This window comes from Polypterus senegalus, chromosome 9 (genome assembly GCF_016835505.1).
Source record: "Polypterus senegalus isolate Bchr_013 chromosome 9, ASM1683550v1, whole genome shotgun sequence".
In the NCBI taxonomy this organism is placed as follows: Eukaryota; Metazoa; Chordata; class Cladistia; order Polypteriformes; family Polypteridae; genus Polypterus; species Polypterus senegalus.
The window spans coordinates 168,573,062-168,626,882 of record NC_053162.1 but is presented as its reverse complement, the minus strand read 5'-3'; the positions used below and the strand labels follow the sequence as shown (position 1 = coordinate 168,626,882).

The following is a 53,821-nucleotide window of genomic DNA, read 5'->3' as shown; positions in this document are numbered from 1 at the left end:
AGGTTTCATGGTTAACAGGTGCATCAAATCAAACATATGGCCACACAATCTCCAGTGGCAGTAGAGTGGGTCATACTGAAGACCTCAGTGGCTTTCAATGCGGCATTGTCATAGGATGCCACCTTTGTTTTCAATATGGCATTGCCATATGATTGCACATTTGCTTTCAATATGGCATTACCATAGGATGCCATCTTTTCTTTCAATATGACATTGCCATAGGATGCCACCCTTGCTTTCAATATGGAATTGCCAAAGGATGCCACCTTTGCTTTAAATATGGCATTGTCATAGGATGCCACCTTTGCTACAAGTTGAATCATGAAATTTCTGCTTTGGTCAACTGTCAGTGACGCTGTTATGTAGTTAAAGCATTGAGGAGCAACAACAACTCAGCTACATAGTGGTAGGCAAGCTAAGAGAGTGGAGCCAGTGAGTGTCAGAGAATATAAGACATAAAAGTCACCAGTCCTCTGTGGTATCATCCACAACAGAGTTCCAAACTGTGTCAAGAAGCAACATCTGCACAAGAACTGACACTTCATGAAATGGGATTCTATGGCCGAGCAGCTGCACTCAAGCCTGAGATCAATACGCACAGTGCCATTGCCAAGCACACCATCATTGGATGGTGGAACAGTGGAAATGAGTTCTCTGGAGTGACCGCTTTATTATCGGTAGTCTGATGGACCAATCTGGATTTGAGTGATGCCAGCAGAACGCTACCTTCTGGACTGCACAGTGTGTACTGTAAAGTTTGGTGGAGGGGGATAATGGCAAGATTTGGGTGAAGCCCCTTAGTTCCAGTGAAGGGAATAGTTAATACTTATAGAAGAAAAAATAGACTTAGGGGTCACATAGTCATTTAGGGGTAGTACAGTTATTGCACATAAAGAGTTTTGGTATCCATTCCATATTAAAATAAGTAGTGTTAAAGGGTTAATAAATGTCAGAAACTTCTTCAAGCATATCAGCAAACCAGATAAAGGTCAAGTGAATAGCAAACAACAACAAGGTTCTAGGTGATGGTTTCAAGAAGTTGGCTGACTATCATGTGCCCAGTGAGACCTGACAGATGTCACACACACGGGAACTCAAGAAGTATTGAAAAGTATCGTCAGGACCAAGAATACAGTGAAACGAGACTTTGATTTTGGGCTACGTAAGCTGGTTAGACTCTCTGCTGGAAACACCTCATGTCTTTTAAATCAGAGTGAATATTCAGATGGTGCAAGGCAATGAACCAATCAGAGTACATGTCAGGATTAATTCAGCACTTTTATGTAAATTCAATTGTCTATAAAAATCAGCCTGTGACTTTGCTTATCGATCATTCCTCCACAGGCTGCTGTGATATAGTGTAGCCCTCTTCATGAAGAGAAATTAAAGAGGCAGTCGACAAGCTTCCTCCTGCCTGGCTTCTGACCCAAAAAGGTCCTAGTTGAGGACAAGAGTTCTTACTTTAATAGATTTCCAAATATAATTTCTACTACATACTACAGCAGACAGAAATATGGCTGTAGCCCTGTGCACAAAGCCAGGCCCTTAAAGACATGAAGGAACCTAAGTGTCCTGCACAGAACCCTGGCCTCAACCCTACTGAACACCTTTGGGATGCATTTGAATTCGGATTGAGATGCAGATCTTCACATCCTCACAAATCCTTCTTGATCTTAATGGGCAACACAGTCCCACCCAAAAAAGAAGAGTGGAGCTTGTTATGGGGAACAAGTCTGTATTAGTCTGTATTAGTGTTCATGGCTGAGGAATGGACGGTCCAACAAGCTCATACAGACATGATGGTCAGGAGCTCACAAAAATCTTTTGGCCAGATTAAAATAGGTATTATAAAATATAGTGTAGTACATAGTGTATATAGTATAATCTATGGTGGTAGAGTATAGTGTATATAGTATATTATATAGTAGTATAGTATAGTGTATATAGTATAATATATACAGGGAGTGCAGAATTATTAGGCAAGTTGTATTTTTGAGGATTAATTTTAATATGGAACAAACACAGTGCTATCAGTCAATCCAAAATGTTAATAAACCTGAATGTTTCACAACGGAAATGTGAGTGTGAACATCATCAGGGGAATACATATGTGTGCACAATTATTAGGCAACTATTAATGTGCAGATTTATTATGCAACTAAAGGAAAAATGAAAATTTACAAATAAACATCTCTGACATTTCAAAAAAAATAAATCAATCAATCATTGACCAATATAGCCACCCTTCTTTCCAATAACAGTCATAAGCCTTTCCATTCATGGAGTCTGTCAGTTTCTTGATCTGTTGACGATCAGCTTTTTGTCGAGCAGTGACTACAGCCTCCCAGACACTCTTCAGAGAGGTGTATTGTTTTTCTCCCCCGTAAATCTAGCGTTTAAGAAGTGCCCACAAGTTCTCGATAGGGTTTAGGTCAGATGAGGAAGGGGGGCCATGTCATTATTCCTTCATCTTTAAGGCTTTTACTGGCTGGCCACGCAGTGGAGAACTTCGATGCAAGTGATGGAGCATTGGCCTGCATAAAAATCATGGTCTTTGTCCTGTATCACTGTTTGAAGAAAGTGTCTTCGAAAAACTGGCAGTAGGTTTGGGAGTTGATTTTGAGTTCATCTTCAATGCAAAAAGGTCCAACTAGCTCATCTTTAAAAATACCAGCTCATACCAGTATCCCACCTCCACGTTGGAGTGGAGCTCTGTGCCCATTACTGATCCACAGGTCCATCCATCTGGTCCATCAAGAGTCACTCTCATCTCATCGGTCCATAAAACCTTTGAAAAAAATCTGTCTTCAGATATTTCTTGGCCCAGTTTTGACGTTTCAACTTATGTTTCTTGTTCAGTGGTGGTTGGGTTTCAGCCCTCCTTACCTTGGCCATGTCTTTGAGCACTGAACACCTTGTACTTCTGGGCACTCCAGGTAGGTTGCAGCTCTGGAATATGAAAGTACTGGAGGATAATGCGTTCCTGGTAGCTTCACGTTTGATTCTTCTCAAATCTTTGGCAGCTAATTTGCGTCTTTTGTTCTCAACACGTTTCTTGCGACCCTGTTGACTATTTGCAACAAAATATTTGATGGTTCGGTGATCACACACCAATATCTTAGCAATTCTAAAAGTGCTGCATCCCTCTGAAATACTTTTTCAATTTGTGACTTTTCAGAGTCAGTTAAATCTCTTTTTGGCCCATTTTGCCTGAGGAAAACTAGCTGCCTAATAATTCTGCACACCTTGATATAGGGTGTTGATCTCCTTAGGCCACACCCTCCCTCATTACACAAATACACATCACCTGACGTGCTTAAATCCAATACGCATTCAAGTTAATACAGCTTGGAGTTGGAATATACGCATTAAAAATGATGATATGGTCAAAATACTCACTTGCCTAATAATTGTGCACACAGTGTAGTACTGCAGTATAGTGTATACAGTAGAGTATATATTAGTATAGTATAGTGTATATAGTATAGTGTATATAGTATAGTGTATTCTATATAGTAGTATAGTGTATATAGTAGTAGAGTAGAGTATATATAGTATAGTATATAGTAGTATAGTATTGTGTATAGAGTATATAGTAGTATAGTGTATAGAGTAGAATATATAGTAGTAGAGTATATAGTAGTATAGCATATAGTAATATAGTATCATGTATAAAGTAGAGTATATTGTAGTAGGAGTATATTGTATAGAGTATAGTATATTGTGTATCTAGAGCACAAGGAACATAAGACACAGGATTAATAAATACAAAATCAGCAGACCAGAATAATACAAACTAATAATCCTCACTAGGAAATAAGAAAGAATACAACAAACATACTGAACAGTATCAGTCACAACAGAATACTTAAAGACAAAATCAGCAAACTCAAGGAGAAGAAACTAGGACAGAGCCCTGGCATAAGCACAGTGGGCACCATTTTGTGACTTCAGAGCATTGCCAGTGACACTTGTCTTGTGGGCAGTGCCAGTGCTATGTTATTTTGCGTCCTAGGCCAAGCTTATTAGTGTGCCAACTGAGTAGTCTGTGCAGCTGGGTCCCCCCACCCAATGGGGTCATATTGTAATACCACTGCTGCTAAAATACACATGGATTGTCCATCTGTAAGTGAGTGGTCTCTGACATCCCATCTAGGGTTTTTATTCGCTTTAATGGTGGTGCCAGCTCTGCTTGTGGGTATTTAGTTGGCAGGGCAGTGGGATTCATGTCCAAGTTTATGGATTAAAAATTCCTTACAATCTTTGCTCTAGTGATTTTTAGGGTTAGGTTTACATTCCAGTTTTGTCAGGTTAACTTACCGTGTGCTTGTTCCCTTTTCTCCGTTCCCGTAGGAAGTCCTCTTCGGATGCATTGTGGAGGGTAGACACCAACATTGCTGCCAGTCCTGGCAGGCTCTGCTCCCACGGTTTGTCACTTTGTGGAGAGCACTGAACCCTCCTTGCCTGTGACTCATCTCTTGAGTGTCCCTGTTTCACAGCCACCAGCGTGTGTCAAAAGAGCCGAAAGTGTTGCAGTGTCAGAGATGTTGCCTGGTCCTGGTGGGCTGGGGATTTAAACCTGCAAAAAAAATGAAAGAAGAGTTTGAAAACGAGGAGGACCTTACAATGGCGCTGCTGTTGCAGCTTGGGGAGTCTTCTCAAAACAAGTTCACGGTCACAAGAGACGAGGCAGCTCTAACATGGCAGACCCAAAGGGACGTGCGCAGTCATTACTGAGGTCTCTGAAGGCGCTGCCTGCACTCCCAGGTGAACAGAACTCTCAGCCATGAAGACAACAAGCAACCTGCCTGCTGAAACTCCCACCTCTTCAGTCCTTAAGCTTTTTGAAAGTCAGCCTTTAGTGGTGGAGAGTAGCAAGTCATATCAGCAGGTGCCTGGAGGGTGAATTACATGTCTGACCAACAAACAGCACATCCTCAACCTCCAGTGCCCCAAGAAAGAAGGGAGAGTGTGAAGGCAGGGGTTAGTTTCAGAATAGAAAACACCAATCAGCTTACCTGCGGTACTCATGGAAATTTCATGGACATTAAAACAGAGAAAAACTCCGGCGTGGTAAGTTTAAAATGTGAAACAAACTACGGAGATATTTTGGCCTTCAAGGGGTGCTCCAGCTCCCCAAACTGGACACAGACAGATGCACAGATGCAATCTCAGCAAAACACACAGGACTTATTCAGTGGGAAATGCTTCCCGAACCGTTTCCCACCAGCACCAGTGCACAGTAGAGTCCAGCACCAAGCAGTACCCAGTAGCAGCGAGCACTTTGTCTTCTTGCTCTTCTTCTGCCTTTGTCTGTGCCTCCACTCCTCCTGGCAAGTGTTGTCCGCTCTTTCCCGATACTGGCTCTTGCAATAGTGGCAACTGGCTCCTTATACGGAATCCACTGTCCTGAAGCACTTCCAGCTAAGGTGGGACCCTGTAGCTCCCCCTGGTGGCACCCCACAGAATCCAACAGGCCTGAGCCACCAAACTCCAGTTCTCAGTATGACCTGTGGGAATCCAAGGTGCCGTAGCAACACTGGGGGGCTGCCACCTAGTGATCCGGAGGGAGATTATGCCCTGAGCACACTCTCTCCCCCCAGTCTTTCTAATTTCAGAGGTGGCTGGGCATGGGTGCCATCCGTTTGCCTCTCATCTATCTATCTATCTATTATATAGTGCCTTTCACATCTATCTATTTATCTATTATATAGTGCCTTTCACATCTATCTATCTATCTATTATATAGTGCCTTTCATATCTATCTATCTATTATATAGTGCCTTTCATATCTATCTATCTATCTATCTATTATATAGTGCCTTTCATATTTATCTATCTATCTATCTATTATATAGTGCCTTTCATATCTATCTATCTATCTATCTATCTATCTATCTATCTATCTATCTAGCTAGCTATTATATAGTGCCTTTCATATCTATCTATCTATTATATAGTGCCTTTCAAATCTATCTATCTATCTATCTATTATATAGTGCCTTTCATATCTATCTATCTAACTATTATATAGTACCTTTCGGACATGGAGGACAGAATGGCTGCCTTGGCTGCAGTCCACAAATGATGATTTTTAAAGTTACAGTAATACCTTTTTGTTTGTTTGTTAATTTTTAATATTACAATGTGCAACTTGAATTTATTTTATCATCGTGTAAAAAGATCATTTAATTTGCATTTTATTTACTTATTTACTTATTATTATCTCAACTGAAACCCTCCACCTGCGTCCTTGACCCAATACCAACCAGGTTTTTCAAAGAAATATCAGGCGTTCTAATTGACAATATTCTGGACATAGTAAATTCGTCATTAGATACGGGGGTCTTTCCAGACTGTCTTAAGACTGCTGTAGTTAAACCCCTTCTTAAGAAACATAATCTTGACCCCTCTGCCTTTGAAAATTTTAGACCCATTTCTAACCTACCCTTCTTAAGTAAAATTCTAGAGAAGGCAGTCATTATGCAGTTAAATGACCACCTCAATAAACCTGCTATTCTTGATAATTTCAGTCAGGCTTCAGAACAAATCACAGCACAGAAACTGCACTCGTTAAAGTAGTAAATGACTTGCGGGTAAATGCAGACAGAGGCCATTTATCTGTTCTCATCCTCTTAGATCTGAGTGCTGCATTTGACACCATTGATCATAATATTCTTAGAAATCGCCTTAGTCAATGGGTGGGCCTCTCTGGCAGTGTCTTAAATTGGTTTGAATCCTACCTGGCAGGGAGAAAATTCTTTGTGAGTTGTGGTAATCAAATCTCAAAGACACATGATATCCAATATGGTGTTCCACAAGGCTCTATCCTGGGTCCGCTGTTATTCTCAATCTACATGCTTCCGTTAGGTCAGATTATCTCAGGTTACAACGTGAGCTACCACAGCTATGCTGATGACACACAGCTGTACTTATCAATAGCACCTGATGACTCCGACTCTTTCGATACACTAACACAATGTCTTACTGGTATTTCTGAATGGATGAATAGTAATTTTCTCAAACTAAATAAAGAGAAAACTGAAATTTTGGTAATTGGCAATAATGGATTCAGCGAGGTTATCAGAAATAAACTTAATGCACTAGGATTAAAAGTTAAGACGGAAGTAAAAATTTGGGGTAACCGTTGACTGTAATCTGAATTTTAAATCGCATATTCATCAGACCACTAGGACAGCATTTTTCACTTAAGAAACATAGCTAAAGTTAGACCTCTTATATCATTGAAAGATGCTGAGAAATTAATTCACGCTTTTGTTTTCAGTAGACTAGATTACTGTAACGCACTCCTCTCAGGACTACCCAAAAAGACATAAATCATTTGCAACGAGTGCAGAATGCAGCTGCTAGAATCCTAACTGGGAAAAGAAAATCCGAACACATTTCTCCAGTTTTGATGTCACTACACTGGTTGCCTGTGTCATTCAGGATTGACTTTAAAATACTGCTTATGGTTTATAAAGCCTTAAATAATCTCGCCCATCTTATATATCGGAATGCCTGACACGTTATATTCCAAATCGTAACCTTAGATCTTCAAATGAGTGTCTCCTTATAATTCCAAAAGCTAAACTTAAAAGAAGTGGTGAGGCGGCCTTCTGCTGTTATGCACCTAAAATCTGGAATAGCCTGCCAATAGGAATTCGCCAGGCAAATACAGTAGAGCACTTTAAAACACTGCTGAAAACACATTACTTTAACATGGCCTTTTTATAACTTCACTTTAACTTAATACTGATACTCTGTATGTTCAATTCTTCATAATAACTATTCATGGTGGCTCTAAAATCCGTACTGACCCCTACTCTCTCTTCTGTTTCTTTTTCCGGTTTCTTTGTGGTGGCGGCCTGCCACCACCACCTACTCAAAGCATCATGATGCACCAACATTGATGGACTGAAAGCCAGAAGTCTACGTGACCATCATCATCAGGTCCTTCCATGAAAACCCTAAATACAAAGAGGACTGTTTGATTTATGTTAGGTAGATTGCCCAGAGGGACTGGGCGGTCTCTTGGTCTGGAACCCCTACAGATTTTATTTTTTCTCCAGCCTTTGGAGTTTTTTTTTGTTTTTTTTGTCCACCCTGGCCATCGGACCTTACTTATTCTATGTTAATTAATGTTGACTTATGTTTATTTTTTATTGTGTCTTCTATTTCTCTATTCATTTTGTAAAGCACTTTGAGCTACATTTTTTTTGTATGAATATGTGCTATATAAATAAATGTTGATTGATTGATTGATTATTATTTTTCAGCTTTCTCTGTAAATGTTTTATGTATTGTATTGTTTTGTTTATATGATGTGTTGTTCACAACATTAAAATGATTATTTATTAAATTCTCTTCTTAATTTAGATTTTGCACCGAGATAACAGTAATTTATTTCAGCACGTTGGGACATGGGGGAGGACCCCATGGATTTTTTTTTGCTTTGGGGCCCCCAGAGTTCCCAGAATCCCCTCTTGGTGGTCCCATTTGTATGTTTCCGTGGTATCTCCCCTCCACAGGCAGCGCTAAACTTTGGCAACTTTGACAAGGCAACCATTTCTTTTCTTAGACTTCAAACATTGTGAGTGCCACACCTGGGGACACTGATGGCCGTGACAGGAGAAGGAGGAGGAAGTGAAGGGCGCCATTCTAATCTACTGACCAGGCAATGGGGTTTGGTAACCACCAAGCTTGTAAAGAAAATGGCTTCTCTGTGGATTGTCTAGAGGAAGGTGGCAGAATAGGACGGACCCTAACCTGACCCTAAGCTTCCCCCCGTCTGAAGACATGGCCTGTTTAACAAGAGAAGACAGAAGGCTGTGATTTTTTTTTTTTTCTAATCTCTGGAGTATCGGCATCCATTCTGCTAACACTTAAAAGCAGTCGATTCCTGAAATGTCTGTGTGCTCAAGGACTGGGTGATTGAGTGGCTGCTCCCACTGTGATGGCCTTCAGCTTGATGACGCTTTTGGAAATCAATGCCGTTAGGACATCTGCGATGTGCTTGGGAGGTGACGACATCCCTTTAAAACAAATGTCACTTGCGCAAGTGCTGCGTTACCGATGGCTCGTTTTAGTGGCATTCGTTAGCAGGTGAATGGGCAGCGGTAATGTCAGGTGCCCGCCTGCTGCTGAACGAATCTGCTGTATAGTGCCTTACAGAGTGAGCAAGTCATCTGTTTAACAGGGCCATCTGTCCACTCCATCAGTCACTTTGTGTTATTCACTCCTGACCCGCTGGGTGTCATCTGCGAATGTGGCTTCTTCTATAAGTATAAGGGGGGGGGCTGGTGAATTTAAAACAGCCCACACTATTTAATGGCCCTTTACTGGGTCCTCATGCAGCCATCGCTTCGTTCCAAGGAAGGCTCTTGCACACACTTGGACATCCTGGTTCTTTAATGGCACTCTATGGTTCTCTACTGGGCTGTGGACTTCTATTGCTTGATCAGGCGCCATTTCATTCTGGGACGGGTTCTCTGGCCCTTTGTGTTTTGAAAATAGAAAATCTGTAACGTATGCCAGGTGAAGGACACCCACAGATTTAGAAAAGCTGAACGTAGGCCGAGTTAGTGTATGCAGCGAGGGTCTTTTTTAAAATCGGGAGACCAAGTGGTGTTTCACAGATCTGTTACCATCTCTTCATGGCTATTGACTGGATGGAGACGGTCACAGATCTACATAAGGAAAAGATCTTTCTGGAACCTTCATGCGGATGGGAACTTAAAATGGTTCCCCTATGGCATCGCTTCTGAAGAGCCGCTCTGCCGCATTGATTTTCTAAGAGTGGATGTGAAGTTGGTGCCTTATTACGAGACCAACACAGAAATCTTTAATGCCCACTCTTAGAAATCAAGGTGCCAATGCAGTTCTTCAGAGTGATGCCATAGGAGAACCAGTTTTAGTTCCCAAATAGAAGGAGTATCCTGTAGGGGGCTGGGATGTGTTTCTTGGTGCAGAACAGACTAGAGCCAATGCCATCTCTTTTGTACCCATGGCAGAAAATAATCACAAGTGGCAAATATGGTAGAAAAAAAGAGAGAGATATGTGTTTAACTTGCTTTAAAAGATAACGTTCATTGCCATTAATACAATACATTATCAGGTATACATTCATATTCAGGCCGGATGACCTGATGTCCCATCCAGTAGGAATGCCAACGGTCCGAGGAGGTGCCTGTGACTTCATGCTGGACCCTCGTCATCATAGCTACTCACGTATTTACACGTGCACTGAATTCTTGTCAGATGCGGGCAACTACCAGACAAGCCATCGTCACCTGTTCTCTCTCACCTTTCACGGTTTCTGCAGACTGTGGCTCTGTTTTGATCCACTTTTTAAAGTGAGCTGCTTGTGGGTCCTCGGCCCACCCCTCTAACCTGACGTCTCCAGCTGTCATTTGTCCTTCTCTCTCTGTCAGTCTCAGCTGAATTGCATGGTTTTGAATTACACTTCACGGAGTTTATCGGCTCCTGTCACGCACGTGCGAGTAAGAGGACGTTATATGGACCAAGCGAAGGTAATTCCACGCCAGGCCAGAAGGTGATGGGATGCGCTAAACCTTCTCCTGTTATGTCTGTAGACCAGCCACGGGAAAACCTGTCTGACTCAACGTTGATGGTGTCACTTCCGGTTGGACTGTGGACTGTGAGCGCCTGCTTATCGCATACGAAGAAATGATTAGTCAGCCGATACTCCATATTCATCTACTTCCTATATTTTCCAACATTTACTTTAAACTACACTATTAGATTCACTCCACATATTTCTTTTAAAATGCACCACATATATAATGCAGCCTTATAGAGGTTTCTGAATAGAAGTCTTCATCTTACAGAGCAGAGGTGGAACAGTTAGTGAGCTGGTGTGGGGACAACAATCTGTCCCTTAGTGTCAACAAGACAAAAGGAGTTGATTGCAGACTTCAGAACAAAGGCTGACCCCCCCAAACCCCCCCAGCCGCATATCAGTGGCTCTCCAATGGAGGGGGTCAGCAGCACAAAACTCTTGGCCGCCTCCATCACTGAGGATCTCTCGTGGACTCTCAGAGGCCAAGAAAGCTCAGCAGGCAGAGGTTGAAGTGAGTGAGAATCCCCTCCTCACATCCTGCCCACCTTCTATTGAGAGGGTCCTGATGAGCTGCATCACATCTTGGTTTGGGCACTGGGGGTCTGACTGCAAGACTTCTGCACTGTGTGGTGAGGATGGCTGAGAGGGTTATTGGGGTCTCTCTCTCCTCCCCTCCCCTGCAAGAAAAAAGCCCTGTGTATTGTGAGAGACCCCTCACACCCCTCACATGGACTGTTTGCTGCCTTGCCATCTGGTAGGTGATATCACTCCATAACATTAAGACCACCAGACAGAAGCTGCTATAGCTTTTCTCCACTGGCAATAAGACTGCTAATCTCTCTGTAACGAGCACATAACAAGCCAATTTTATACACGTAATTATTTATTTTTAGCCATATTTGATTGATTATGGCAGCACGGTGGCGCAGTGGTAGCACTGCTGCCTCACAGTATGGAGACCTGGGTTCACTTCCCGGGTCCTCCCTGTGTGGAGTCTGCATTTTCTCCCCGTGTCTGCGTGCGTTTCCTCCCACAGTCCAAAGACATTTAGGTTAGGTGTATCGGCGATTCTAAATTGGCCCTAGTGTGTGGTGGGTGTGTTTGTGTGTGTCCTGCGGTGGGTTGGCACCCTGCCCGGGATTGCTTCCTGCCTTGTGCCCTGTGTTGGCTGGGATTGGCTCCCGCAGACCCCCGTGACCCTGTGTTCGGATCCAGCGGGTTGGAAAATGGATGGATGGATTGATTGATTACTTTAAAGGAGTATTGATTGGACTTTGTGAAATTAGCTTTGTCTTGGTTTACTTTTTTGTGTTATTTTTCTTTCTGTTTCTGCACATTTTCTTCCCACTGTATTTTCGATATGGCTGGACTGACAAATGAACTTAAACTTTATCGTAGAGTAGAGCAGTAAGAGTACAGTCCCATGGACAGAGTCCCGTGAAAGTCTTAATTACATGTCTGAGTTTTCCAGTAAGCAGGCACATCAGCGACACCAACACACACTGTGCCTGGCAATGCCAGGGCTCTTCACTACACCATGTAAAGGATGGCAGGCAGGGACAGAATGGACTCACTTCCTGTGCCTGGCTGGGAGACCCAGATGGCAAATAGGCACAAGAAATGACAGGAGGTTCCCTGCCTACACAAGGATCTGGGCATAGGTTGCCATCTGAAGAGTGGGTATGCTGGCATGCATGCTGGGAGCATTAGACAGAGGAGCATTACCTGGTCAAGAGGCCAGCTGGAACAAAGGATGGGGGAGCTGAATTGTCTAAACCACATACCCCTCCAAACGTCTAGGTGGGAGCAACCCAGGAGTCAGGTACACCAGTGGACACTCCCATGGCATGCTGGGAGTTGTAGTGCAATAGAGCAGCCCAGATGGGAACCTTAGGTGCCGCCAGTAGGTGTGCTACTAGGGGCTGTGCTCTTTGGTTTTTGGGGGGTTTCGCTACTACTAGAGGGGGGTGCAAAGACTTAAGGGGCTTTAATGGGAGTTGATTTTAAACCAAAACATATGTGAGTTGTATGGATGTTTGGTCCAATGCTTTGGAGGGAAGAGGGTTTCCATTAAGAAACAGAATTGGAAAATGACTGTGTCTGTTAAATAGTCAAAATGATATTGTTGTGGATTGTATTTTGTAATGTGTAAATAAAAACTTATTTTCCATTAAATAAATAAAGGAAGTAACATATAAAAGAATAAACTGTTCATTCCTCCTGAGATTCTCACTCAATAAAAGTGCATGCAGCAGACGTTTCAAATTACTTCTCATTAAATGTCCATTGCATTGAACAACTCAATAACCTACACATAGTATTTTAAATTCATGTTTCTGAAGTAATGTATTTACAGTGTCGACCACTTACACGATTAATTAAATATTTCATGTACAAAAACCAGATAGCAGGTAAGCAAAAGGTGAAAGAATACACAGTCTTCTTTTTATAAAGAGGGAGAAGGCTACAGTTTTCTTGGGAATACAAAGGTGGAAAACTACGAGGAACCGCAGGAGCTTCTCTCTTCTTACCTACCACTTGGGTGGGTCTTTAAAACTCCAATCCCTGCACTGTCATTTGGGATTTTTCTTTGAGAGCATGGGATCGAACCCTGATGGTCTTGGAGACATCGCTCAAATGGAAAGAGGAGGGAGTCTGTGCTGGCGGACACTGTGAAACACCCGCAGAGAATTAAAAGAGTAAAAAAATAAAGACTACCAATTGGCTACTGTTGAAAGTAATCAATCAATCAATCAATCAATCAACATTTATTTATATAGCACATATTCATACAAAAAAATGTAGCTCAAAGTGCTTTACAAAATGAATAGAAAAATAGAAGACACAATAAAAAATAAACACAAGTCAACATTAATTAACATAGAATAAGAGTAAGGTCCGATGGCCAGGGTGGACAGAAAAAACAAAAAAAAAAAAACTCCAAAGGCTGGAGAAAAAAATAAAATCTGTAGGGGTAAGTGTTATATTAAAATCAATTATATGTTTAATTGAAAACTTTTCAAGTCTAAATAATTTTATATAAAGTATAGTATTGTGACCGGTCTTCGGGACAGTCCAATAGTCGAACCGAATAGGGAGTTTCAAAATATATGAACAGATATGGGTCCCTCTTTAACAATACGTGTCCCTTAATATACGCTGTAAAAGGAATGAACATACAGTACAAGGATAATAAAGAAACTGAAGCCTAGCATAAACTTGACAGTCTGCACTGAGCGTGTGGACCAGGCAGAGAAAGTGACGTCACGCTTCATTACACACCCCGCCCTGTTCACAAATTTTCTATCTAACTGCGCGACAATGCGGACACGGTAAGAAGTAATGAATTTCAACAAGAGGCTGCTTACGTGCGTGTCAGAATGATGAACAAAGGGATGGACATGCAAAAACTATTTGAAATGTATCTGCTTATCATGAAGATCCTCTACACAGAAGAATATTATACTCGTCCTTTATCTTCATGCCTTTATTCAACAGGTCCGTTACTCAGGGACGTGCGGTCAGGGGAGGCAGGTGAGGCGCTCTCAACTATCATCACGAAAAGTAAAAAAAACTAATAATATAACATAAAATAAATGTGTCCATTGGTCTGTGCTATAAATTTGTTTTCTGTGTGATTCCAATAATTCTGATCATTTTAATAGTCAAAATCGCTGAATCTGCACATTTCCTGCTCAAATAAGAGAGAAACGCAAGATGTAGCGACGAGCCTCACCTCACCTCGGACTGCGCTCTCCTGCACATGCTGGCTTGATGCATGCAATTGGCACATATCTGTTGCTGTCTCTCTGTATGTCGCCAATATAATGTTTGCAGACACGTTTATTATACACTCTGACTCTCCACAGTCTGGCTAATATCTTTAATGAATGTATCTGACATATTTAGTTTTGCTGATCGGACATAAAAGCCGCAGTGAAAAGGCACAAGGTGAGGCAGACAGTACCGTGCCTCACTGACAGGGGCGTATGTGAGCCCAACAGGCACTTGTTACTGCTGTTCTTCTATGCAGAGGCGCCAAGAAATTAGCGACATCAGAAAGTCAAGTGCACTGCAGTGCCCGTTTATTTTTATTTATTGTTCTGACTGACTGCCAAAACAGAAGAGTAAGACATTTCAAACTAAAGGAAAACAAGGAGGACTTTTACAAGAAAGTGACTGAGATTTTCATGGAGAAGGACAGGCGCATGGACTTCATTTACAAATAAAGGTTAAGATCATAAACGGTTTTCAATTTTATAAAAAATGGGATCAGATTAAGAAAAAACAATGCAATATTTAAAAACTTCATTTTGACCTTAAATAAAATATTCTTTGGTTTTTTTCTTGTTATCCTATTGTTGAACAGTCTGTATTAAAATTGATTAAATCATCAGAATTAAAAGCTTTTATAAACAACTAAATATTTCAATTAAGGTCAACACTGAAATTCGTTTTATGTACACCACTCTATACTTTCACTTGTACTGAATGAGTATGAATTGTGGAATTACAAATGTAACGTTCTAGATAGATAGATAGATAGATAGATAGATAGATAGATAGATAGATAGATAGATAGATAGATAGATAGATAGATAGATAGATAGATAGATAGATAGAGTCAGTGCTTCACCAGCCATAAACATCACCGTCATTCCAATCTTCCTCTTAAAGTCATTAAGGCACGCTACTTCTATAAGTATAGTCTCACATACTCTGCTGTGACCAAACACCGTCACTTACTTACTATGAGATTATCAACGCACCAATCGAATGGGCTGCATAAAGTAGAAATGTGCTTTGGTTTCTCGTCGAGCACGCGCTTTGCCGTGCGGTCTGCGCGTATAAACCAGACCTACGACGATCAGGTACATTCCATTTATCAGCCGAATGCAGACAATAAAAATCAGGGCGGTGTGTATAATACAGTTTAGTGGGGTTGGGGGGCAGATGGTGCGGGGCCTGGTGTGATAAAGTTCTGAAACTATAACAAGTAACATTATATTGTTCTGTTCTGTGTATTGTATTGTATTGACCCCTTCTTTTTGACACCCACTGCACGCCCAACCTACCTGGAAAGGTGTCTCTCTTTGAACTGCCTTTCCGAAGGTTTCTTCCATTTTTCCCTACAAGGTTTTTTGGGAGTTTTTCCTTGTCTTCTCAGAGAGTCAAGGCTGGGGGGCTGTCAAGAGGCAGGGCCTGTTAAAGCCCATTGTGGCACTCCCTGTGTGATTTTGGGCTATACAAAAATAAACTGTATTGTATGTATTGTATTGTACTGTATTGGACAATGTGGGTGAATTTAGTGGACTTGATATTTGCGGGAAGAAGTTTAGCCCGGCTATATGACCCCCTAAAGCTTGAGCTGATTAACATTTCAGCGTCTAAATTTGAAAAGTGACTACGCTGCGTCAAGTCGAAATGACTCAAACCCCAGAAAAAAAATCCGTTTTGATCTCGCTGCAATTAAGGATTTAAATGAAAGGCATTTAGATAAAGACGGCGGAGCGAGGTTGCCTGACTCAATATTAACAAGGAGTCGATGAACTGGACCCGGTGTTTTTGAGCATAGGGCACCTAAACCTGTGCATGGCGGAGGTCCAGAAGTCTGGATTTATCAAAACTCTGGTATTTGTGATAAGTAGGGTTGTATCTTTGCAGGCACCACTGAGTTTTGCTCAACTGGTCCTCCTGTGGAAATTGAGAATAAAGCATTTGAAGTAACTGTGTCTGAATTTTACCGAATGGCTGGGAACTCCCTCACATAAATTGTTAAAATTGAATGACGTACATAATAATAACGTATGTAGCGGAAATCTATAGCATAATACCAAATCAACTTAGCTAATTCGTTTTGGAATAACGCTACTTGAATAAGCGGCATTGATCTATGCGTTGAAACGATACAGAAGTGTACAGCGCATTATAAAAGGAGATAATTCATGCGGAACCTATATACATAATTCAATCAAATAAATACTATCGGATATTTTTTTTGTACTGTTTTCATCATATACTCCTAAGAGATCGAGAGATCCATTCTTTCCATTGTTACATACACGACTTCCTTGTCATGTTTTCAACTGCAACCAATGAACGCTTGCTTTGCATTATTTATGCAACTCGTTTACAGTAAACGTATCCTTGAATTGCTAAATACACATGTTAAAAGCAGCCTAGCCAGAGGATGTACAAGTGACCCCCGCTTTTCTGTCTCATCCCTAACCTGTAGGAGCTGGCTGACCGGCACACTGGGCAGACGTTGTTTGTGATTCGACACCTGGTTGAACATGATTTGTGTGTGTATATGGCGCATGCGCGATTTAACTGACTTGTTCTGGAAACAGTGATGCTGTGTGTAGGATGCGCACATAAGACATTAGCGGAGGCATCCCATCATGCGAGAAGAGAGAGATCTAGAAAAGAAGACTCCCACACGGCAGAAGTGCGCGGAGAAAGCTAATAATCCCTTCTGTTTGAGCATGCCCTGATTTCGTCTGAACACACACATACACACAGTTGTTTAAGAGGATAGGGCCACCAAAGCATTAAAAGGAACCTTTAAATCGTAACGACGGCACGGCGCTATATTTTCCTTCACCAGTCATCTGCAGCTTTCCAAGACCCAAAAGGTTTGGCTTCGCGTTCATATTTCATTCTACGAAGTTGTGGGTGCAACTGGTCGCTGGTGGCTGCAGAAAACAACGACTTCATTTCGGCTTTCGAACAATCAACCCCGCTGCCTCCTCCCGCGGTTGCTACGGACAACGGGCTGTGGCGCCGACTTGCATCCGCGACCATCTGGGTGAAATTGCATTTTTAGCGGATTAAGTTGCATGTGCAACATTTTCTGTGCGGTTTATTGCATTTTCACTGAACACATTGCCATAGCGGGTCAATTTAATGGTGGATTTGCCAGCGACCTCTTAGGGAGCGCTATTTTTAAATGTCTATGGGTGTTCTCGCTGTCGGTGGAGTAAACTTCAGCCTGCTGAAGCGAAATCCCGGGAGCCGAGAACGACAAGCCTAGCGAGGAACTGTCCGCGGTGCTGAAACGCCTACAACGCTCGACAGCCGGGGCTTTCAGGGAGGCTGGGGATGCAAAGCCCCCTGCTCATTCTTTGACTGTTTCAGCACACTTCGGCTGTCTGCGAGAAAGGAAGAAAGGGATCACCCTGAAAGTGCCCACGAGTGAATGGGCTTTCCCAGTTCTGAGGATACCCAGCGGCTTTCTCTTTTTGGTGGACGTTTCATTTCAGAGCCGTTTCTATATTGATTATGGCCCCCGCAAAGACCCTGTTCAGTTCTCTCCCTTTGTTGGTAGTGATGGGTAAGTAACTGTCAATCAGCGCCGCTTGCCGTCTCCCGTGGGCTTACATTTAATTTCTAAATTAATTATTGTCGCACTTCAGCTTCTATCAAATTTGTGAGGGCCACAATAGGAGGGCTATATCGACATCGCTGAAATTTTCATTTTTAAAACAATAATAGAACCAGAGGAAGGGGCAATTTTGTGTTCTTTAACAGAACTGGAAGACAGAGCGAGATTTCTTAGGTGGAATTTCAGATTATTCGTTACTTAGGGAGCTCTTTCCCAATTATCTTTACAAACAAAATATGCATTCAATCGCAGAGCCGTTGTGGCACCGACGCGAGTGGGAGATCAATAAGGTCGGGAAGAAAAACATGCAAACACTTCTGTTGGGCTACAGGTATTACAGAAGGGCTGTGAGTGTGTGTGTGTGTGTGTGTGTAATGTTCACTGGGAATTGTGCTATAACAATTATTATAGCGCCCTTTTTCACAAAAACAATAGAACGTTCTGGATTTCGAGGAACTGGGATTGAAAGCAGGTGAAAGTACACGGTTGGAGTCCGCGAGTCACTGGTTAAATATAAAAATACTCAGTAGGCCTCATCGAGGCAAATCAGACTTAATCTTATATATAAAGATCCATGTGGGTGAGTGGATGGGTGGGTTTGTTCTGTATATAATTCCACACCCTCCTCACTCCAGTCTCAATAACATTTCGCACACATATCCCACTTTGTCAGGAAGAGTCAGTTGAATACATTGGAACTCAAAGGGTTAATCTTGGGGGCACCTATGGGGGGTCCTCTTCACTACAGGGAGATTTTAGGACAGTGCCTTTCCCCGAATTCGCTGCCCTGAAATACATTAATGTAACTTACTTCCGGGCTAAAAATTTAATTGCATTGAAATACATTCATTTCGTGGCTCGGAATACGGGAAAAGGCACCGCTCTGTATTTAAAGAGAGTGATTTTTGAGAAATAGTTATTGTCTGAGAGAATCATATTTCTTTTTCCTATTCTATTTATTTATTTATTTATTTATTTATTTATTTATTTATTTATGTTAAAACTACGCCCCCTAAGAAAAGGACTGCAATTGATAGTGTCTTGCGCCGCCAAACAAAAGTTGGACAGTTCTGTCTTAAAACTACAACGCCATGTCCTGCTTATGGTGAAAAAATAAATGCATTAAGGCTGCAATCGAATAAAACGTATACTTTAATCACTACTAGTGCGGATACTAACACTAACACTAATACTAATACTTAATGGGCTAGTAGTGCAGGAGAAACCATGGCAACAATGTTCTGCTCGCTCCGACCTTTCAAGGCAGGGCTACAGGCAGGCATCGGTAATGGACGTAGCTAATCGCAGTGCTGTGTTACGAAGGACCGGCAGTCTGTCTTACTGGGTGATTCATCGACCGGCCAGATTGTGACATTAACTTTAAATCTGACACAAATCCATAGCCTGGCACACATGGCTTTGTGTACGATGGAGAAGAGCGGTCAGCCTTCCATTCACTAGCCTCTCTTGTCTTCTGCGTGTATCGGCCATGCGCGCGCACAATGCCGCCAGATGTGCCAAGATGACGATCGTCTGATCATTTCACTGTTTATATGTTCGCATATGACTTTAGTGTTTAAGTGTGGATTAATCATTTAACACGTGCTCGTTGATTGCATTTAATGCTTTAACACACTGGAGTAGAATTCGACTGTAATTTTAGACTTTTTTTCTTTGTTTGTGACAGCCTCCACTGCATGTTGTATTTGTTGTTTTCACCGATATTTTTGCTACCGTTATTTCAATATGTATTTCTTAACACGTTGCAACTCCTGCTTGTCCACATAACTTTTGTTTTATGGCGACACACGTAACATCTCTCACTCCACGCCCTTTTGTTTCGCTCCACCCGGGTAACAAAAGTTCGTTCTTGACGCCTCCGCTGGCCAGAGTGAGGAAGCCTCTCCGTGAGAGTGGGCCGGACAACAGAAGCAGGTCCACTTATAAGCTTTACACGGAGGTCGGGAAGATGCGCAGAGCCCGCACCCTGGACCTTCAGCTCACAGTCTGGTGGTGCTTCTTATACAATGGAGTCAGCGGGGCTTCTCGCTCCTGCGTCTGTAAAGAATTTACGTGACTGTACTCTTAAACATTAAATGGTCAAAATTGCTCTTCCCCCAAAAAATCTTCCACATGAAGGTTCTAGAAAGAACCTTTTATTTTGATCCCTAATATGTCTAACCACGAAAAGATCATAATGGGTTCTTCAAAAGGTCAGGTTTTCATGATCTCTTTGTATCCTGCCTACTACACATTAAACATTTCTGGTTTGTCCACATATTAGGAACCTGTCCAAAGCCCAAAGAACCAACTTCATATGCTACATAAAATTGAATATTTCTTTGTTATGTGATGGTCCTTCAAGAAACCATACCACGCAGTCAAGTGCCATTACAGAACCAGTTATTATTTTTAAGGGTGCGCCCAGTGCTGAAGAAGTGAGCACCCCCTCTACAGGAGATTCAGACATCCATTTGCCAAACACATGAGAGCTGATCTTGACACCTCAAGCACAATTAAAACATCATTTATGATACTTCTAGAATTAAAACAAGCTATTTTTAACATGTTCATCTTTTTACTTTTACTTTTAAGTGTTGGGTTAGAATTACCATGCAGTTTTATTGTTTGTTCCTCCATGTTCAGTTCTTAACCTGGCTTGATCTAAACCAAACTCATACAATACTCAGCACATTGGTGCCCCTCCAGTTCAGATGTAACCAGGCCCCATCTGTTCCAACAGGAGTCCCAATGCCCCCTAAACCTATACTCTTCTGCACCAAGAATTGAGCCACGCCTTCTAATCTCCATAGTCTTACCTGGACTGGCACGTGGCACAGACAAAACTTTAGAGAAGACTACTTTCATCAGTTCTGCTCCTCAGCCTGGCACCTAATTCTTTGAGTTTGGACCTCAAAACTGACAGAATGCCCTTACGGATGTCATTTGATCCAAGATGGGCAATGACTGCTGGATCACACCCTTGTCCTGGCTAAGAGCCTATCCAGCCTTCCAGAGAGGTCCCCGACCTGTGCACCCAGAAGGCAACACACCGTGCAAGACTCTCTGTCTCTGCAGCAATCCTGCGCTTCAATCCCCCTAATGATTGAGCTCCCAACTATCACAACCACTCTGATTCTGGGAACTGGTTTTTGAGGTGTCCCATCGGGGCTCCTCATGCCTGCATACCATCTCAGAATCATCAGAGATATCATCCAGTTCTGCAAGGACCTGAAAATGGTTTGAAACATTCCAGTTCTGGGATTGATGCTCCTGGACAGTGGGCACCTTTTACCTTATGCCATGTGACCGTGACCCACCTATCTCTCTACCTTGTCTGGTCTGTAGTCTCCTTCCACACCACTTTAGGGGTGTCCACTATCTCTCTAAAGGACAGTTGGGCCGGGTCCGCCAATTCTCTACTACAATGCAGGCCTGCCAACTCCTCCTGCAGTTCAGCAACCCTGAGTTAGAGGTGCTGGATCAGCTGGTATCTCCTGCAGATGTAGCCCTCATAGAAGACTGGCTCCTCCAAGCCATCCTCTAGAAAGTCCAACTGGCCTCACTATGGCAAGAATGAGGTGCCAGTCAATGCCAGGGCACATCAATGTAATCCTACATGCATCTCACATCTACATGAGTTTAAGAGGAGACAAAAAAGGCAACTGGAGAAAAACCTGGGCAGGTCCTGGCAGTGACCATATTTCAATGGCTGTCTGGAGACTTGGTGAAGCCCAAAGCTATGGGGAAGCCATATGTAATAATAATAATAATAATAATAATAATAATAATAATAATAATAATAATAATAATAATAATAATAATAATAATAATAATATTTAATTAAATTAATTACATTTATATAGTGGTTTCCTAGCCTACTCAAAGCGCTTCACATAGACAGTGGGGAGCCACTTCAACCACCCCTAATATGCAGCATCCACCTGGATGATGTGATGCCAGCCATTCTCATGCCAGTCTGTTCACCACACATTAGCTGTTAGGTGGTGAAGGGGTCAGACTGACATGATTAGGATGATTAGAGGGCCACCATGACCAGAGACTGTGGTGGGAAATTTAGCCAGGACTTCAGGAAACAACCAGGCATCTTTCATGACCACAGAGAGTCTATCTGAGTAAAGTTAACTCAAACAATAAGAATGGGTAACCACTTCATTGGGCAAGAGTGCTGCCAGGGTTTGGTTAGGAAAAAGCATAGTTCCATCAAAATATTAAAAATGCGCAAGTTAAAGGATAAAAAAATATATATGAACGAGTGGGCGGCCCCTTTGGACTGTGAGCCCCCTAAACTACAGTCAGTTTAGTCTGTGCTTCAGTAAGAGCGTCCCCTGGGATTGCAGGCTTAAACATGTCGCTCGGTCCTCTCCACAGCAGATTAAAGCAATCTCACCCGAATAAAACATTGGCTGGCACTGTTTGAACAAATAATGATTTAATGAAATTTTTAGATAAAGTCAACTTTGCCCATTCATGAGGTCAAACTGAAGATCAAATACATTGAAACAGCTTCATTTACATTTTGTGAAAGACAGGGGGCACCACTGAGCCCCAAAACCCCAGACACAACCCCACCAAGTCAGTCCCAGGTGCAAAATAAACATTTTTTTGTTCCGCTAACGTCTTTTTTTTTACATTCCACACCACAATATCCAGGTCACAATACACTCCTCCTCCTTCTCCTCCATGTGAACTTTGCCTTCCGCCTCCCAGCTCTGACTCAACTGTAAGAGGCTAGATGGCATCCATTTGTGTTGGACCCATTGCCAGGCTATAACGCGAGGGAAGTACTTCCTGGTTAAATGGAAGCACCCCTGAAACTGGGTGTCCTTCTGCCTGCAGCACCCTGTAGTGGCACCCAAGGACCCTCTGTATCCTGCAGGGGGCGCTAGCTCCCTTGTTGGAATGAGTTCTTTTGTAATTAGCCCAACACTATACAGATATAATTTAAAAAGGCTTCAGTGAAGTACTGAGGAAGGGGCCTAAACACTTGGCTCAATGGGATATTTCAGTTTTTTTACTTTAAAAATAAATTGCAAAAAAATTCTAAAATTGTGTTTTCCCTTTGCCATTCTGGGGTATTGAGTGTTGTTTAATGACTGAAAAAAATAAAAAGTAATTTCAATCATTTTAGCAGAAGGCTGAAGCATAACAAAATGTGTAAAACTGAAAGGTCTGAGTACTTCCTGAAGGCACTGTAGATGTTCACTCAGTGGATGAATAGTCAGTAACCTGGATGTGGGCATGGAGGGGGCACCAGACCAATGTGGGTCTTATGGGACCCTTGATCAGAACACCAAAATACAACAACTGGCACAAGAAGTACACCACCGGGGCCAACCAGTTCTGGGTTCCTGGCGTATTGCGTATCTTTGATTGTTAGAGAGTGCAGGGCCACCAAGAATTTTGGGAATTAGATGTTAAAAGGAAAACCCTTGTCCCAAATGGAACACTGGGATGGAGTCTAAAAGGCTGAGGCCACTTGCTCTTATTTTTGCTCACTCACTCATTGCAGACCCTCAGCTAGTAGACAACCTCTGAAGAGGAGGAGGAAGTTGGGAGCAGGCACTGACACACCACACGATGAACCACCTCAGGGCCTCAAATTAGGAGCCACGTTCAGTCATGGCATGGGTGACACCTCAACACCACACTAGTTTGAATAGAGTGGAGCAGTGGGAAGTGTTTTACAGTGACTGGAGTGCCAATTCTGCCACCAGCCCCCAAATTGTCCCTTGCAAGTTTTCAGGTTAACGTCATACCCAGGACGATGCGGTTGCAGGTTAAGGGCCCAATGGAGTGGAATCACTTCTGGCATTTACAGGATTTGAACCAGCACCAAAAAAAATAAAAATAAAAAGCTGAATGAAAATATGCCATCTCCACAAATTTGGGTTAAGAGTGAATCAGCAAAGAGAATATAGGAGGAAGTCCCAGATATCAAGAGACCAGAAATGACATAAGGCCAGCGTGATATCAAAGCCAAGATCCGGTACACGGTAGCAAGCACGTGAATTTACCCTTGGGGTTAATAAAGTGCATCTCATTTAACCCTTAAGCCACCACAGACTTGGGGAGGTGTTAATGCACCCCTGGATGCCAAATACTTTTTTGCTGCACTTTTTAAGGAAACGTCACAATTCACCAAGAAAATGAGAAATTTTAATGGAACACACACGTTTTTCATGCAAAGAGCATTGCCAAATATACTCTGCTCCAGCATGCTGGCAAATTGCATTGGGAAACCGACTATAGACGGTTCCGCTGGTTTAAGGGTTAATAACAGAGGCAGAAATTACAATCAGAAAAAACAAAAATGCACAGTATAAAAATCAAAATAACAAAAAAGCAAAGAAGAAGTCGGGTGTGCCTTCAGAGAGGCCCAGGAGCATATTGTTTGAGAACCCAAAGAAGTGAAGGCCCCGTGACGACGAGGCCAAACAGAAAAAGAAAGAAAGGGACATGGCTAGCAGTCACAAAGCACAAGGAGTCTAGATAAGATACAAGCACAATGTCTCCAGCGCAAAAGGAGCATGGAGCCCAACCCTAGAAAGGAGAGCAAGGCATCATGTGGACAAGGGAGATAAGAGGGGTGAGAAATGGCAAAGAGAAGAATGGCAGCCATCCTCGTGTTCTGCTAAGAGAGCCAGCAAGCCTGCAGTTGATCCCATAAAGAGGAGCTCTAAGACTATGTTTGCTTCCCATTTGAAAACTGGGGTTTCTGAAGAGCGATCACTATATATATATATATACTGTTTAGTACACCCCCAAAATTCGTGGGGGTTACATTCCTAGAGCACCTGCGAATTGTGAAAAAATGCGACTTTTGGATGTGGTTAAAAAATGCCTTTTAAATGCCTATTTTTATAGTTTAAACCCCAAATACAGTATGCCCCCAAAGCACTTTAATTTCATTGGAAACTCAGCTTAATACATAAAAACAGAATGTAGAGGTAAACCCGTCTACTGCGCAGTACTGTACTGCTATGTCTCCCACAGTGCTAGATTGTAAAATACCGATGTTACCGATATACGTACTGTAATTCATGCGCGTTTTCTTTGGCATGCGCTGTCGCTTTCTTTATTATAAGCAGAGTAAATACATAATAATTTCATTTAATTAAAATACAGTAAAATGTACGGGTACTCACCAATGATGAATGATATTGATGATGATGATGAAGTAGCTGTGCAGTACGATGCAGAGGATTTAAAACTCCTTCGGGTGGTACTTCAGGAGGAGTCGTATCTTTGTACGGGTCTTCTTCTGGTGGGGTTTCGTGCTGTAGGTTTCAGGAACATTGTGATGGGAAGTTGCTACATTGTCTCCTGTAGCGAACTGCTGGTACAATTTCCGTGCTTTCTCACGGATAATGCTAACGTCCAAGGGGATGTTCTTCTTCCTGCAGTCGGTGATCCACATGCCAAGGCAGATTCCATCCTGACGATATTTTTATTCCTGACGGTCGTTACCTTTTTGGCGCTATCACAGAGACTTACAGATCGCTGCTTCGTTCTTCTTTATGTAGCATGTGGTGCTTCATTAATGCCATAGTGGCGCGCTACTGCAGCATAACTTTTTTGTTCTCAGAGCAAATCCAGTAGTTCAACCTTCTCCTGGAGTGTTTTGAACTTCTTCTAGTGTTTAGACTCATTGCCAGAAGCTTTAGAAGGTGCAGGGAGATTCGGCGACATCTTGTGCATTTAAGAATAACAAAATGGAAAACACGAGGCCACTCAGCTGGAGTCGCGTCACAGGGCAGCAATCAATCAGCCGCAAGGAGAAATGAATAAAGCTCTCGGATTGGCTACTTTCATCATTCCAAACCGCATTTCCCTCAGCGGTTGCTTCCTGTTCTCTCTACAGCACAGTATTGCCATGAAAAAAGCAATAAAAAATTGCTGAGGATATTTGCGCTTTCCACTAACAATTAATAGTTAGGTTCTAAGGAAAAATCCGCGAACGACTGAGTCCACAAACCCTGAACTGTGACTTCGCCGGGGGTCTATTGTATATATATATATATATTACATAGTTTACTGTCAAATAATGCAAAGAATACGCGACATGTGTTTCGCCCTTATTTGGGCTCATCAGGCGTACACACTCCACTGCACCCCTCAGATGTCACGTCAGAGACAAAGTCCCTTTATGCTGCGCCACGGCATGTGCTTCGTTTATTTAACAACCCGAGGTTTGATCCCTGCGAGGGTTGCAGTGGAGTGTGTACACCTGATGAGCCCAAATAAAGGTGAAACACATGTCGCGTATTCTTTGCATTATTTGACAGTAAACTATGTAGCACTCTATGATCTGCTTCTCGCAACTGAATGGGCCCGTGGCGGATATTTGCAGACTGGCAGACCAACCACATGCATTTCCTGGAATAGGTAACCACCCATACAATCAGATTGAGACTCAGACTACAGAAGCTATGAATATATATATATATCCATCCATCCATCCATCCATCCATTTTCTAACCCGCTGAATCCGAATAGGGTCACGGGGGTCTGCCGGACCCAATCCCAGCCAACACAGGGCACAAGGCAGGAACCAATCCTGGGCAGGGTGCCAACCTGCCGCAGGACACGCACAAACACACCCACACACCAATCACACACTAGGGCCAATTCAGAATCGCCAATCCACCTAACCTGCATGTCTTTGGATTGTGGGAGGAAACCGGAGCGCCCGGAGGAAACCCACACAGACACGGGAGAACATGCAAACTCCGCAGGAGGACCGGAGGCGAATCCAGGTCCCCTAACTGCGAGGCAGCAGCGCTACCACTGCACCACCGTGCCGCCCATATATATATATATATATATTTATATTTATATAGGGCAGCAAGGTGGCGCTGTTGCCTCGCAGTAAGAAGACCTGGGTTCACTTCCCGGGTCCTCTCTGTGTGAGTTTGCATGTTCTCCGGTTTCTTCCCACTGTCCAAAGACATGAAGGGTAGGTTTCACTGGTGATTCTAAATTGTCCTTAGTGTGTGCTTATGCCCTGTAATGGGCTGGCATCCTGCCCAGGATTTGTTCTTGCCTTGCGCCCTGGCTGGGATTGGCTCCAGCAGACTCCTATGACCCTGTGTTGGGATATAGCGGGTTGGATAATGGATGGATGGATCTATCTATCTATCTATATATATATACATACATACTATGGGGGCAACCCCCCATGCCTTCAGCTCCCAACCCCCAGTTACGGCCAGTCTGCTGCTCGCCTTGTGAAGAGGGGGCTGAATGGTCCTCTTAAACCCCCTCTTAAACTGTGATACAATGGGAAACACATACAGTTTTTTTTACCTCCTCTTTGCTCAATCAGCAGCTGCTGCTGCTGTGCCAGGTGATCCACATCTTGTGTGGCGCTTCTAACATTTTAAAGTCTGTACAGCAGCTGTCCTACTCTGTCTTTTATTTCCGGCCCAGTGCGTGGTTAAATCTCTTGACACTCTCGGTTAAGTCTCGTCTCACGGGACATGAGTTCTTAATATTTTTTAGTTTATAATTTAAAAATGGAATAAGAATCTGAAAATCTAGCAACATCAAATTCATTTCTGAAAAGAATGATACCAAACATATATATGTAGGTTTTAAAATAAGCCCGATTTAAAACGTGACAAAAAATGTGACATTTAAACGTCACATAAAATCGTTGCAGTTTTAGGCTTAGGATTTTATATACTGTATAGAGTAGATATATTGTGAAATATAAGGGCGTAAACAGCTGCTCTAACCCAACACAGACAGGCAAAGGCAGAATCTTCACATGCACAACACTCGTTTAAATATTTTTTCCCTGTTGGAACCGCTCCACTTTGTTCCCAGCTTATAGTACAGTTCTGTCCTTACAATTTAAAGCACACCAAGGTTGTCTTCTTCTTCTTTTTTTTCTTCTTGCTTTCGCCTCCACTCCCTTTCAGGTGAGCTGCGTCTTCTGCCTCCCGACTCCCACTTCCATTCAGTAGTGGCTAGCGTCCCTTCCACAGGTCCTTGGACTGTCTCAGGTGATTCATTAGTGTCTCCTGGAATTACTCCCAGAGGTGACGGAAATAAACTGCCAGACTCCTCAGCTGTCCAGGAGAGCTGTCTTCCAGTATCTAAAAGGAGGTAACGCCTCACAAGTGCTCTCTTCCTCAGGTCCTTCCATCCCGCTGGCATCCTGGGCAAACACCCGGGGCTGACCATCACAATATATACTGAAAAGGTTTCCAAGTGCCATTTGCAGCTACAGTACATGCAGGGTAGCAAGGGCACTGACTGGGCCCAAACCATAAGCTATAGAGAGGCACCCCATTGCCAAAGCCCAAGTATTCAGACATCTTGGCTATTTAGGTGGTAAGGTCGGAGGGCTCCTCTGACCACATCACCTGCCTCTTCTGCCTGATGGCACTGCCCTGTATAAAGGGCACTTTGCTTGTGGACGTCTATGTGCCCCTCTGTGGAGAAGCCAAAAGAGTGAAAAGGGCTGTCGGCAAGTTTCGTGTTGCTCAAAGGTTCCAGTCTAAGGCTTCACCACTCATCATGGCCGTCATGTTGGCCCTTTTGATGCGTGCATGTTGGTTAAAGGCGCTATACATAATAACAATTGATTAGTCGGCCCTCTGTCAAGATCACAAGACACAATGAGCATTAAGGGGTATTAGCTGCCCTACGCACCCAAGCTTCTCACTTACCTGAAGGGGTCCGCACTTTACTCCCGTTTGTGACAACCTGAAAAACAGCGTGACTTCACAGTCAAGCAAAATGTCCCATGCACCAAACCAAATGTCTGAAGTGAGGAAAGCAATAAATATCCATTGGCATCCTTGAGTAGGAAGATGAATGTGGTGGCAGGCTGGATGGACTCTCGTGGTGGGCCACATTAATATTTCATTGCAGCCTCCTCTGGAAGTCCATTAGCATTACTAACCTCCATTGGGTCCAATGAGACTTCGGTTTAATGAGCATCATGAGATTCGGTAGATGCAGAACTGGTGTTTAAATGTCATGAAAGTTGCCAGTCGGTGCCCATGGTGAGGCAATGTGCCCTGCTCCATGAAAGGGAGCCAAGGAGATTAATAGAAAAGCCCGAGCTGAGCGGACACTGAGAGTTGGGGAAACCTTGATAGGTCCTTCTACTTCAGTCAAGTGGGGGCTGCAGCCATTGTGGCATTGTGGCCCACCCTGTTAAATTAGAACTGAATGCCCCTCCAGTAGGCATTAAAAATCCTAAACTGAATTCAGGTTTATCAGCATGATCATTTCCTAACTGCCCGCTTCAGACTTCTCCATCTTCTCTAAATAGCTGGAATCCAGTGACGTACAGAGACATTTTGGTGGTCAGTGGCTCACCAAGGTGGACATATTTACTGGGCAGGATTTCTTACATTTTAATTCCAGGAGACAAATTAGTGCCCACTTGCTTTTCAGAATTTTGAATTTCACTGAAGATGTGGAGGTGACATCGGCGGCATTAGAATATTCACAACCTTGGGGAAAATAATGGTCCATGATCGTTGGTTGTGTCTGATTATCAGGACACACACACACATACACCCACACACACACACACACACACACACTTGTTCCCCTCTGCTACACATCTCTCTAACAGGCAGAAAATGAGAAGAGCAAATGAAGGGACTCTCATCTTAATGACATGATGTGCCAAAGGGACGTTGAGAGCAGGAGATCACCTCATAGCACAAGGCCAGAAGTTCAATGCTGTGCATCAACACTTCATGTGATTTTTAACATAAAGGCAGCATATAGAAACCATTATTGACAGAGTGAACGCCATTTTCTAATCAAAATCAAACTGGTCAGGAATATTTAAGAACATTTTATAATTACGCTCTGCCACTATGTTACAATGTGAACTTTAGGAAATATGGGGGTTAATCGAAAGGTAATTCGAAATCACACAGTAACCAAAGCGGGCATAATGCAACAATTTAATACACAATGGGAGGTGTGACAATTGAGAGTCCACCTTATGAGAAGGATTTAGGAGTTGTAGTGGACTCTAAACTAACAACTTATATAGACAGTGTTCAGAAGCCATTAAGAAGGCTAACAGAATGTCAGGTTATATAGCGCCTTGATGTGTGGAGTACAAGTCACAGGAGGTGATGTTCAAGGTTTATAACACACTGGTGAGGCCTCATCTGGAGTCCTGGGGGCAGTTTTGGTCTCCAGGCTTCAAAAAGGACATAGCAGTGATGGAAAAGTTCCAGAGAACAGCAACTGGGCTGATTGAGGGGCAACAGGGGATGAGTTATGAGGAAAGATTAAAAGAGCTGAGCCTTTACAGTTTAAACAAAAGAAGATTAAGAGGAGACATGACTGAAGTGTTAAAAATTATGAAGGGAATTAGTGCCGTGGATAGAGACTGTTATTTTAAAATGAGTTCATCAAGAACACGGGGACACAGTTGGAAACTTGTGAAGGGTAAATGTCGCACAAACATTAGGAAGTTGTTCTTTACACACAGAATAAGTGACCAAGTAGTGTGGTAAATTGAGAGCTTTGCCTTGTGACTCAGCTCGTTCTTCCCCACTACAGATTGGTATATTAACTGCATAATTGCGCCCTCCACCCCAATCTGTTTTTCTTTCAAAACTCGACTTGATGTTTTTTTTATTAGAAGAATGAAGTGGACGGGACTGGTGTGCTCTGTTGGGCTGCATGGCCTCTTCTCCTCCCGATTGTTCTAAAGTTCTAACATGTTTTGCAGTGGCTTATGGGTAAATCAGACACACCACAGTGTAGCTCTCTGCCGTTAGTGTCATTGAAGCCAAGATCAAATGAACTAGGATGGTCCTCTGTGGGACTGCACCCTTATTGGACCACCCGCCATGGTGAGACTTCTTTGGCAGAGGGAGTGGAACCTGCTGAAATTCACCAAAGGATGCAAGTGTGGAATCCTTATATATAATTATGTATTCTAGGTCTCTAACAATGAGTCAGATGATGAGGTCAGGTGGCAGGGAGGGCAGAAGAAAACTTCCAGATAAGCAGCAGAAAGAAAAAAAAAAAGCAAAATCTTCAGGGGGCTTCAAGGTCAAAAGAGCAAACGTTATTAAGTTATTCCTCATTGTTTTGTTAGGCTTCAGCCCTAGAGGACTCGAAACAGTGGGCCTTGTGGAGAGCTGTGGTGCCCGCTTTCATTTGAACATCACAGGCCAGTACCCCTCGACCAGGTGTGCCACCACCAAGATAATGGAACAGAAAGCACAGAAATGTAAACATTGTAAATCCATGAAGAACACGACCATTCTGTGCTTGACTAGAATATTAGGAGTGCAAGCAAAAAACAATAATAGCCAGATTAAAAAAGTAAGTTTGTAGGTGTTAATAAGGGGGCTTCACCCCCTGCTCACTTCGATTGTCAACCCCCCAGCCTGCACTACACGTATGTGGATTTCACTTTCACCAAATAACAAATCTTTTAATTCTCGCGGAGAGGCCTTTCCTTTGGGAGGCAACACTACTTTTCCCTGATGGCAGCACGAATTAGACGATCTACAAGTCTTCGACTTAAAGTTTAAAGCCGAACAATATCTACATACTTCTGTCACATCACCTATGTCCATATATTCGATTTCTTTTCGCTTTTACCTTTTCGTCAACATCGCATTGAATTTTGATTCCGTGTTTGGATTTACATCGTGACAACGCAACCTGCCCGTGAGTGAATATCGTTTCTTTCTCTCTACAAGAAATGTGTCTAACAATAGCATTCACACGAATGAGAAATGATTGAACCGTGTGCGTGGTTATGTGGACAGAAATCTCTTTGCATAAGCTCTTGTCTTGTGGAGCTTGAAATTTTCTTTGGCAGGATTTTACTTTCATCAAACAACAAAACTTTTAATTCTCATGGAAACGCCTCTTCTTTGGGAGGAAACACGACTTTTCCCTGATGGCAACACGAATTAGACGATCTACAAGTCTCCGACTTAAAGCTTAAATCCGAACAATATATTCAATCTCTTTTCACTGTTCTGTTATTTCACCGAGTAATAATAACCGTTTGTTTGCGCTAATGTGATCTTTCCTATGATTTTTTTGAGACTTTGGAATTTTAGTACTTCCATTATCTCTAACCAGCTCTGCATGTGTTTATCATGCCAGCGTTTTTGAATTCTTTATGACGTTCTACTTTGTCATCTACTCTTTGTCTTTTATTCCCGGCCCTGGTGTGGTTAAATCTCTTGGTACAAAGTCTCGTCTCACGGGATGTGAAAGTGTCTCTCTGAGAAAATCACGTCTCGTCTTGTCCCAGGATTTTTTTTTATTATAATAGAGAGATTTAAACTGATCCATGGTGTTAGCCTGGCATATTGCTGTTGGTGAAGTATTCCTGATTTTTGGTGCATTGCCGCAAAATGCCACCTCAGCACTTCTTTTATACAGTGATCTCTCTCTTTACCGCGCTTCGACTTTCACGGCTTCACTCTATCGCGGATTTTAAATGTAAGCATATCTAAATATATATCACGGATTTTTTGCTGGTTCGCGGATTTCTGCAGACAATGGGTCTTTTAATTTATGCTACATGCTTCCTCAGTTGCTTTGCCCAGTTGATTTCATACAAGGGACGCTATTGGCGGATGGCTGAGAAGCTACCCAATCAGAGCACGTATTACATATTAAATAAAACTCCTCAATGATATACAATATGCTTCGCACACTTCAAAGCTCTAACAGCCCGTATTGATTTTTGATTGTTTGCTTGTCTCTCTCTCTCTCTCCGACATTCTCTGCTCCTGACGGAGGGGTTGTGAACAGAGGGGCTGTTCGCACACTGGCCAAGATGATACGGACGCTCCTCTAAAACATGCTGAAAGACTTCCTTCACATTGCTGCCTTCCTTGTAGCTGCTTTGTCCGGCGGTGCCTCGCATACTTGAAAGCCCAAACAGCCCGTATTGATTTTTGATTGCTTGCTTTTCTCTGTCGCTGTCTGTCTGTCTGTCTCTCTCTCTGACATTCTCTGCTCCTGACGCTAACTCCTTTGAAGAGGAAGATATGTTTACATTCTTTAAATTGTGAGACGGGACAGTCATCTCTGTCTTGTCATGGAGTTTAAACATTTGACTACAGGGTGTTATTTCATGTCTAGAAGGCTCTAATAATGTTAGAAAATGTATTTAGAAGGTCGTAAACAGGTTTTCTATGCTCTAACTGCCAAAATATTTGATTTATAAATAAAGAATCCTACTTCGCGGAAATTCATTTATCGCGGCAGAGTCTGGAACGGATTAAACGAGAATTGACTGTACTTGGCTTTTGGAATTATAAGCAGATCACCATTAGAAGATCTAAGGTTACAACATGCAGTGTAGGGGGACAGATACTCCAAAATATAGGAAGGATCATGATTATTTAGGAGGCGGCACGGTGGCACTGCTGCCTCACAGATAAGAGACCCGGGTTCACTTCCTGGGTCCTCCCTGCGTGGAGTTTGCATGTTCTCCCCGTGTCTGCGTGGGTTTCCTCCCACAGTCCAAAGACATGCAGGTTAGGTACATTGGCAATTCAAAATTGTTCCTAGTGTGTGCTTGGTGTGTGTGTGTGTGCCCTGTGCTGGCTGGGATTGGCTCCAGCAGAACCCCTTGACCCTGTGTTAGGATGTAGCAGGTTGGATAATGGATGGATGATTATTTAGGGCTTTATATACCATTAGTTGCATTTCAAAGCAAATCCTAAATGACACGGGTAACCAGTGTAGTGACGCCAAGACTGGTGTGATGTGCTCAGATTTCTTTTGCTGGGTAAGATTCTGGCTGCTGTATTCTGAACTCGTTGCGGCTGATTCAGTGTAGTCCTGTTAGGGGTGCATTACAGTGATCTAGCGCACTAAAAACAAAAACGTGAATCAATTTCTCAGCATCTTGAACTGTTATAAGTTTCCTTTAATGGAAAAAAGCAGCCCCCCGTACCGTGTACCTGTGATACAACGGCCAAGTTAAGGACCCCTGACTTAAATACTCCCTTGAGTTTCTGGGTTTGTGACACACCACATCAAACCACAAGGGTGTGACTCAATGCTGCCACCACATCCTGGCCTCATCGACGGGCATGTCCATTCACACTTTGCCATGGCATTGGCACCTGCCAGCCAGTTGATACCACACTGTTCCATTTACATTTATTTATTTTGGCTGACGCCTTCATCCAAAGCGACTTACAACTTTTTGAGATACAATTGGCTGAATGTTTCTTTTCTTTTTCTAGTTGGAGCCCAGGCAGGTGAAGTGACTTGCTCTGGGGGGATCCCCGACCACTTCACCATCCTCACGCTGATTCTGCTCTCTCCTCATCGCTCGTACTTCCTCGATTGCTATCATTCACCCTTTTGCTTCTTTTCAGTCTCCTTCATACTCCATGAGTGCAGATCTTCCCGGAGTCTCAACATAGAAACTGGCTGAATTAATCGCACATTTACATGCAGGCGCGATTAGCTCAGTTTCCGCACTAAATACTCCGGAGCCACCAGCTTTCACACACACACACACCCCTGTTTAGCCCGAGCTGCACCGCTTTCATTTAAAAACTCACACACAAGTGCCACAGGCCCCTTTACCACACCCTACAAGCCACCAGTTACATGGGGAGGATGCACAGGTAGACCACCTCCATGCAACTGGTGGCCCGGGTCAGTGATGTGTGTGTGTGGTGCACACCTGCACTCAAACAAAACAAGGCTAAAACCTCAAACCAAAGAAAAACCCAAACCGTTCTTTAAGAAACGGGGCATTAAAAAGAAAAAGACTTTTAAAAAACTACAACCAAACACATAACCGATAAGTAAACAGTCCATAAAAGTTTAATATTCACAAATGTCCTTTCAGACTTACAGTAAGCATGCGGATTCCTTAAAAGCACAGGCACAAATTCCTCCTGCTGTTTCTTTCGTCTTCTTTCCTCACTGCTATTAATCTATCCCACCTCTGCCACCACTGTGGGTTGCCCACAGCTGGCATAACATCTTTCTTGAAGTCGGGACATCCATAGTCATACACTGAGATGGACTACGCCGAATGAGGACTCAAAGCAATTGTGCCAATTTACTTCAGACAACTAAATGGTGAAAAAGTTAAAAATCACAATAAATAAATAAATAAATCAAGTGAAGGGTAGAAACAAGCTGGAAGTGCTCTTCCTAGTGCTGCTGTCTCACTGCGCTCACTCATCTCACAGATATAACCAGTGGAGCAGAGAGTCCAGCGGCCCACAAATGGATCCCATTCCTCCCACCATTCCAATGGCATCTGTGGGATCCCCAGGACCCCACCACTCGGCTGGCGGAGCTCCAGCTCTCACCCTGCTCCTCTGTGGGGCTTCCCTGTGCCATCATACCGCACTGGTACTCAACCAATTCCTCCATCTCTCTATTTCTCTCTCCTTGTTCATCTCACTTCCTCATTTCCTCTTGTTTTTATCCATTGTTCTTCTGTTCAGTCTCCTTTATACTCTGTGGGCAGAGATGACTTCATTAGGACTCGCCGAGTTTCAAGGAGGAAACTGGCTGAACTATTCACATATTCACATGCGAGCGCCATTAGCCACATTCCCCCACTAAACACTCTGGGGCTTACGCACATCCACATAACCTGAGCCGCTCTCTCTTTCACGTAGAAACTCACACACTGCCACGGACCCCTTACTGCACTTTACCACAATGCCTCATTGCTATGACACCACCTGTTAAAGACCACACTTTATTTTGATGGATAGTAAAGAGTAGCCTACTTAGCTTTAACAAGGCCTATTTCTTATCTTATATCCTACCAGGAGAAAAGGACTATTGGGCCAAATCGCGTAAAGGGGCAGGGGCTCGGGCCACTGCAGCCACTCTTTTGTGCACATCCCTGCTGAAATCTGTCCCTTGTTGGCAAAGATAACAGTAAAAAAATAAATTTTACCATTTACTTCATACCCCTGAAGTCTAACTCAGAAGCCATCTTTTATATTTCAGCCGTGCAAGTCACCCATTGAACCCAATCCAAGTCAAAAGGGTGCTGCCAACTGCCACGATTGCTGCAACATAGTGACCTCTAGAGGACAATAGAACAACTACACCCTTCCACCGCTTTAAAAGGGGCAGTGGCCCATTGGAGTCTTAGGGCACTCAGCAGTACTCTCCTCGTTTAGTGGTCCAGGGGTGGGGGGTGGCGGGGGGATGCTATCTGAATATATAACAGGTGCAGAGATTAGTGCCTCCTGGTGGTCCCACTCTGCTTGGACTGAGACACTGTCATTCTGGGTCAATCTTTCTTCATGCCCAACATGACCCATTTTCTGGGCTGTTTCCCTGGTTCTATGCCACCTCTATGTCCTTCATAACCTTGGCAACCCCTTAACGTTTTAAAACTGAGGAAAAAGTCTCACCGGGGTCTCTCATGAGAGAAGCTAAAATGGTGGAAATTAAACTAAATGAGGCACAAGTAGACCTTGGGTTGAGTGATCGGTCATGAAGAGTACGGGAGGGCAGTGTGTCCCTAATGACTAAAGGAATTAGGTGGGCCACTTTGAGCTACTCAGTCACTACCAAAGAAGCAAGCATCAATTCGGGCACTAAGGGGGCCGAGATCAGGACTCACCATGACTCTCTCGATTCCCTGTAGCACAGGCCTGCTGGAGCGTGTGTGTCGAGGTGGCCTCGGAGGACAGAGCAGTGATGGACAGTAACACCACCCTGACCTGCATCTCCTGCATGAGGAGGGAGGAGGTGAAGTCCGAGACGTACGTCAAGTGGTTCTATAATGCTGACAACAATGACAGCACGCTGGTAGGTCACAAAGGGGAACCACTGACCAAACATGTAGGACCTCTGGCTCTCCAAACTCTTTAACTCTTTGAGCTCATTTGTAGATCTTTGTGTACGACGGAACACCTCAGGAGCAGAAGAGCCATCTCAGTGGGAGGCTGCAATGGAAAGGCAGCAAGGACCTGCAGGAAGTCTCATTGGGGATCAACAACCTGAAGCTCAACGACACGGGGACATACACCTGCCAGGTCACGAGGCACTTGAACTTCGATGTTCACCAGCATTCCATTACAACTACACTAAAGGTCCATCTGGTGGTCACAGAGAATGGTAAGTCCCAGAGGGTGTGTGAATGAAGGGGTCAGTAAAGCCCAGGGCAAAAAATCTGCTCTGTGAGTGATTGGCTTGCTGCATGAAAACCATGTTTTTCATTTACAGTAATGACATCCATCAAATTCAATGCGGGTAGCCAGAGCCGACCCTGGCAGCAATGGGCACAAAGGAGAAAACAGGGCATGAGGAGGGTGACACACACATGAGTCTCCGCTTAACCAGACCTGTATGTCTTTGAGGGTCAACATGCAAATGATGGACGATTACAGGGCATTGGATCTGAGCCCAGGACAGTGGGTCAGATAATTACATAGCAGCAGGACCCACTGCACCACAATATTAAATAATAATAACAGCTGTGAACCTCCTAGGGGGTCTATGTTGTTCACACAGAGCCCATATGGGCTCCTGTCTGATTTTTCTAAAATGTCACATATGTGTATTGTGACCTGCAGGGGGCGAACTAGCTCACCAAACCCAACACAGGCAGACACAAGTCTCTGCAACAGGTAAGGCTTTTATATGGCTGTGGGAAACTCTTCCCAATCGTTTCCCACGGAAGAACACATTACAATAAGCACAAAGCGCTCTCTCTCTGTCTTCTATATTTCACTCTTTCCGCCTCTACTCCTCCTCCAGTGAGCTTTGTCTTCTCCCCCCCTAAACTCTGGCTCCTTTTATACTGTACTCCCGGGGGCATTTCCGGTGGTCTGTCAACATGGTCCGGGAGCCCAGCAAAGCAGGGCTCCTCAATCCCTGCAACACTCCCTGGTGGCACCCAACAGAGCTGTGCCAAACTCCAACTCCCATGAAGCCCTGTGGGAATCTCTGCAACCCAAGGGGTGCTGCCACCTAGTGAGATAATGCTCTGTGTGTGTTCTCTCCTCCGGTTCTTCCACTACAGATGCATCCTGGAGGTAAGGGCACTAGCCATCCACCACAGCGTATTCATATAATTGGTGATTTTAAATTGGCCCGGTATCTGTGAGTAGACCCCGCAATGCCTTTTAGGCTGGAAAATGTTAACATGACATCATAACATAACATGACAGGACTTCATAATATGACATAATGCAAATCAGGGTTACAAGAGACACAATCTAATGGTATGTAATAATAATGGTCCTTATGAAAGGCACTATATGAAGGTGTGCTATTAGTTTTGGTCAGGAGGGATTCTTCTGTAACATCTCAAGAAAGCTTTGCATGGCAGGCACTCGTCATATTTTGTAAATGTTCTTCACATGAAAGGCGCTATATGAAATGATCTCCTATTGTATGCAATGCACCGTCACTTGTGCTTCCGTTTCCTATGCAGTTGAAGAAGACTTTACGGCCGTGGTCTCAGAGATCATGATGTACATCTTGCTGGTGTTCCTCACCATCTGGCTGCTCATTGAAATGGTGTACTGCTACAAGAAGATCTCGAAAGCAGATGACATGGCGCAGGACACGGCGTGAGTACCTCTAACCGATCCCCCAAGCTGCCCCTGGTGACAATGGCCCTGCTAAGGACTCTGCTGATTTTTGAACGTCATGCTTGGCTAAAATGAAAGCCGGTCCTGTTGCTCTGCTTTTTTTTCCCCTCATAATGGGAAGGGCGCAGGGTGGGATCCATGAAGCTGCTACACTTTGCGGGCGGTCGGGGTTTTGGGGCGCATGAGCACTGCTTAGCTTCTGCTTTCTTTGTTTCCCTGTTTGTTACAGGAAAGACTACCTAGCGATCCCATCTGAAAATAAAGAGACCCCTGCCGTCCCAGTGGGCGAATAAAAGGGCTTTACGCAAACCTGAAGGTTAACTTATTTTGAAATTCTTTACGTTTTTTTCTTACTTTAACCCATTCACTCCTCCCCCTGTAGAAAGTTCTAGTGTGAGAACTTCCACTCCTCCCTCCTCTCCTGCTTGATGGCAGATCCAATGGACACCCCCCCACTATCCGCCCCCCAATGTCTCACTTCTCCTCATTAGTTCACACTTGTTCATTACTTCCAATGCTCTGCAGATAAAGAAGTACAATACCTGAGTAGCTATTACTAAAGGGGGTCTTTTTTTCACAATGACTCCATGAATGGCTATGGCACAGCTACAGAAGAGGACACTTAGGCCGATGTATGCCCCCAGTTTATTAATCCTGATGGTAACTTCTGTAATTATGTGCCAACTCAGCTGCGCATCTCTACTGTATATCTTGGTGTCATTTCTAGACTGATCCGTCCACCTCCAGCACCAGTCACTGAACCCAGCATAATCCCACTCCCCCACCAACCATAAGTGGGAGTACAATTCACCTGACGTTGAACCCCAGCATAAGCCAAAGTCACTGCATAGTTCAGCCCCCTGACCCCCACCATGACGTTTTAGTCAATGTCCAGCTCAGCTACGGACCCCTAAAAAAACCCCGAATCATCTTTAAGTTCACCCATCAAACACACAGAAGTTCATGTCACCTCCAAGTTCTGTTATTGACTCCTGGCGTGACAGTAAGTGACATGCCATTTCAGCCACAGACCCCAATGTGAGACCACATTACCCTGCTCTCCATCACTAAGTCACCAACCATAGAACCCCTAATACGAGCCCAGGTGACCATCTGGCTCAGCCACTAACTGTCACTTTGAGGGCACATCACCCCCCAGTCCTTCAACTGATCTTCAACGTGACCATAAGTAACCCACGTTTCCAGACAGAGAAGACCCCCAGTGTGATCCCCCATCACTACAGAGTTTTTCCACTGTTCCCCCAGTATGAATCTATGACCCAGCTCAGCCAGTGACTCTCATCCAAAGGCCAAGTCACCTCTATGTTTAGACACACTGCCACATCAAACCCCCATGTGCAAGCTCAAGTTCATCTGCCACTGAACCTCATTATGACACCCAAGTGAGCTGCGATTTCAGTCAATGTCCAGCTCAGGCACCTAGAAGTTCATCCATAGAAGTTCTAGTACCGCTCCACAACAACCTTCAGTTCTGCAACCGCCCCAGTCACTGACCCCTTGTGTGAGACCACTTAACCTCCTCAATTAACTACTGACCCCCAAAATAAGCCCAAACTACTGAACCCTGTTATAAACCCAGATGACCACATAGTCCTAGTGTGAGTCCTTATTTTTTCTCAGTTCTGCCCCCCGACCCCCTCACCAAGTATGAATTCATACCCATGGCCAACCCGAATTCAGCCACTGACCCCTGAATCATCCTAAGAGACCTTCCATTTTAGTAATCAGTGCCACCTTCTGCAGGCGAGTCCTTGGGGGGTCCTGTATCCATCAGATTTGAAGAAGGATTTTTCCAGCTCAGGTGGCTGCTCAGCTCAGCACAGCACAGAAACTCCCATGCGTGAGGTCAGAGAGATTTTTGTTCCCCCATTCCTGTCTGGAGGCCTACATTTGGAGACGTTGGGATCTTCTGGGAAGCTGGTGTCCTCCTGCGTTATTGGCTGTTGTGTCCATCATCATAGCTGTCTGGACGAAATCTTTACAGTTGGTAACCTGCTCCTGACCTCCTCTCGTGACACTTCAGCTGTCACACGTCACTCTCATTTGTTTCATTTTATTTATTTATTTTTTTGTGAAAGTCTGCTGTGCCACGAGTATGTGGACTCTGAGCGTGCGACATCTCTCACTTTGTCATCTTTGTATATTTCAGGATGTTGTAGGGCCACTGCAGCGAGAGCCAAAACCAACATATGGGCTGATGAAGAGGCACTGGAAGAGTGCCCCCCCATTGCTCCGATGGACACTTCCACTCCTCTTTGTGCTCCATTTCACTCATCTCGTCATTCAACAACTGTAGTCACAGAGTTGAGAGTTTAGTTTGCTTCATTGTACCTCTGCAGCATGCATCGCAGGGGCACGGCCTTCAGGAGGCGGCCTCGTTCACTCCGCCTGCCACTGTCACCCCCTCACTCTTTTTCATTTTTATTTTTTAAAAATGTACCTGTCACAGAAGTCATGGTGTAAATCAGCTGAGCTCATTCTGTAGAAAAGATTGAGGGTGGAGCCATGAAAAGCAACAGCAGTGGCCTGACTCGCTGAGCAAGGGGGTGTGGCTTGTTTAGGGGTGGGGACTGAGCACTAAGGGTAGGTTAGGCATGGGAGGGGGGACTGAGCACTAAGGGTACAGTAGGTATGTAAGAGGGGGCACTGATCGCTAAGGGTAAGGTAGACACGGGAGGGGGGACTGAGCGCTAATGGTAGGGTAGGCACGAGGAAGGGGGGGACTGATCGCTTTGCACTGTGTTCAAATAAAACGCTGGGCACAACGCTCTGTGGGGTGTCATCAATAACAGCAGAGCCTTCTACTCTGGACGACGAGCCCCAACCACCGATTGTGTGGATGTGATGGCGATGCGAGGGTAGGCATGGGAGGTTGGACTGAGCGCTAAGTGTAAGGTAGGCACGGGAGGGGGGACTGAGCGCTAAGGGTAGGATAGGCACAGGAAAGGGGGAACTGAGCACTAAGGGTAGGGTAGGCATGTGAGGGGGCACTGATCGCTAAGGGTAGGGTAGACACGGGAAGGGGGACTGAGCGCGAATGGTAGGGTAGGCACGAGGAAGGGGGGGGACTGATCGCTTGTCCGCTTGCATTGTGTTCAAATAAAACGCTGGGCACAACACTCTGTCGGGTGACATCAATAACAGCAGAGCCTTCTACTCTGGACGACGCGCCCCAACCACCGATTGTGTGGATGTGATGGCGATGCGAGGGTAGGCATGGGAGGTTGGACTGAGCGCTAAGGGTAGGGTAGGCACGGAAGGGGGGACTGAGCACTAAAGGTAGGGTAGGCACAGGAAAGGGGGAACTGAGCGCTAAGGGTAGGGTAGGCATGTGAGGGGGGGGCACTGATCGCTAAGGGTAGGGTAGACACGGGAGGGGGGACTGAGCGCTAATGGTAGGGTAGGCAATTGGAAGGGGGGGACTGATCGCTTGTCCGCTTGCACTGTGTTCAAATAAAACGCTGGGCACAACGCTCTGTGGGGTGACATCAATAACAGCAGAGCCTTCTACTCTGGACGACGAGCCCCAACCACAGATTGTGTGGATGTGATGGCGATGCGAGGGTAGGCATGGGAGGTTGGACTGAGCGCTAAAGGTAGGGTAGGCACAGGAAAGGGAGAACTGAGCACTAAGGGTAGGGTAGGCAGGGGAGGGGGGACTGCGTGCTAAGGGGAGGGTAGGCAGGGTGGGGGGGCTGAGCAATAAGGGTAGGGTAGGCAGGGTGGGGGAACTGAATAAACTTTAAAGTAAGTGGGGTCAGGGATGGGGGCTCACGGAACTAGAAAGTGAGAGGAACAGGGGGTCACGTTGAATTAGAAAGTCGCTGGAGTTGAGGATGAGGAGTCGCTCATTTGCAAAGGGGGAGGGGACTCAATGAACTAAAAAGTCAGTCAGTGGGGTTGGGAAGGGGGGCTCAAAAAACTGAAAAGGCACTCAGATGGGGAGGGGACTCACTCACCTGCAATGATGGCAGCACAGGTGAGGGACCTCAGTGACTTGTGCAACTGTCGGTCAGTCATTTGCAAAGATGTCAGAGTGGGGAAGGGGTCTCAACGAACTACAAAGTCAGTCAATGAAGTGGGAGAGGTGACTCAATACACTGTGATGGCACTCAGACGGGGAGGGGGGGCTCACTCAGATGAAAGGTTGGCAGAGCAGGTGAGGGTCCTCAATGACCTGTGAAGCTGACGTAGCGAGTGTTACTCAAGTATACAGTGGGTGGAGTCAGTGCCAGAGTAGAGGAGGGGACTCACAGAACTGGAAAGTCAGCGGCACAGCGGGTGTCAATGAACTGTGAAGTCGCTTTAGTGCAGAGGGGACTCGAGTGTAAAGTTGACGGAGTGAAGAGGAGGACTAAATAAACCGTACAGCTGGTGAAGAGGGGGAGGTGAGCCACTGAACTGTAAAGTCCAGGGAGTGGAGGGGTGCGGGGGAGTCACTCTTTAAAGTCAGTGTCACTATGGGGGGGCCTCACTCAGCTGTAAAGTTGGTAGGATGGCAGGGGAAGGCAATGAACTGCGAATGGGAAGAAGCGATTAAGGGAATTCAGTCAAGCGTGACGTCAAAAGAGCGAGGGAGGGGCCGAATAAACTTTAAAGGCAGAGTCGAGGGGAGAGGGGACTGAGTGGCCGAGTTGTGTTTGTTGGGGGGGGGGGCTCACTGAACTGGAAAGTTAGTGGAATAAGGGGGGGCAGTGAAGTGGGAAATTGATGGAGCAGAGAGGGTAAAGCTGTTGGAGTGTAGCGGGGTATGACTCACCTGTGTTAGTGTCATGGTGGGGTTGGGTGGGGGCTACACTTCAGAAAGAAGGAGGAAGAGGAGGAGGAGGAGGACTGACTGACCTAGAAAGTTGGCAAAACAGGAAGGGGAGTCAATGAAGTGTGAAATCGTTGCATTATGGAAGGGGAGCCACTCGAGTGTAAAATCGTTGAATGGTGGCGGGGGGGACTAAATCATCTGTAGAGTCAGAGGGTCGGGAAATGGGACTCAGTGAAGAATAAAGTGAGGGTCATGGCCGGAGCAGAGGAGGGGTTGACTCATTGAACTGGAAATTGAGTGGGACAGAAGGGAGAGTCAATAAGCTGAGAAATCAATGGAGCAGAGAGGGGGGAGAAGGGGACTCACTCGACTGTAAAGAGACAAAGCAAACTGTAAAGTCAGCGCTGCGGAGACAACAACTCATGGTCAGGGTGAAGGAGGGGACCCCACTGACGGGGAAAGGTAGAGAAACAGGTAGGGGAGTCAATGAGCCATGAAACCAGCGGTCTGGGGAGGGAACTCACTCAAGTGTAAAGCCAACAAGGGGAGGAATGGGACTAAATAAAGTGTAAAGCCAGTAAAGTCCTGGGGTTGCACTGCCAGGGTAGAGGAAGGGCACTCACTGACCCGGGAAGTTGGTAGAATGGCAGGTAAATCGATGGGCTGTGAAACTGATGGCGCGGGTAGAGGACTCACTGGAGTGTAAAGTTGACGGAGTGAAGAACAAACTAAAGTTAGTTGGGTTTGGGGGGGCAAGGGACTTGCTGTACTAGAAAACTGGTGAGGCCAGAGGAGTCAAAGAACCGTGAAATCGTTGGCGTTTGGGAGGGGACTCACAGTAAGTGTAAAGTTGACAAAGCAAAGAGCGGACTAGATAAAGACAGTGAACCGGGGGGGAGGGGATGGGGTAAGGGTGGCACTGCCAGGGTAGAGAAGGGGCACTCACTGACCTGGGAAGTTGGTAGAATGCCAAGCGAATCGATGGGCTGTGAAACTGATGGCATGATGGCATGGGTAGGGGACAAGTGTCAAGCTGACGGAGTGAAGAACAAAGGAAATAAATTGTAAAGTCGGTGGGGCAGATGGGATCGTTCTCGCTGAACTGGAAAGTCGGTGGAAATGGGGGGAGTTGAAGAATGTGAAATCGATGGCATGGGGGCGGCTCACTGAACTGTAAATTTGGCAGAGTGAGGAGCGGACCATAGAAACTGTAAAGTCAGCGTCCTGGGAAGTCACTGACAGCGCAGGGGGGCACTGACTGAGCTCTAAAGCTGGCGGAGCAGACAGGAGAGTCGATGAAGAGTGCAGCAGGGGGGCTCAATTCAAGTGTAAAGTTGGTGGGACAGGAGAGGACCAGGGAGTTGATGAGAGGACCAATTGACCAGTATCGTTGTTGAGGTAGGAGACGGAGCCCACCGAACTGTAAAGAGAGCAGAGGGTGACCCATTAAACTGTAAAACGTACAGAGCAGAAGAGTGGTCTTGAACTCCAAAGTCAGTGGGCAGTCGCTGAGCTGGGTAGTCAATCAGCGGTGGCATAAGAGAGAGGACTCACTGAAAGGGTGAGCTTTTGGGTTATGGTGGTCCTTAATGACAGCACATGGGGGAACTCAAGCTGGAAAGCCGCTAGACGTGAAGGGGTGATGTCAATGAGATGTAAAGATGGTGGGTTTGCAAATGGGATGACACTGGAAAAAGAGGTAGAAAGAGGGACCTCCTGAATTGTCAAGTCCTCATAGTATAATCAGCATGGTGGTGGAGGGGACTTACTGTCTTATGAACAAAGTCGTGTTGGGTGGGCTCACTAAACTGTACTTGAAGGGGTGGCGTAGGTGCAGGTCCCTGCTCATGGCTAATAGTTGGCACTCCAGCGAGTCAATGCCCTGCTGTTTGCGCCATCACTTGGCACACATGACAGAGCCAAGTGGTGTTAACGTTTAGAAATCCCAGAGAAGCACAGGTGCGAGCTGCGGACAATGGCGGAAGAAAGCTGCGGAACATACCGGAGACGGTCACGGCGGGTCCTTCAGCACAGCTCATCTTTCATCGTTTAGTCACAGAAGCCACTCGCGCTAAACATCATGTGTGTATTGTGAAGAGCGTCTGTGAGTAGAGAGCTTGTCCGCTCGCACTGTGTTCAAATAAAACGCTGGGCACAACGCTCTGTGGGGTGACCTCAATGACAGCAGAGCCTTCTACTCTGGACCACGAGCCCCTACCACCGATTGTGTGGATGGGACGGCGAGGCAGCTGAGAAGGGGGCCGGGAGGTCTGTAGGTGTCATTCAGCCAGCATGGCCACAGGACAGAGGGCACGAGGAATGCTGGAAGGTGGCCGGTGGTCTTGAAGTCACTTGGACATCATGGTTACTACTTCAAGGGGAAGAACAGAGGAGAGGGCTGGAAGAGCAGAAGAAAGAAAGAAAGAAAGAAAGAAAGAAAGAAAGAAAGAAAGAAAGAAAGAAAATGAAAATTAAAGAAAGAAAATAAAGGAGGGGTATTAAATGAAAACACAAAAAATTAATAAAGGAGGGTATTAAATGGAGTACAACACAAAAAAATTACATTAAAAGAAGGGATGAGTAAATGCAAAGAAAGAAAGAAAATAAAAAATGAATATTAAAGAAAGAAAGATGTAGATAGAGTACAACACAAAAAATGAATTTAAAAGAAGGGATGAGTAAAAAATGAAATTCAAAGAAGGGATGAGTAAATGCAAAGAAAGAAAGAAAATGAACGAGGGGTATTAAATGGAGCACAACACAAAAACTGAAATTAAAAGTAGGGATAAGTAAAGGGAATGAATGAACTAAGGAACGAAAGAACAGCTGTGAAGTTCTGGCCTTCTGCCTTTCTACAGCAGTGCACTCAGTGTCGACTGGAGCTCTGCCAGTGTCTTTTGGGCTCTAGAGTACCCAGTCCTGGACCAATCGTGCTGTCCACCACCTAATAGATCTGGCAAGGTGACGCTGGTACAGCACTGAGAAGATGGCGGAGGTGTTGAGACTTGACTCACTGAGGCAGGCTAACCAGCTGCTGCAAAGGATCCATGCCAGCCTCCTATTTGAAGCGAAATCTCTTCTTGGGAATTTCCCCGCTAGCAGAGATTCACCCGAGTCCAGTCCACACTGCTGGCTAATACTGGATTGCTGCTCATCCTGTCAAACAGACAGCAGTGAGCCTCACTTAAGAGTCACTTTTTTTTTTTTTTGTAGTATAGTGCCTTTCATAGCAGCCAGCACGCCTGTCGTCCACCTGACAGGGTCAATGTCATATCACATTGGTGTGGTAGCTGAAGTGCACCGTTGATCTTTCTGCCTTCATGGCTTCTGCTGATTTTGCCATGTAAAGCGGCCAAATGAGAGTTTACACCAACAAGTGATGGCTTCACTGGAGTGAGTAAAATTGCTGTGGCCTGACTGACCATGGAAGCTCCCAGTGTGTGAGCGCTGAATGTCTACTTTCATATCTGGTCAGATGAGCAGCACCAGTAACAGTAATCGTAACGCATCAATTTTCCATTTTATTGTAGGAGTGTAGAAAGCCTATGCCTCTCCTGGCAACAAAGACTGAAACAGGGGAACCAGCCTGGGCTGGAATGTCAGTGTGTCGCAGGTCACACTCACACACTCGCACACAAACTCCTAATCATTCCAGGACCATTAAATTATGCAAATTACCCTAACGTGTGTGTTTGTTATTTAGGTGAAAAGTGTAACTGTAGAAAGGTCACAGGGACACAGGGAGAACACACAAACTGCATGCAGGGGGCATTGACGCTGGGGATAACAATGATCATAGCAGTACACAAATGAATTGATGACATAAATGCTTCAATTGACTTTCATTTTTAATTACCAATTAAAATAAGCAACCATTCCTTCTGACCCTTTAGCACATCTCAGTTGACTGATTCACTTGGTGGGCTGCTGTTTGACTCCATCACACACCAGCATCAGTGACAGCAAACTGAAAGCCCCCTGAAGTTTGGCTTGGGTTTGTCTGAACTAAGAAGTCAGGCAAGAAATGTTCTTCCTAACTTCCTTGCTACATTTGAGTTTGTCCATAAATTATGATACACTTAGATGGAAAGGGACAAAGAGCAGGTTTCAATACAAATCAATAATAATAATCATCTTCATTAATCCTTTAGCAGGCATCTAGACGGAGCTGTCCTCGGAGCTAGCATGCCACTGTAGATGCCAATGGACTTTGGACATCACTCACGATTTCCTTCCAGCTGGTTTGAACTTGTGCTATCTCCTTGGTCAACGTCAGGCTGAATTGATGTCGTTTGAGGTCATCCTCAAATCCGATGGAAAACTGACAAATTGCATGTCATTTTAATAATAATAATAATAATAATAATAATAATGTCATCATCATCTACCTTCTTGGCATGCCATCCTAAGCAGACTAAATAATGAAAGTTTTCAAGCACAGTTGTTAAAGCCGTCGTCCTGCAGCTCCAAGGTCCTGGGTTCAAGTCCCAACTCCGTCACTGTCTGTGTGGAATATTCGTGATCTCCCTGTGCTTCAGTGTGCTTCTCATTGGCAAGCCAATTACCACCTTACTGCACATTCTACGTGTTTACTACTTTAATTGGCAACTCTACATTGGCCTTGAAGGGCTCGTGTACCCCACTTGGCTCTGGACTTACGCCTGACTGTGTTAGAAGAGGCTTCAGCTCTGCTTGACCTTATACGGGAGAAGGCAGGCTTAGAAAATGGAGAAATGGATATAAAAAATAACAATAACAATAGGAATCATTCATCATCACTTATATTACTGGTATTAATACCAACCATCATCATCATCATCATCCCACTACTGCTACCACTAATAATACGCAGGGAGAACACACAGACTATCACAGGACCATGACCCAAGATTCAAACGCAGAACACTGGATATGTGATGTGGCAGAACTAACAGCTGGGCCGCCATGCACCCCATTCATGATGATGATGAAGCCAGTATTATTATTATTATTATTATATTCCATCTAATGCACCCATTCACCTTTTAATTCAGTGTCATGAGGAGTAACAGGAGGTACGTGGCAGGAACCAGCTGTGAATGGGGAGCCCTCCTGTCAGAGGGCACACTCATGCCCAGTGCCCACACTCACTCATAATGGGGTCAGATTGGATGTAACCAGTTTAACTATCCTAGTTGTACCTGTGATGTGGGAGAAAAAAATCGAGGAGCTAAAGAAAAGCATACATGGACACAGAGAGAACATGCAGACTGACACAAACAGTGGCCAGGCTTAAGATTCAAACATGCGACATGGCAGTAATAACCCCTATGCCAAGATGGAGCCCATTTAATTATAATGATTATGATGATAACACTAAATAATAATTATTATTATTATTGATCTGATCCATCAATTCACTTTCTAACCCAGTAATTCAGTTAAGAGTCATGAAGAGTGACATCAGGTACAAAACTGACACAAGGACAGACATGCAAACTGACATGGAGAGCGTCCAGGCATAAAATTCAAACTGGGGACAGTGGATATGTAAGGTGGCAGCACTAACCACTATGCCACCATGCATCCCATTAACTGATGATAATAATAATAGCAATAGATATTGTATGATTTTTTTCCTTCTTCTTCTTATTATTATTATATACTGCTAATCCATTCATTCACTTTCTAACCCAGTAATTCAGTTAAGAGGAGTGACATCAGGTACAAAATGAGCATAGGGAGGACACGCAAACTGACAGAAATAGTGGCCAGGCCCAGGACTTGAACCCGGGATGGTGGCTCTATGAGGAAGAAGCCTATTTTATGACAATGATGATGATAAGACATCTCATAGTTTTAATTATTATTATGCAATGAGCCCTGCGGTGGGCTGGCACCCTGCCCGGGGTTTGTTTCCTGCCTTGCACCCTGTGTTGGCTGGGATTGGCTCCAGCGGACCCCCGTGACCCTGTACTTAGGATATAGCGGGTTGAATAATGGATGGATGGATTTTGCAATGAAAAGAACCCCACATTACCCAGAATTCCCATTTACCCACCTTGATGAAGCTGTCTCCAGGGGGTTTCTCTTTTCTTCTTTCATCCAAGTGAATGATTATCAAACCCAACAATAATGCCATCGAGGTGGCACAGCACACAGCGCACAAGATTCTTCCTCTTCCGCAAAAACGCCTCTGATGACCAAGAAAGCGACGAGGAGACAAATGCACCAGGCAGGACACGCAAGTCAGAAAAAAATCTCTGCTCCAATGCTTTATTTCAATTTCATGTCCTACTGTACATCATTTTGGTAGCTCTAATAGTTTAGTCTCTAGTAGGCTTGATTATGAGTAACCCTAGACCTGCACACAGCGCAAAATTGTAACGTGTCTGTCTCTCTATATATACTGTAGATATACACAGTATGTAAATACAGTATATTTAATAGAAAGAGTTTTATATATATATATATATTTATATATATTTCCTTTCATATTCAATATATCGAAATCAAAACAACTCTATAAAAACATACATAAGGATTTAATGCACATAAATACATCAGTTGAATAATTCCTGGACGCAGGGAGGACACCGTCGTCGGGAGCATTCTTGTCGAGTGGTCGCCCAGCCGCAGTCCAAATGGCAGGTAGTTTGTTGGGTGAGCCTGCGGCAGCGGTGGCCCCACACTACATTTGGCTCGTCAACCCTAACCTAACGGGCACAAGGCTGGTACCAACACACATAAACCAATGTGGTCTGACATGGCTTTGCGGGGGCCGGGAGGGAATGTGGGCAACGCTGTTTCCTGAGGTAACCGTGTGAGGGTCAAGTTGGATCGAGTCGCCCGTTCGAGTCGGGACTGTGCTGTGGCAGCTGAGTGCACGTCTCCCTCGGACAACGCTGACCGGCTTTCATATTAAAAGTAATGAGCGGCTAGGCACCAGCAAGTAAATGCAGGATCGCACGATTCATTGGCATTGAAGATGTTTCGAAGGCTCTAATGATTATATAAGAGGACACGAGACCCCCACCAGGGGCTCAACCACCACATGTCTCCACTCAGGGTGTCCGCAGGTGCCCACATAACTTAACTTTGGACATTCTCTGTTTGCTCCTCCTTCAGTCACATTGCATAGAAAAAGAAACTCAAAGAAAAGGGGGGGTGGGGGGTCTCGGTGTGTTTGCGGATGGGGGGTAAACCCTGACATCCTAATAAGAGGGCATCCAACCTCTGGGAACATATCTGCCTCAGATAGATATGACCAAAAAGGACAACAAGCACATTGCATGGGGAAGCCTAAAATGTGTGCGAGGAGTGATGAGGGGCACTGCGGTGGGCACCTGAACAAATGGATGGGTGGTACCACAAAAATTTTAATCTGCACTCACTTTTTAACTTTTCAAAACTGTGCACTGTGAACAAAGGTCACCATATAAGCCCCCTGATTGGCCACATGTCAGTCTTCTGTATAAAGATCGGCAAAACTCGCTCGCTCTTCTATTTTACGGACAGTATGGCGGACGCCATTCCAAGCAGGGCGCATCCTTGCACTGCCTTCAGGTAACTGGCTTTGTTCATGATTTCCAATATATTTTATTATATAGCACCTTTCGCACAGTACCACCTCCTCAAGACCCTGACTGGGCAGCTCCTCCAGTCGGAAATCACCGAGTGGGTAGTAGGCTAAAGCCCATCTGGAATGACGTTACCCTGGTGGGCTGGAGTGAGACACTAGTGGGACACTGCGCTGATATCCTGGACTTACAGTAAATTGAGGGGGGACTAAAGGGCACTGGGAAACCCGTCTACAAAGCGGATAATCAGTTATTTGGGAGTGGCAGTTCGGTGCTCTGATTGGTCCTTCACTACTGCTTAGTCCACCCCAAAGACCCTTTAAATAGTCATAAAAGCCCACTCGAGTGCAGTGCTGCACGCTGCTTCAGACACAAATCTCAGACATTTCTTTAATTTAAGCACTGCATGCTGTCTCGGTCCTCCGTCTTCCTCAAAGACATGCAGCTTAGGCGGACTGGTGGTGCTTCTATGGCCCCAGTGGGTGTGTGTGTGTGTATTCACCATGTTTTGGACTGGTGCCCCCCACCCCATCCACAGACTGTTCCTGCCTTGCTCCTGATGCTTGCTGGGATTGGCTGCATCTTCTCCATGATCCCGCCCCAACAATCAGATTTAGGGTTTAATCTGCAGAACTGCACCCCCTTCTGGTTGGGTGGAATTTTCATTTATCTGGACTGGCCATGGATAGCAGACGCGTCTCTGTGTATGAACCCCCCAAAAATCAAACCCACCACTAAAAATGGCAAACAAAAATAAAAAAAATAAATGAATTGACGGTGAGGAGTCAACAACCTGACAACCTCTGGCAGCAACTGAAATGTTCAAGACGAGAACCTCTGCCCGCCCCAGGGGGCTCCCAATCACCACAGAGACACGGCAATACTAAGGAAGATTAAAAATGAAGCACCTTGCGCATGGGAAAGGCGCTATATGAATAAAATGTATTTTTATCACTAAGTATTCCACTCCACAAATGCATGTTTAAATCAAACTGGCCGACTGCAGGGGGCAGACAAAAACAGATGGCATCCGAATGCTACTCCAAAGTCCATCCACCCAGCCATCTTCCATACTCGCCTTATCCCGAGCACAAAGGTTATCCCAGCAAGCATACGGTGCAAGGCAGGAACAACCCCTGTAGAAAATGAACAGTGTAGCAGAATTGAAATCTGTTTGCTTTGCTGACCATAAATGGTGCACAGTGGTTCAGGGGGTCCCAGTTTCAAAACCTGGCCAACTTTAGGGACTCGATATTAGTTGAGCAGGATTGACATGCTGTGTTAGGCTGCATGATTGAGTCTCGTCCAAACTGTTCTCATGTTAGGTTAAGGGGCTACTCTAAATGGTTGGTCTGCAAAGGACTGGGGTCCGGTCCAGGATTGCCTTTACCCCCAATTCTTCTAAGCTTTGGCCCCTGTACAGCCACAGGGTAAGCAGAATGAATGAAAGAGTAGCATCACATTCAAGCTCCCACTGAGGAGCTCATGGTGGGCTGCTCTGGATACGCCTAAGCAGTTTAGGGTCTTTAAAGCTCCATGGTAGAGATATATGAGACGGGGACTTGGCTCAGACACTGCAGGGTTTAATCTTCAATTGTGAAACGTATGTGACTCAAGCCGAAGGTCACTCAACCCTGAACATGCCACATACTGGGCTGCTGGTGGCTAACACAACCTTAAGCCGATGTGACATCACACGGCTTCTAGTCACGGGTTCTAGTCAGATCTGCTGACTGCCATTGCTGATCTTATCACCGGAAGATGTTAACTTAACCGGCTCGATTCTGTCAGATTGAGTGGCGGACCAGTTGGAGTCGGTCACTGGGTATGTCACATCACACCATTGACTTTACAGGAGCTTGTCACCGACTGGAAACGACTGAAAAATCTCTGAAAAAGTCACCTAATGTGACATGGCCTTTAGAAGCTAACGCTCTGATAAACACAGTGAGGAGCAGTGTCACTGCAAAGTCACCAGATGTGCTTACAAGAGGCATCCGTTTACTGAAAATGACTAAAAAATAACAGTCACCTGCTTACAAGGCAGGAACTGAAAAAGGGGAGTGGCAATATGCAAATCAGAAATCACAATATGCTAATTTACAGAGCAAGGAGCTGTAAGGAGGCAACCAGAGCTGAACACATGAAACTGGGACAGGCGCACATTGAAACAGACATGCAGGGGAGTTTGACTGGGGGAAACTTGTCCAGTGTGCCTAGCGGTGGACTGGCAACATCTTCTGTGCATACCAGTGGACTGGTGCCCACCAATCAGTCTGGTGTGAAACTTGCCCAGCATCCCCAGCCGTGGACTGGTACCCCCAACCCAGAAAATTGGGGTGAAGCTTTCCCAATTTGCCTAGCGATAGAATGGCACCCCTTAACTGACGAGGGGTAAAGCTTACCCAATGTGCTCAGTGATGGACTGGTACTCTCCCAGTCAATCAGGGGTTAAACTGATACAGTGTGCCTTCTGGGGGACTGGTCAGATCAGTTAGGGTGAAACTTGTCCTGTGTGCCTAGTGATGTACCGGTGCCTAACAATCAGTCTGGGGTGAAAGTTGGCCAGCATGCCTAGTGGTGGACTACTACCCCCCATCCCAACAATTGGGGTGAAGCCTCCCAGTATGCCTAGTGCAGGAATGGCACCCCCCCAATTAACCAGGAATGAAACTTACCTAGTGGCGGATTGGCACCCTACCAGTCAACCAAGGGTTAAACATGCCTAGCTGTGTACTGGCATCCCCCAATTGATTAGGGGTGTAACTTGCCCAATGTGCCTAGAGGTAGACTGGCACTGCCCAACAATTAATCTGGAGAGAAACTTGTCCATTGTGCCTAGTGGTGGACTAGCACTGCCCAGCACTCAATCGGGAGTGAAACTTATCCAGTGTGCCTAGTGATGGACTGGCACTGCCCAGT

The 53,821-nt window shown here is 44.7% G+C and overlaps 1 protein-coding gene across 3 annotated transcripts; it reads left to right on the top strand.

Moving 5' to 3' along the window:
* Positions 1–16,925: 16,925 nt before the first annotated feature.
* Positions 16,926–41,005, top strand: scn3b (sodium channel, voltage-gated, type III, beta). Of its 3 annotated transcripts, none has more exons than XM_039764186.1 (6): positions 16,928–17,915; positions 36,612–36,770; positions 36,854–37,079; positions 38,401–38,539; positions 38,790–38,876; positions 40,731–41,005. In XM_039764186.1, the coding sequence occupies exons 2-5, from the start codon at positions 36,660–36,662 to the stop codon at positions 38,851–38,853; spliced, it is 540 nt and encodes a 179-aa protein (XP_039620120.1). In that variant the 5' UTR covers positions 16,928–17,915; positions 36,612–36,659; the 3' UTR covers positions 38,854–38,876; positions 40,731–41,005. The 3 variants fall into 3 exon arrangements, with proteins under 3 accessions (XP_039620119.1, XP_039620120.1, XP_039620118.1); XM_039764184.1 differs by having other exon boundaries at positions 36,607–36,770; XM_039764185.1 differs by lacking the exon at positions 38,790–38,876 and having other exon boundaries at positions 16,926–17,915; positions 36,607–36,770.
* The last annotated feature ends 12,816 nt before the right edge of the window (positions 41,006–53,821 follow it).

What these genes read in the sequence shown, in the direction of transcription:
- scn3b (XM_039764184.1), top strand. Translation starts at nt 17,864, where the DNA reads ATGGCCCCCGCAAAGACCCTGTTCAGTTCTCTCCCTTTGTTGGTAGTG. An exon ending in ACAACAATGACAGCACGCTG is followed by an intron (nt 36,771 to 36,853) that starts GTAGGTCACAAA and finishes GCTCATTTGTAG; the next exon opens with ATCTTTGTGTACGACGGAAC. An exon ending in TCTGGTGGTCACAGAGAATG is followed by an intron (nt 37,080 to 38,400) that starts GTAAGTCCCAGA and finishes TTTCCTATGCAG; the next exon opens with TTGAAGAAGACTTTACGGCC.